The sequence below is a fragment of the Camelina sativa genome, chromosome 3 (assembly GCF_030686135.1).
Source record: "Camelina sativa cultivar CO46 ecotype springtype chromosome 3, ASM3068613v1".
NCBI classification, from domain to species: Eukaryota; Viridiplantae; Streptophyta; class Magnoliopsida; order Brassicales; family Brassicaceae; genus Camelina; species Camelina sativa.
The window spans coordinates 9,125,231-9,191,593 of record NC_141882.1 but is presented as its reverse complement, the minus strand read 5'-3'; the positions used below and the strand labels follow the sequence as shown (position 1 = coordinate 9,191,593).

Genomic DNA, 66,363 nt, shown 5'->3' with positions numbered 1-66,363 from the left:
TCTCCGACTTGCTTCTATGTATCTTCTCCATCTCCGCCATCAAAGACTGCCAGTTCTTGCTCCCACCGGTACCGCCGCCTTTGCTCGGCCGCACTTTGATCTGACCAGCACACGTGACTTTTGGAGACGTTGGTTCTTCTGCTATCTCCCTTCCTCCACCGCGATTCTGACGGACTCCACCGCCGCTGACAGAGAGCTTACTGAGGCTGCGGCGGTGGTGTGGAGCATTCTGACGACGGTTAAAGGAAGGAGAAGGGGTAGAAATGGATTTGGAAGGTAAAGACAAATGTGTTCTTGAAGGGAAACAAACCATCAAATCTGCTGAGTAACCTGAAGACTTTCCTCCTCCTCTGATCATTTTTTTTCCAATTTGATTTTCTCTTCTTCTTCGATTTGTTTCTTAGATATATAGGATCGATCTTGATGATGGTGGTTTTAGCTTTTTATGAGTTCTGCTACTGGTTTTAAAATTGCTTTCCTCTTCTTCTTTTTTTTCCTTTAAATTTTGTTTATTTTAGACCTTTGTGCTGACAGCTTCGCAAGCTTTAGCTTTTGAGAAATCTTTTTTATTTAAAACTATATATTAAAGTAAACTGATCATCATTATGTGGTTTTGATTACTACCATCAAGTATCAATTATCAACCACGAACCATGTATTAATATTTTATAAAACTCTACGCATATATATTAACCGATCGGTGTAAAAGACATTTTGTTATTTATATAGATTTTTTTTAAGGCGGATACGAATGTGACAATGGTGATGGTTGATGATCTCAACTTTACTATACCAGATTAAATGAATGAAAGAGAACTGACGACAAAACGTTTTTTTCTTTGAATTGATGCAAACTATGTTGACTTGTATCTCTCGTATTCAATCCGACTTGAATCTCTCCTATGAAATCCAAAACAGAATTAGGTTTATCAGAACTTCACTACGAATATGAAATTATTTAACATTATTAATATTGTAAAGCATAACCAAACCAATGGCCTAAAGATTGCTTAATTAAATGCTTAGAACAGAAAATTACTTGATCAAACATCACATATATATATGCCAATTTTAAAATGGTTTTGGCTACCACTTCTCTTTAGTGTTTTGGATTTAGTCATCATTCGTGACTATGGGCTATAGTTGAGCTAATATCCGCACTAATAAAAAGCTTTGCTTAACAACTACAAGAGATATTAATCTGTTATACAATTTGTTTGCAAAGAACTAAAACGTTTTGATAATTAATCATGTTAAATGTATGGACCACATATGCGATCGTATAAACCTCACGTTTATATAATTCCGCAGCTTTGAAAAGTACAAATAACGTGATTTATTTAGTGTGTTAATGATTAATCAACGACCTCTTGGTCATAATGCTACTCGATGGTTACGAGCCTACGACAATGATTACAGGAATAGATTAGGTGTTTTCAATCATATCAGAATCAATCATTTATCGATTCTTTATTACTTAAAGCAAAGGAATCTAAAACCATTGATGATTAAATTTTAAGTCACTACTCATAAAGATTTTTTTTTAATTTTAAATTTTATTACTTATCATTCTAAAAAGATTTTTTTTTGTTTTAGATTATTTGTCATTTTCATTTACCAATGTAACTTTTACAATAAAGTTTCAAATATAACCCTATTAAATTAACACAATAAATAAAATAAGAAATTATTTGTGAGATTAAACTTGTTAATTTACATAATTTCTTAATTTGCGTGAAATTCTCTAGAATGACAATGACAAGTAAATAAAACCGGAGGGAATATAAGTTTAAAGAACTGAAGAAGGTGATGATGCTTAGCGGCGGTAAAGAACTAGCTATAGTAATGTATGGTTCTTTCAACGTCCAAAAAAGACAATTATGTTTGGTAAACAATCGAGTGGCATATATAATAATTCCACATCTATATAGTTTCTATCAATCATGTAATGTTACGGAATCATGATTTTAATGCCGTCATTTCTTAAATTAGTATCATGTTATATCATGCCTTTTTTCATAAATTATTAGTGTTTTAAGCTAACCGGTCCACGTTTTAATAACTCTTTAAATAGGCTATTAGCCTATTAGAACAATGTATATGTATCTTTCATACTGTGCTTGTGTACTTTTAAGCTACATAGGTTTCATACTAAACTGATCACAAGATGCAACATGGATTGGTTGACGTTTTTTAGAAATAAACTTCTGACGTTTTTAGGTACCATTCATGCCATGTTAATGAATCTTTTTGTCGCAAGGATCAAAATCCGTATATGCTTCGAACGATTGACCAAATTTGAACGCCAAGAAAAGTGTAAAGCCAACTTTTATTTGTACACCGTATTATAAAAATGCGCACACGGCACACGTGAGAGAGCGAAAAGAAAAACATATTTTACAAGCATCATCCACAAGGCCCATTAAACAAGGCCCAACAAAAGTTTAATTAAAATGAATTCATCTCTAAAGCCGTCTTCTTGCACTTTAACAGAGCGACGACCGCTTCACCGTACATACAGTTTCCGGCAAAAGCTTCCGTCGCCAGCTCAGCATCATCTCCGACGTCGTATTCTACTCCGCTTGGCCTTACGATCACGAGCGTCGCGGATTCTAAACATACACCACTACTCTTAAGCTTAAGCGACGGCGCGTGTCTCATACTCATCTTCACGCTCGGTACCACACTCCTCCGGTTTCTCACCACGCGCTCCTCCTCGTCTTCCCCACGCGTCGATCTGAACTCTCTAAGCCCTTCAGCGTCCATCACCACCATCCCTTCTCCTTCTACGTCACGTATTACCAAACTCTCCATCTCCTCATGCTCCTTCACGACTTCGCTCATCAAGTAATGACGAGTCGACGCAGCCATCAAGGAGTTTATCGTACACACCACACGCGTCTTCAGTCCATTCACGAACTCGGCGTCCGACTCACCGTCGACGGCGACGGGAGGAGACACGGTTGCGGGGGAACGGAAGGTAACGACGACGCAGCTCTTGAGAGTTTTCCCAAACTCGGCTTTCCACTTAACGGCTGCGCCTTTCTCGAGTTTTACATCGCCACGTGGAAGCTCTACGTCCAAACTCCTGATCTTGTCGAAATGTGAGAGAATCTTGGAAGGGAGACTCGGAGATAGAGCCGGAGTTGGGATCGGTTTGGTCGGTTTAGAGAAAAGAGAGAGGAGACCGTGGAAGGAGTTGAATAAAGATCGGAAAATGTTGGGTGAATCAGACTCGGAGTGGTCAAGTCGGAGGATGAGTGACTCGGACTGTGGTGCAAGCGAGTTGAAACGTTTGGAGAGGGAGCTGCAACGAAGTATGGTTCTAACGTCACCAACTTTGTTCAATATGTCGACGATGATCGGATCAGGAAGGCCATCAAAAACGTCCATTATTTTTAAAAACTTCTAAACAAAAGAGAGTCTCTCTGTGTCTTTTTTTTTCTCTCACTTTCAATTAATTTTGCTTAAGAGTTTGGGGAGTGTAAACAGAGGAGTTTAAATAAGGAAAAAGGAAGATGATGGTTTTTAATATATTTACTTTTATATTATAAAAAAATAAAAAGTAGAAAGAACAAAGAAGAATCATTTTTAAGGCATGTCGGACTCAATTAATGCCGTCCTCTAATGATATTTTTATTTGGGAAAATCGAATAAACAAAATTAGAAATATTTTTTGTTTTTTTTTTTGCTCGTTTGATGTTTTCAATACGAGACATCGGACAGTCTCTATAAGCGTTCTTGATCGAACGGTCCACGCTGATTTTAACATTGTTTACAATAATTATCTCGATCATTACCGGGAAATATCGAAGAAGAATCGTATAATTGAATCTTATAGTCCTTTCATATCTTTTTATTTTTTTGATCACTTGATTCATATCTTCTTATATCAATTTACTAACAAAAATGTATATAGTCATTACTGCGAAATTGACAAAAAAAAAAAAAAAAAAAATTAATTGTTGAAAAAAAAATGTGAGTTATTATGTTGATTAAGTCAGCCAGTTAACGTTTCATATAATTGTTGATATATAAATAGTTTTTTTTTATCAAACAAGATAAATTTTAAATTTGTGAAAATTCCATCAATCAAAAGACATCACAATATCAACTCACCAGATTCTGTTATTACCATTCATATATAAATCAAAACACATCATAATTTAACAAATACTTCTATCATGTACGATGAATGCAAAATCTGAACTTTTTGGCCTCCGGAAGAGATTGAAGGGTCACATTGTATATTTAAACTAAATACGACACATTTTTTTATTCGTAGAATCAATGAAACAACTCTCTTTTTTTTAATGAGGAATATTATCGGCAATTAAAAATTTTGCAATGCTCCGTGCACCATTAAAAAAAGCTTTTAGTTGAAAGTTAGTGTATTTAATACTTATTGTCATTTAGTTTTGAATTGTAACTTCGTTATCAGTGATAATTAACAATGTTTATAACGACATCACTTTTTAAGTTTTAATGTTAAAATGACTAATTAAAATAGTGGTGATCTGATGATGATGGTCTAGTGGAGGGTGGTTTAGTGTCGAGGTCGAAGGTTGTGTTGTTGATGACTGAGTTTTACCATATGCTTGATTCCTATTTGTAATTTGTGGCTTTGTAAACTTGTCCACTTGGCTTTTGTAATCATCAGATTCAATATGAAAAATATTTTCTTTGTTCTAAAGACAAAATTAGAAATGAATGGATCCAAACTATAAAATAGAAGATTCTTTCAACTGGATATAATATCCCAGACGGAATATTTAAAAATCAAATGGGTTAAGTTGAATTCTAGTTTTCTAATTGGTTTTTTAAAACAATGGAATATGCTTTGCTAGGAAAAGGAATACATTCTGTCGACACTATATTTTTAAATTTTTGATTCCCTAAGCTATCAGGAAATTAAAAAAAATAAATAATAATAACTCTAGGTCTTTTAATCTAAGTTATTAACCTGAATAAATTTAAAAAATAATACCAATCCTAACATTTTAAAAATGCAATAGAGGTCATGAATGGAAGATGGTTTTTAAATGGTTTTTAGATTATAGATTTTGGTTTTTAGTTTTTGGTTTTTGATTTTTGAGATTTTAGTTTTTTGTAAGAAAGTTATTTTTAAAATAATTACATAAAGAAACATAAAAAAATAAAAAGAATCGTTAGTTTTCCCTAAAATCTGTAATTATGTGGATTCTAGTTTTTGTTAATATTTGTAAAGAAAAGCTAAAAACTAGTTTTCCTAATTTTTAGGAAATCTATTTAATGTAAAATCTTGAATGGAAAAAAAATTGGTTTTTGAAAAACAAAATCCAAAAACTATAGTAGAATCTACTTGCAATTCAAGACCAGAGTATATTATGGGAAGTGGATAGGAAATTGGGAATAATAGGATTTTAATTCCGGACTTGCCGCTACACAACTCACACTTGACAACGACTAAACTATAGATTATGACGATTTTAATCATTAGCTTATTGAGTAATATACATCTTTATATAGATTCATATTTTTGTTTACCCGAAAACGTCAACATTAACTGAGCCGCGAACTATCATATACTCTATTTGTAAATTTATACATTCGCATAGTTTAATAAAGTAGATGAGATCAAAAAATATTTATTTAAATTGTTTTTTCAAACAATTATTTATTTATTTAAATTGCAGTGAGTTCCATATGCAAGTCTATTTTCATTATTAAAAGAATCTGTTCTCAACGAATCACATAAACTTTTACAAACATGTTGATTAGTAATTAATATATTTTCTAACCAATTGGGTTAAACATTGCCGATGAGAATGAGACATAGAATTCGATGATAACTAATGACTAGAACCAAACACTAAATCTTATAAAAGAAATTAATGTAAATACTTTTACAAGACTGTGTTGATGACAAGTTATCTTCAGTATCATTCATTGAAACAATAATTTAACATCTAAAAGTTAAGGTCTTTCCTTTTAGTTTGCTACTAGTCCCATGTATAGCAGGACCGTCTATGAGACACACGGAGTACTTCATCTATCTAACGAATCACTTCTTCTTCTTCATCTTCTCCTCCAAGTTTTTGTTTCTTCCACTTACCAAACTCTCCAGAAATTCTTTACCCTGCATCGCACATTATAACATTGCTAGTGGTCAAATATTTATAATCATCAACCATGTTCTAATATATCTCACCGAAATTCGACTCCAAGAAGTCGTGTAATTCCACATATTAGCTTTTCCATATCATAACAACATCTTCTTTATAAAAAAAATTATTTGAATATGCCAAATAATAATAATAATAAGAAATGGGTAAAAACAATCAAATTTATAATTTTGTAATGTTTTTTTTGTCTGGTTGTTTACAAATGGCAAATGGCAACTAGCTGTTTTTTACAAAAACAGAGGAGCCAACTCTAGCAACAACTTGTGGGACAAAATAATAAAAAAGCTTAGTAAATTTCACATAAAGCAAATAAACACACTGAAATTTATATTACACAAACACAAGACAAACACATACACTAAGACATGAGAGAAAATGGGGGCAAACAAAAGACAAACAAACCAGACCAAAAAAACACTACAAATGGCAACTTTCTTGTCACTCAATTTGGACACCTAACTAGTTTAGCAAAAATTTGGGAGTCTCTTTCCCTTGTCCCATTTGATGGAAGGTCCGAGTTCTAATTATTGATTATGGAGTACAAGGTATGTACAAAAAAAAGTCTCACAAGAATGTGAGTGAGTTTATTTTTCTAATATACATTTGTAGTTGATTAAAAAATCAAAAATGCTAACCTTCTCACTGTTGAACATTTACATTTTTGGAGAGATTTTATGTCCTTTATTAGAAATTAATCTATTATTATAAGTTTATTTTTGTGTGCAAAAGAAATGCATGATCTAAGAGTGTGGGATGATTATCTATTTATAAATTCTAAATAGATAATTGGCATCCATGATCTATAAATTGGTAATATTAGACCAATAGTTAATATGTTTTCTTGTTTAACTCATAGAGCAAACAACTTGAAATATTTTCTTGTTTAATAAACGATGGCTTATTTAACTTCGAAAACGATGGTGGCTTATTACCAAAACACTCTTATCTTTAAGCATTTTATGAATAAAAAAACATAATTGACCAAAAAAGGATTAGAAATCTTGATTATATAACAGTTAGATCTTAAAATATTATTAAAAGGATTTTATGTCTTAGTGTATGCGTTTGCCTTGTGTTTGTGTGTGGTATATTCTCTTGCTACTGATTGGTATGTGTAATTTACCAAGATTTCTTTTATCTTTTTGTCTCAGCATCTCTTGCTAGATTGGCTCTCTTGTCGAATAAGCAAATGTCGGAACAAAAAAAATATGTTCCATTAATTCCGCACGGTCAATACGCTAGGAGAACTTCAGTTGCAACCATATCGTGTTGAATGGTGAAAGATATTGTTCCCTCAAACATAAAGAGATGGCAGACACGCTAGGTAGAAAAGGACAATCATACGTGGTTGTGGACGGTTTCTTCGATGTTGACAGAGAAAAAATCTATCGGATTGTGGTTGCGTTGCTGAGGAAGGTACACGATGATGTAGCTTCTGGAATCCCAGAGATAGAAGACGTTGAGATCTTCTAGAAACATCCAAGAGAATTGAGCATTTTAAATGTTGATTATCAACACCAAGAATTGGAGCGAGCTTGGTTGTTTTCCATATAAAAAAAACATCCCAAACTACCCTAAATTCTGAGCGAGAGGTACGCCCATTAGATGGTCAAAATCATAGTATTTGTAATTCATTGTCAATAATATTTTTTAAATATTTCAAATTCAATTTCAATACCATTAAATTTACAACCTTCGAAATTCTAACTTTCTTTTGCAAATATTGTGTCAATTCATAATTTTTAAAAATTTAAACAATTAAAAATATACCTACTATTAATTTACACTATAAAATAATAATTATTAATTTCACTATAAATTAATAAAGTGTATTGGTCACAACATTATTAATTTATAGAGATTTTACTGTAAAAGTCTATTTTCATTATTAAAAGAATTTGTTCTCAAAGAATCACATAATTTTTTACATACATGTTGATTAGTAATCAATATATTTTCCGACCAATTGTGTCACGACCCGCTCCCAAACCCTTTGGGACTACACTAGTTTTCTTACTAAAAGGTTATTTTTAAACACATCCATATAATAAAAATACTAAGTTACTCATATTTCCAGAAAATCCTTCCTTAATTAAAATAAAAACCTTAATGCAATATTTCAATAGTCTTGTTAAAAGAAAATAAAAGAATGTCATAAATAAAAAGAAATCCGAACGTAAAAGAAAGATAGAGAATAACCGGTAAAAATAATAAACCCAATGTTCCCAAAAACACACCACAAAGCAAGACGACTAGTGCAACTACTCGAGATTCTTACCGTGACCTGAAGAGAAAAGATTAGAGAGTTAGTAATTAATTACTCAGTGAGGTGGTCAACACTGCCCACCGAAACATAACCTCACAAATAGACTTTCACGCAACTTCCAAACACTAGCATAAAATCAGATAACAAGCATATAGCTTTCACTTGCGTGAAAGACTACGACATACCACCACAATTATTTTTCGTAATATATTAAGTATTTTACTTTGATTATAGATTTGGCCATTAACACTTTATATGGCTCCCAAACCTCATTCCTAGAAGACCACGGCCCGTAGCTCGATTCTTCCCGTACTGCTCGTCAGCGGTTTATGACCCATAATGAACCCATCGGTTCATTACAGTCCAACATTCTCAATTCCCGTTTTTAATTATTTTCTTAATAATTTTCTCAACACAAAGACTAAAGTACAACATAACACATTAACAAGCAACATGCATCTCACGTCCTCATATTACCATGCAGCAACCCTTACGACTTAAAACACCAATAATCTACATGCATCTCACGTAACCATATAACCATGCAGCAAGCATTAAAACATTTAAATATTACTAATCTAACCACCTAGCAATCAACAATCAATAGTGTCTAACTTCAAACTAACGCTTATCAGATGCACAAAAGTGTAAATGAGGTGTTATGAATCCGCAAATCCCTCCCCCACCTGATTGAAGACGACGAAACTAGGAATGGAGAAGTTGAAAGCGGCTAGCCTGAAATGCCCAAGGAACCAGACAACCTAACTTGCAGACGGAGGAAACAGAAACAACAGCAGACGACCCAACTTGCAGATGCCAACGAACCGACTTGTGACAGAAGCAACCAGAAACAACAACCAAAACTTTCAGATAACTTGTAACAGAAGGAACATATTATAGAAGCTAACACAGTGACTTGTAGAAGATGGGAAACAGATTAATGTTTGGATTTCCTTACCCAAACGAACCACCGGTGATGGATCTCGACTCCAGTGAGAGAAGTGAACGACGGAGACAAACGGTGACTCAAGCGGCGGTGACTACGGATTGACGTAACGTGGAACTTGATCTCAAAGAGAATGGTGATGGTGACTTGAGATTCAGATTTACGGAAACAAGAGAGTGATCGAAGTTGGAACGAAAACTTTGTAAGCGGCTATGACAAAGAAGACAATACGTACACATATATACACACTCGCTTAGGATTTTTGCTTAACAAAGGGGCTGGGCCTTTAATGGACCTAAACGGGTCTCACAAATTGGTTTAAACATTGCCAATGACAATGAGACATAAAATTCGATGATGACTAATGACCAGAACCAAAACACTAAATCTTATAGAAGAAAATTCATGTAAATACTTTTACAAGACTGTATTGATGACAAGTTTAGTATTTTCAGTATTATTCATTGAAGCAACTTAATTTAAAATCTAAAAGTTAAGGTCTCTCCTTTTAGTTTGCTACGAGACACACGAAGTACTTCATCTGTCTAACGAATCACTTCTTCTTCATCTCCTCCAAGTTTTTGTTTCTTCCACTTAACCAAACGCTCCAGAAATTCTTTAACCTGCATCGCACATTATAACATTGCAGTTAGTATAACACTGTAGATAGCTAGTGACTATGAAGTATATAAATCTTATATGCAATTCATACATTTTTTTATCTTTTTAAAAATCATGAAAGAATATACCTGAGATGGGTCTTTGAGAGAGTATGAGGCGTAGGTCTCCTTTATAGTTTTTGAGACCACAATCCCAAAACCTTGTCCCCTTTCACATAAAACCTATAAATACGCTTTATGGCGTCAATATCACATCCTTAATCAACTATGCATGATGATTTTTTGGTTTAGTGTACCTTGAATGCATCTTCATCAGTACGGTCATCCCCAATGTAAACCGGTAACACATCTTCAGATTCTGCTAATCTTATATTTTAATTTAACCAAACATATTTTCAGATTAACAGATCTAACATTAACAAAAAGTATGAATTACGAAAGTCAAATCTTAAAAGAAAGAAAAAAAGATCACACACCTAATGAGTTTAGCAAAAATTCTAGAGCCTTTCCCTTGTCCCATTTGATGGAAGGTCGGAGTTCTAACACCTGTTTTTATCGATAAATAGTTACGTTTTAATACAATAATACATTACATTTGAAAATTTAACTTACGTGACTAGTCAAATGTTACCTTTTTGCCATGCGTCAGTCTCAACTTCGGATAATCAATGAGAACCAATCTCACTTGCTCCGCTAATGCAGCCCATCCCTGTGGAGCACAAACATGTTACATCATTTAGTACGTTATCGCAGACAACACTTTTTTTTTTTTTCCTACCTTTTCATCAACCCGACGAAAATGTACCGATAGACAAAACTTGTTGTTCTCAACCGTAGCTCCAGAGATGCATTTTGTTTTTTCCTTTAAAACATTAACCACCTGAAATTGTATAGTAAACAATTCAAATTCTCGTTTTTAGTTCGTCACAATTGAAGTAAACAAACTAAAGATGACGAAACTACAAAAGGGAACCTCGTCGATCATTGGTAAATAGTCACTTGCAGGTTGAAACATGACTTCTTGATTACTCTGCAATGACCCGATTAATCAGATAGTATTACAACAAATCTTGTCTCACAAATTTCGGGAAAATTGACCAAAAATATAAATAAAAAAACCTCATCAGTATTTGTCGGACCCTTAATGTCCATGCCGTGGCTCCCGGCGTAGTGGATTCCAGCGAGTTTCACAAAACTCTGAACCTGAAAAACAAACAAAAACATATCTCATGTAACATTATACAGTTTACTATATCTATACACATGCACGTAGAAAAATTCAAATATAGTCAAATATATTATTGTTGATGGAGAGTTTACTTTGTCTGTGCTTCTGCCGCTTATGATCGCAGTCTTGAAATGTATAGCCACTTCCTTTACAACATCACGCATCTACAAAATATATATATATATATATATATATATATATATATATTAGCGCACAAGAACTAAACTCAAACCATAACATGATGAAGCAAGATCAAGAGAAAGAAAAAACCTCGTCGGTTATGTAAGCTTTGTCATGATCTTCAGTGATTCGTGAGAGAGTTCCGTCGTAATCAAGAAACATGATAATTTGTTTGCCTTCTGCATCACTCATGATTTTGTTGAACATGTCCAATGCCGACGGATGAAGAGCCTAAATCCAAAAATAAAATGATTACAAAATAGCCTAAAATCCATAATATAATTAACCAGGTATGAAGAGTGTAGTCATGGAATTAATAGCCCATTCTTAGATTTTTTTTTTTCCTTTTTCTAATAAACCTAAAACATAATCATTTCGATTAGTCAAATAATGTGTTTACGGTAAATATTGAACCTATAGAAAAAATAAAATTTATATATTTTCTTCTAATTATTTACCATCAAACCATCAACGCTTGGTTTATTTTTACCATCAAACCATCAACGCTTGGTTTATTTTTGTTATTTATTAAAACAAATATATATATATATATATATATATATATAGGTGCTCGATGATTCAACATCTATTATCTAAGCTAATAGATTCTAAATACTGGAATTCATATAGGAAATTGTAAATTATATACGAAACATAGAGAATTAAACACAAATACAAATTAGATTAGGAAAACTTAGAAGAAATTAATTTCCAAACAAGAACATCATTTGAAAGATGTCATCCAAACAAAATAAAGTTCATATAATAAAACAAAATATAATAACGTACAATCCAGGAGCTTATCTCGTCATCTTTCTCGGATGCTATGAGTTCATCAGAGGAGGAAGATCTGATACGTGTCGGAGACAAATCCCTCAACGAATCGACCAAAGTCTCGAACTTTCCGGTAACATTCTTAATCTTCATGTCAACGATCTGAGAGAGGTATAAGAGTAACTCGGCGGTGGCGAAAACACTAGCTAGGTAGAGGCTATAATCTATTTTCTCAGTGGTTGCACAAACTACTCTTTAGGCTCATATATATATAAGTAAAAAGCTAATTTATAGAAGATGACATGCGCATGATAGTTAATGATTTCATAAATATAGAAATCTATTCTCCTAATAAAGTAAAGATTTTTGGTAATATAGAAAAGAAATACATATCTTTGAATAAATCATTATTTAGTAAATGAGATTAAATTGAAACCTCTCATTTCTTTGAATATAGGGTTTACCTATACATATGGAGTTTTCCAGTTGTGTGGCTGTTAAATGGTTCATGCATGAGGAAAAATAAAGCATCAGACTTTTGACTTTTTTTTTAATAAATAGAAACGTATTAATTACATTAAAATTCACAAAAATTAATCAAAGTTCAACGAAATCTACATAAATTTTTAAGGAAGATGATCAAACAATATGTATCACAAGATTTTCTCATTTAATGGATTCTGCTAATTCGTTTGACTAACATTTTCATAATTACTCATATTTAAAATAAAATAAAAAACATATTTTTCTCTTTTACAAATGGTAAAAAAAACAAAAAAAGGATTTTAAATGGGCCATAAATGATGATGAGAGCCCAAAAGGTCAAAAATTGGAGAAAAGAATTAAAAAAAATAATAAAGAGCTTAAAATAATTTATACGACGTCGTTTGCGAGGTTCTGTGATTCTCTTGCTTATTTTGGGGAAGAGCTTTTTGTAGAGAGAGAGAGAGAGAGAGGAGATTCCGAGAAAATAGAGAGAGGTAGAGATCCTTGAAAGGTCAAAAGAAGGTCAGGGGGATTGTGATTAACCCGTTGAATCATCTCCTTCTCTGGTCAAAATAGTACTAGTTTGAGAGAGAGCTAAAGCCAAACCCTAAACGGCGAGTTAAGGAAGGGAATGGTCGGCGTGATGAATAGATTGAGGAATCTGGACGCTTACCCTAAAATCAATGAAGATTTCTACAGGCGTACTCTTTCTGGTGGTGTTATCACCCTCGTCTCTTCTCTCGTCATGCTTATTCTCTTCTTCTCGGAGCTTCGTAAGTTCATTACATTCTTCTATATGTATACCCCTCTTCTTTTTTTTCGTAGCTTTGGATCCAGTTTGATCCGGGGAAGCTATAAAGGTCGATGCTTTGTAGAATTGGAGCTCCAAAGTTTTGTTTTTTACTTCTGGGTTTTGAGTTTTAATTTTGTGGGTTTTTGTTTCTTTTGTTGTGTAGAGCTTTACATTCATCCGGTGACGGAGACTCAGCTTCGTGTTGATACATCAAGAGGAGAGAAGCTACGCATTAATGTATAATTTTTGTTCATTTGCTTACTGCTTTGAGTTTTTGTAAAGGAGTAACTTATCATATACAATTTTTTGCAGTTTGATGTTACATTCCCTGCGCTGCAATGTTCGATTATTAGTCTTGATTCCATGGATATTAGTGGAGAGAGGCACCTTGATGTGGTATGTGCTGCTTGATTGTTCTTCTCCATTCTTGTTTTTGCGATATGTGTGTACACTTTGTCTGATTTTGAATTATGTTGCAGCGACATGATATAATTAAAAGAAGATTAGACTCTTCTGGCAATGTCATTGAGGCAAAGCAAGACGGAATTGGTCATACCAAGGTTAGGTTTTTTTCAAAGGATTTGACCTTTCATTTTTCAAGTTCTATATCTGATCTCATTGCAAGAAGTCTTGAGCGATTGGAAATTGTTGAAGTTCTGTATTTTTTTGCTTTGTTATGTCTCTGATTCCATATTGCTATTGTTCATCTTCAGATTGAGAAACCACTACAGAAACATGGTGGAAGGTTGGAACACAATGAAACATATTGTGGTTCCTGTTTTGGAGCCGAACTGGTAAGCTTCCCTAAATCGATAATATTCTCTTACATGTGATTCACTTGCAGTAGAAAATCTCCAACAGAGTTCACTAGTGTTGATTTTATTATTCCCATTTTCAATTGGTGAAATGTTTTTGATCCTCTTTGCATGTCATTTCTTACACTTCACAGTCGGATGATGCTTGTTGTAACTCATGTGAGGAAGTTCGTGAAGCTTACCGAAAGAAAGGTTGGGCCCTCTCAGACCCTGAATCAATCGACCAGGTATACTGACATACCCTTAATATCAACAAATTTGGTTGATCATGTTCCTTGATTTGAAGAAAGTAGCGATGTCTTATTGGTTTAAATTTAAATGGGATCTATTTGCCTAAGAAAAAAACTTGATGTAACTGAAGAAAGCATGGATGGTCTTTCGTTTCGTCCACCCTCCATCTAGTATATGATAATTCTTACTCATTCCATCTCAGTGTAAAAGAGAAGGCTTTGTGCAAAAGGTCAAAGACGAAGAAGGTGAAGGTTGTAATGTTCACGGTTTCTTGGAAGTTAATAAAGTTGCTGGGAACTTTCATTTCATTCCTGGGCAAAGCTTTCATCAATCCGGTTTTCAATTTCATGATATGTTATTGTTCCAGCAAGGCAACTACAATGTAAATGAAGTTTTATTCTTGTTTCAATTTCTCTTTTAAAAAGTTGCTCATATTTCAATTGGGTCCTGACATCATTATATCTCTACACAGATTAGCCACACGGTCAACAGATTGGCCTTTGGGGACTTTTTCCCTGGTGTAGTGAACCCTCTAGATGGGTAAAAACTTCTTCCCCAAGCCATTACTCACGCCTGTTATCACTTTTCCAATCATCTTATCTTCTGAAACTTTCTCTTGGTTCTCTCAGTGTGCAGTGGCATCAGGGGCAACAGAGTGGTGTATATCAATATTTTATCAAGGTATGCCTCATTTTTTCATTATTTCCATCGATAACATTCTCACCTGGTACACAATACATTAGATAAATGTTTTCGAATAGGCATTAGTGAGATCTTAATGGCTTATTATTATCTGAATTTGCTGATAGAGAAGTATGAGGATATTCTTAAATACAATTTATTTTCTCCACCGGTTTTAGCTTTTGCGTACTATAAATTGTTGCTGTAATGATTGTGGTGTGGAATTGCAGGTGGTACCCAGCATATACACTGATGTTCACCAGAATACTATTCAGTCAAACCAGGTAAAAGCTAAATCACCAAATCTCTGTTTAAACATCTTGACCTTTCCTTTATGTAAAATGTAACAAATGGGTTTTGGTTTTTTGGCAGTTCTCTGTGACAGAACATTTCCAGGGCATGGAAGGAGGTCGCATGCAATCCCCACCTGGTGTTTTCTTTTACTATGATCTTTCACCAATTAAGGTCTGTTTGGAGCTTTTTGGTATTATGTTAATGAATACAAATGGAAACTATGTCTCAAAAACTCATTTTCATTTGATTGTTGTTAGGTGATATTTGAGGAGCAACATGTGGAGTTCTTGCACTTCCTAACAAATGTGTGTGCTATAGTTGGAGGTAATGGATATAATCTCTCTTCTCCGTTCAGTTACATTAAACATACTAGTGATATGTTATCGTCAAATTGGAAACTAAATATATATACCTTTTGATTTGCAGGTATCTTCACGGTATCGGGAATACTAGATTCGTTCATATACCATGGACAACGAGCAATTAAGAAGAAAATGGAGATTGGTAAATTCAACTGAGTTGTTTAATATCCTCCACTTTCTTCATCAGCGACTGGAGAATCATCACGACGGGTTTTTTTACAGTTAGACGTTAGGTTTGTATTTGGCGAAAATGCGGTGATCACCCGATTTAAAGAGTTTTGTAGTACTGTAACATGTTCCAGGATCTGAACTTTTTTGCCTTTGACTATTCCCTATCTCTCTTCATAGGCAACGTACAAAGTGTAAAATTATGTATCTTCCAATTCAAACGAGTGTTTTCTTCAGTTTAATTTGAGCTTGTTTTTGTTTTAAAACACACAAAAACGTAGCAGGTCTCTCTAATGGGGATACAATCATAAGATCAAGATGGTTTGTGGTTTGACTGACCATAGCCGGTCTCGGGTTTCAAGAAAACGATAAATGTTTGACTGCTTGTAACAGGTATATGCAGTAATAAAAGTTTGGATTAAATCTAAATATATCGATCTTGTTTGATGTTGTTGAGCTGGCCTTTTCTTTTTAGTGTCTACGTTTAGTGATCATTAGAGTTAGTGATTTCTTAGATTAGCTTTAAGCAATGGGTAAAAAGACACTAAAATAGATTCAGGATGCTACCTCATTTACGGTCTAAGCAACACTTCCTAGTTTTAAGTTTGTTAAGTTTAGCTTTAAAAATCTGAGTCGTTGTTGGTACATCTTCACAAATTAATAATATTGGAATCATAATACTTATCGTTTTTTTAATTTTAATTAAAATAAGAATTTTTTGTTTAAATTTATAGTTTTCTCAAAAAGAAATTATTATCTTATTATTTTATCAATGATGTAAATTTTATATTGTTCTAACTTGGGACTAAATTTTTTAATCAATTTATTGAATATTAATGTATTAGTAATGATTAATTTATCAAATATTAGTTTAGAGTTAGGTTTTATTGTTTCTCTTGTAATGATTTTTTTTTCTTTGAATGCACTTTTATTATTATTATTATTATTATTATTATTATTATTATTATTATTATTATTATTATTATTATTATTATTATTATTATTATTATTATTATTTCATCTGCTTCATTTGAATGTGCTGTAGATTTTAGAAAAGTTTTTTGATTTTCTTTTTTTTTCAAATTGTGTTTATTATTTAATATTGTCCCATTTTGCCTTCGTGCAATTGGGATATTTTTGTTGTTACTATGAGAACTTATTTGCAGCATATCTCATAGGCCTTGATTGGAACAACTGTTAGTGGAGCATTAGCATTATGCAGCATGAGCAGTATGCTGCATAAGCTGTATGCTATTAATATATTAACAATGATATGTGATTGGTACATCTGTTAGCATTTAGACATAAAATTACAAAATTAGACATTTTAAATATACAAATATAGATTTTGTTGCTAATGAAATAGTTTAAAATACTTATTTTGAAAAACAAATTAAAACATCTTATAAACATAATATCAAATGAAACAATAACTTATGAATATTAAAATAAATGAAACAAATCATACGAAAAATAGTTTGTAAGCATAAAAACATATAAAACATAATCTCAACCACCACACAAACCAAAAAAATATCAACATGTACGTAAAACATATATACTCATACCTTGCTTGTTGGTTGCACACGTTCTTCTTGATTCGACATGTTGAAACTGTTTACAATATTATTATATGTTATATTTCTGGCTTTGACAAAAAATGTTGTGAGACGTTGCATTAAAAAACAAAAAGGTAATAATAGATGAGAAACAATGAAAACCATCATCTTCAAGAAAAACAACAAGACATCTTCGTACCCTTTGCATCATATATGAATATACACAAGAAATTTGGCTATAAGATTAAAAAAATGGAAAAATTGCTTTTCAACTTACGAGGTTTGCTGAGGTTTGCTGCTGCAGACTTTTCTCTGATGCGTTTTCTTTAGGGTTAGGTAAAAAATATTATTGTGAATTTATAGTAAACTCTAGGTGATTAATGAGGATAAAATTGTATTTTAATAACTTTAAAACCATTATGCTTGGGAAATGCTTTATTTAGGAGCATTGGGCTATAGAGCATTTAAAAACCTTTTATGCTCCTTTTATGATTTCTAAACAAAACATGATTGGATTTCTAAAATCTATATGCTCACTTATATACACTACCAATCAAGGCCATAGTTGAAATTAATAAGAGAATAAAAGATTATACGTATTCATAATAAATCTAGCCTTTCATGGTCACCTAAGGGTTTATATATAACTTGTGAGTGAGCATGCGTGCCTCTCCGTAAATTTTTCATTTCACTATCAACCAAAAATATAGTAGTTTTCTAATCGATATTTTTTCCACATTGGAGATCACCTTATTTGGCTTATACCAAACCATCGTCACTTGGTTACTAAAAAGTTAAAAAGGTGTATTTTTTTCTTTGCGCCAATTTTAGATAAATTTAAGCTAATAAGAAAAACTTCGAATTAACACAACGATTTTTTAAAACTACAGAATATATTAAAATAAAAAAATTACATTAAAAAAAAAAAAAAAAAAAAAAACTCGCACGGTCGAAGCATGACAAAAAACCCAGCTCAGACCGACGCAGAGATTAACAATAATTACAATAACGTACGTCAACTTATTAATATTAACATAAAAGCCCCCTAATAATAAAAAAGTCCCTGCAATGACCAAAAACTTCCATAATAGAGACCTCTAAATTCCCTAAAATACCCCTACGGCATCAACTAATTTACAAGACTCGAAGAAGAAGAAGAAGACTGAAGAATCGAATCCCAATCGATCTCGTACGACGGATACTTCTCCAACGCAAAGTTCTCGTTCCACGGCGGATGAATCTCCTCCTCCGCATCACCGAACGTCAGATCCGACAACGGCGAAGAAGATCCACCAGATCCGTAGCTCTCCGTCAACGTCGGCGAAGATCCAGCGCTGGAGTAATCCTCCGATTTCACTCCCGAATCCGCCGCCTCCGTTTGTTTCACGGCGACGGTTGACGACGAACGTCTCCGAGAAGTAGCCTTCTTCGTAGATTTCACCTGTTTCTGTTTTTGCGTCGTCTCGGCTAAGTTTTGACAGATAGCTTCGAGTTTAGCGTCGACGGAGGACTGAAGAGGCTGATACTCGCCGATGTTGGATCCGTTGTGGCGGAGGTTAGGGAAATTAAGCCGGGCGAAATCGCCGCGCAGCTTAAACGCAGCTTTGTCGTAAGCCAAAGCAGCTTCCTCCGCCGTATCGAAGGTTCCGAGCCAGAGACGAGTTCGGTTCCTAGGCAAACGGATCTCCGCCACCCATTTACCCCAGTGACGTTGTCTCACTCCTCTGTATAGCTTCATCGGTTTAGGCAACGAAGCTCCGGTTTGTTTCATCGAAACCGGTTTAGGACTAAGATGGTGGTTTTGGTGGAGATCAGACCGGTATGATGGAATCGGAGTGGGTACGGTGGAGAACGCAAACGCGGATGAATCGTTTTCGGAAGGGCTTTTGATAAAAGGTAAAAGCGCTTCCATTAATTCACCGCCGAATGGATCAGATTGGTGAAACGTTGTGTTACTGATACTGTAAAAATCCATAGAAGTTGCCATTTATATATATTTTTAGAAGCTAGCTTTGTAGTAAAAAAAAACAAAAAAAAAACTCCTGGTTCTTGTAAAAAGTAAAGAACAAGGTTTTTCTAGAGAGGTTTAAAAATAAACAACCTCTGTGTAGATTTGAGAGGAGGGAATTTAAAAAATACCCACACAAACGATTCAATCTACAAAGAAAAGAAGAAGAAGAAGATCAAAAATAAAAAAGATTGATCTCTTTCAGAAAATACCTGGCTTTTTTAATTATAAAACAGTTTCAAGAGTTTGATTTGTTGTGTAAACAAGTAAAAATCAAAACTATTCAAAGACAGATTACAAACAGAAAGAAATCAAAGAACAGATCTAAGGGGTGGATTTGCAAAGAATAAAAAGTTCAGGAGAAAATCAGAAAGAAGAAAAACTTTTTTAGGAAGAAGACACCCAAGTGTTTGGTTTTTTTTATTTGTAAGTGAATAACTCTCAGCCTCACCGATGATACACACTTATCTCTTCAGCTTGGCTCTTGTTTATATAGGAGGCCTGGCGTGTAATATCATCACTATTTTTTTTTTTTTTTTTTTGTATCTCCTCCTCGTATTTCTCAAATTAAAAAAATTAATCTGAAATACGTCTAATAATTTTGTTTTTGTTCTTTTGTAACATACATCGGATACTTTTCTTAAAGATTGTTGCATGTTGGCAAAATTTAAATAATAATAATAACCTCGTATGAATTACTGAATTACAGTAACCTCATCCATGTTTTCTTAAATAAGTATATATATACTATTCAATTTGATCTCCTAAAACTAATTCGTCTGATGGAGATAATATTTTTAGTTGAGCTAACTAGACGAGTCGTTGAATTGAATTCTACAAGTTTCGTTTTACAAAAGCTAACTTTTACAAGTTAAAATGATTCTACTGTACAAGGATTTTCTATTTTCGAAGTGTTTTAATTCTACAAACATTGGTAGTTTTATGGAAAATCATTTCTTCGATCATTACAAAACATTGACACCTCCTTTACGGGACGTTTCTTTTCTTCCGTGTGCGTAGGATTTTAACTTGTCTCTTATTCAATTCAAAACGTAGTGGATGTGCACAACTCCATAAATTTTAGAGATTAGTTTTAACTTTTTTTTTTGGTTAATCCATTGTTTAGACATTTCAACGCCTATCTAAACGGCCACAACTATTTAAATATCGATTTTTTTTTCTTATGAGGACGTCTAATTAATCAACGATGTGTTAATTAAACAAGAAGAAAATACAATAATACTTAAGAAAAAACTCTAGTCGACATATTAAATTAAATTAAAATTTGGTATAGAAACTCAAGAAAAGCAAACAAAGTAAAACAATAAAACTTCTAAAAAAAATTGGAACTGAGATAATCCAAATTAATAGTATGAGTATACATATAAAGCCGGAAATAAAGAAAATTATCAGGAGACACGCACGTAGACTTCATGATTGTTAAGCAATAATTTTGGCTCTCAATGTAATGATGATGATCATGTTAATGGGTGGTTTAGACTTTTTATTAAGATAATTTATCATACAATTTTTTTTTTAAAAAGAAGCCTCTAGAGGGTTTGAATGAATGGCTGAGAACTTCTCATATGTCCATTAACCTATATTAATTTAATCATCCATTTGTACTTAATATCACATATTTCATCATCATACGATACTATGATGAGTCGTCGCGCAGCTTAATTTATTGCTTCGTGTAATCGTGACGTAAATTGCAAAGTTGAGAGACTGCGTTGCCGTAATTTGCAATGACCCAAATTTTAAAAAGAGTAATACTATGGTTTCATATTTAAATAGCAGTTCCAACAATAATATGTATATATAATTATGATCAATCGTTTAAATTTGCAAAAAAAGTAAAAAACAAGAAGTTGACTATAAACAGAACTAAGATCAACCAGTTCATATATACAAGCTCTATATCCGATCTAAATTCTCTTATGTTTTCACGGTTCGTGGTCGAGTCTGATTCGATCGAAAGAGTAGTCTGAAATTTGAAACGTTATTACACCAAAAAAAACAAAAAATAGAAACGCCGCAAAATATTGTTATTACATCATTTCTACAGGTTTAAACCGAAACAGTAAAACTTCCGAAACAAAAATGGAGAAGATAAAAAATAAACAATATAAAAATAAACAGTATAGGAGAAGACGCGCAGAAGGAGGCAGGCACCCATGTGGATGGCTCGTGTGCGTGTCGCCAGTTTCACCATTACGATGCTGATTAGTACTGTACTGTCTTTTACATATATTATTATTATTATTTTGTTCTTGCTTGCTTTTTTGAACATTGCATCTACTGCGTACATGTAATGACTTGTCTAAGAGCTATTGTTCTTACTTCGTTGTATATATTTTTTCATTTCTACGAGTTTGAACTTTGAACCAAGAAGCCACTCATATATGATTTTGTCGAGATATTGACAATCAGTTTAGCACACCATTATCTTTGAACTCTTTTTTTGCTTAAATAAATTAGCTATAGCTCTATATAAATAATAAAAAATGGTAACAGGAAAAATAAAAAGTGAAATATTAATAATCTCCTACCTACGCATGGAAAAAGGAAAAGCAACAAGATCTCCTACGCATAAATTTCATACTAATCCAAAACCTGGCGAGCGTGTCCACAGGGGGGAAATGAAAATAGTCAACTGCAAAATCATTACTCAAGTCTTAGTTGTCTTAATAACTGACAGCTTTTTGCCCTACCTATTTTTAATCAAATGATACTGTACTCTCTCTCTCAAGTTCTCTCTCTGACAATTTTTTTGGGGTAAAATGAAATGACTGACATTTTTAAATTATTCCTTAACTTGTCTATAAGTAGTCGTTTGATATATAAGATTCATTGCATCTAAATCAAGTAATACATGCAATATAAAAGGAAAAAAAAAGAGAGAGATTCTGATTAAAGTTAAAAAAAAAGTAGATCCGATTTGTGACTAATCGGTCAAAGTAAGTGGATCCGATTGGAACTTTTTGCTTTTGGTACTGAACTTTTGCGTTTTAATGCTCTTAACGCGGTTTCCGTCAAACGCGTCACCAGTTATATCTGTTGAAGTCAAACGACCATTAAGAATCTGCCACATATATTTCCACGATCAAAGGTCTATTTTGTACTGTTAAGCTTCACTTATGATGTCTCGGCCTCTTCAACTTTGAAAGATCTTGCTATTTTTCTCACCTAAATAAATAACATATGAACTAGTACTAACTAGTAGACAAGTTGGTAAAATACAAATGCATGTGAAAATGTGTGTCTATGCCTCTATGGGGTGAAGTGAAATTTACACAACAAAAAAAACTATATTACTAAATAAATGACTTTATTTTTTGTTTTGGTTTTTGTAATATGGAAAAGAGGGTGACGTTGTTTTCAGAGCAGCTGCCCGTTGTTTCATGAGGGAAAGAGGAATTTGCATGTGAATTTTAGGTGAATTGTCTCCGTTCGTTTCTGCATGACATATGGTCCAGTTCATATCGTCTGCATACTATTATACTTATAAAATTGATAAATACTACAAATGGAAAATGAAAGTAATGTGGATAACTAAAATTAAAAGCTTGGTTAGCTAGGTCGTATGTTTCTTGGACGAAATGGTTGCAAAAGTTCTCAAGGATGTGCGTTTGATACGTGTTTCGAAGAATTTCGAAGTAGTCCTATACTATAAAATTGATTTACGTGTTTAAAAATATACAAACTGTTATATTCATATGAAAGTTTATTTATGTCAGTATAGTGGGTTTGCATCTAATTACATGTCAGTATAGATAACGTGGTCCGAAATAAAAGGACGTGATGTTTAATTGTTAGTTTGCTAACGCAGCACATCGCAAGTGCACATTTCCTTGATATACTGAGCTTCGGCATAAAAAAGAGGTTTGACACTTTTACTTTTGTAGCCAACACTTGTTGCTTTTCATAACTTTTGTCATTCACCTAACCATCCTCGTCTATTTGTAACCGATGACATTTGTAGGTCGATCTTATCATTTTGTATCTTTAAAATCTAACAATAATAAATTAAACATAGAATGATGTGACAGATAAATGAAACTGAATAGCAAATTCGTGCTAATGGTATCCTCTGTTAACTACTGTATATGGTGTTAGATTATGGTTGGATCATTGATTATATGATGATCAGGAAATATATAAAATACATCCGTTAACAATCTCAACTAGAAGATGGTCGTCTGAATGGGCTACAAGATTAGGCCCATTAAATCTTTGGAGATTAGAAAATAGTGTAACAGCTTGATTAATCCAAAGTTCATAAATAACAAAATGCTTAACTAACCCAATAAAATTTTCCTATTTGGGGTATAGTGATTATCTGATTAGTGAAGTTGGCATGACTTTACAAACATGGTTGGTATGTAATGTCAGAGAGCAATTTGACCATCACATTCACATTTATTACACAACCAAATATTAAATCAAGTAGAAGTCAAACCGGGTTTTATAATTCCCCGGTCCAGTTCAGTAAGTCCACGCTCTAGATCAAGAAACAGAATCTTGAAAAGGTGTCTGTATCTTTCCTCAGTCGCGCGTCACGTGTCATTGAGCTCTTTCATCATCACATTGTCTCGTAGCCGCCCTGAAAAAAAAATCCATCTACTACTACTACTACTTTTCTTACAACGAGACTTTTGATTCTTCTAGACCGAAACTTAAGACTTCTCTCGGTCTCAATTTATGCGCTACTACCATATCTAGGCTTTGAGTTTGACCCATTCGACCAGATCTCATCGCTGATCATCCGCTCTAAATTCTTTTTCTTTTTTTCCAGGTAAGTTTATGTTCTTTAACTTTTTGATTTCTTGATTCTAAACTATCTTGGAGTAAGATCAAGTTCAGATGTTAATTATAGTTGTCTTGCGTAACGCTTGATTCTGCTGTCTCTAATTCGATTGTATTTGATCAAAACAAGTACTTCGTTCTAATTCTAATTAACATCGTATTATAGCTTAATTAACTTCTTAACGACGGGTAAAATCTACCTCTATTTTATGCATTGATTATTGTATCATCCTTGTTTTTGCAGTATAAAATCTCTATATTATGACTTTTTTTTTTCTTTTTTCTAATCAATTTTGGTTGCAGCTTTCTTGAATTTTAGCAAGATATGAGTTCTGATTCAACAAAACCAGAGGATTATCTAAGCAAGGTTATTATACTTGCTCTGTGATGATGTTATTTTTTGATGTGTGAATCAAATATTATATTGCATGTTGATGGTATAGAGATTGTGTACTTTTGAACAATATAGATAAATGAAGTGAGGACATTACTAGGGACATTGCCTGAGAAGTCATCTGAGTTTTGTACAGATGCTGCCATTACTCGTTATTTAGCCGCACGCAATGGCCATGTCAAGAAAGCAACTAAAATGCTTAAAGAAACCTTGAAATGGAGGACTCAGTACAAACCTGAGGAGATTCGATGGGTAATGTATTCTTAACTTCAGTAAATATCCAATCAGTTTATACAAATTGTTCTAATATCTTCTTGTTATGTGAAATGGTTGTAGGAGGAGATTGCAAGAGAAGCTGAGACCGGGAAAATATACCGAGCTAATTATACTGACAAGTATGGAAGAACAGTTCTGGTTATGAAACCAAGTTCACAGGTATGGTTTCTTATCTTCATTTCCTTTCAAATGATTCTCTCTAATACTTTTCTATTGATACCACGTTTTGGTTTTACACTACAGAATACAAAATCTTATAAAGGGCAGATTAGATTCTTGGTGTACTGTATGGAAAATGCAATCTTGAATCTATCGGATAACCAAGAACAAATGGTTTGGCTTATCGATTTTCACGGTTTCAACATGTCGCATATATCTTTGAAAGTCTCTAGAGAAACCGCTCATGTGTTACAAGAACATTACCCTGAACGTTTAGGCATGGCCATACTATACAACCCGCCTAAGATTTTTGAACCCTTCTATAAGGTTAGTATGAAAATGTCTCTCTGCCCTATAATGCAAATCTTTAAGTATCATGAAGCTTGTTGACATTAGTAGAGGAAATTGTGAATATGCAGATGGTGAAACCGTTTCTAGAGCCAAAGACATGCAACAAGGTGAAATTTGTCTACTCAGATGATAACCTCAGCAAAAAGCTTCTTGAGGATCTCTTCGATATTGAGCAACTTGAGGTTGCATTTGGTGGCAAAAACAGCGATGCGGGTTTCAGTTTTGAGAAATATGCGGAGAAAATGAGAGGAGATGATTTGAAGTTCTTTGGAAGCACTACAGTGGTGTCATCAGCCTCAGCTCATTTGAGCAACTCAGATTCTGAAGCTTCAGACTCTGAGAATAAGCATTTGGAGGACAACGAAGATGAGAAGATCAAGAACGGAACTTTGCAATCTCCTTTGGATACAACAGAAACCTTAAGCCTGAAGCATGAACCATAAGAAGCTTCTGAAGCTAATACTTAACCCATCAAATTACTAAGCTGGAGCTACAAACGTTTTTGTTGTTATGCAATTAAGACCAGTAAAACTGCATATTTTAAATGTATCACAGAATAATACTTGTTTGCTTAAACAGTTAGGCAACAATAACAAAGTCAACATCAACAAGTGCGAGGCTTGTAAGAAGGAACAGTGACGTTTTGAACATTGCTCCTTCAGATAACAGTGGATATGTCACATATGAATGAAGAAGAACCAAGAAGAAATAATAAAATCTATATTCTTTGTAAACGCCTCTAAGGTCCTAAGCTTGAGTTGAGTAGATCAAGAACCAATCTTTCTTGTTAAACTTCAGGAACAGATTACTTCACTGTCCTCCTCTAGCTTCTGTCTGTATTGAGCCAAACTCTGCAAGCAAAGGAAACACTCAAAACCAATTGAAACAAAGAAATCTAAATAGATGAAGAAAGAGAGAAATGATGCCTAACCTTGGTGTAAGCATAGACACCAGCTTCTGTTGGACCAACAGGGCTTCCTCTCTTCATGAATTTACCTTCTTTGAAGATGTAGAGAAGTGGTATACCGGTTGATAGCTCTAGACTTATCACCTACAAACCAAAACACACAGAGAGAAATTTCAGTTATTCACCAAACCGCAAAAACCAATGATCAAGAATGAAGATGAAACCAGTCTTTTTGTCACAACCTCTTGGCAAGTCAATTTGTCAAGATACATTATGATAGACCGCAACGAGTTCCCATGAGCAGCTATCATTACGTTCTTTCCAGCTGCAAGCTTTGGTTCAATCTGCAAATTCGATATCTGAAGTTAGTAAGTGAATGAAACTAAGAAAGAAGAGTTAGAATGAGATTGTTCATTACATTGTCCTGAAAATAAGCCACTGCTCTCTCAGCACACATCTCCAAGCTCTCACCCTTGGGAGGTGGGATATCATAACTCCTACGCCATTCGTGAACTTGCTGTTTCCCATATCTTTCCGCTGTTTCTTGCTTATTAAGACCTTGCAATTCTCCATACCTAATATATCCAAAAAAACGTCAGACACCAGATTTTATCGGTTTCAAAGCTCAGATACGTTTGGTAGATATGTTTTACATTCTTTCATTGAGCTGCCAAGCGGGTATGACAGGAATAGATTGGTTTTTAGTTTCATCACTAAAGACTTGACTCCAAGTTTTCGCCTGTTCGCTTTCATCGTGCAAGATGATAGGAACCTAAATGAGTTTGATCCACTTATCAGTTACAAACCCCCAAAAGACAAACATGCTGAGCCTGGTTTTGGTTTGGTTTTCCTACACATACCTTCTTACGACGGTGCTGAATCATAGCAAGCATTGCAGTCATCTGAGCACGGATAAGAGAAGATGTAAAGATAACATCAACAGGTATGTTACTAATTCTCTTCCCTGCTTCAATAGCTTCTTCAACACCTTTCTCTGTCAATGGCACATCAACACAACCCGTAAAAAGATTCTTCTCATTCCACAAAGATTCTCCATGCCTAATCAATATCAAAGCTGCTTCATCTAAAAACACATTAAAAACTTGGTTTCAGATAAATGTTTCTTAATGAAACTTGAGAGGAAGCCAAAAGCAGAGCAAAAAGAAAGATACTTGATTTTTTCTTGGAAAGGTCAGGTAAGTTCTTGGAAGGAGACAAGAGATTGTTGTTGTTATAAGAAGAAACAGATGTCTCAGTCTGAGAAGAAGCCATAGCTTCAATCTTGCAAAAGTTTCTCTTTTTCGAGGTGGTATGATTATTATAACTCAGTGAAGAATAGATCTTGAATCCTTTACAGATTGGCAGATTCAACAGAGGCTCTCGTAATAAACACTGAGAGATTGTGGAAGAAGAAGAAGAAGACGACCGGTGTGAAGCAAACGAAACGATTGATTGGTGAGAGGTAGACGTAGCCATATTCTGAAGAAATCAAAATGTTAATTCTATAATTAGCATACACTAATTTTGGTGATTAAAAAGATCTAAAATTTTTGATACTGAATCAGAATAATAAAACCCTAAAAAGACAAGACAGAGTAAAAGTAAACTCTTGAGTAAGTGATCACGACAATAAAAAACACTAACAGCAATTAACGGAGTTTTAATTACATAGAGATCTAACTGGGAAGAAACAAAGCACGATTAAGAAGAGCTAACAAAATGACTCAAGAACAGAGCCCAGTAATTAATTTAATTACAAGAAGACGAAAGACCCAAAGAAAACAAATTGCAGTAGCAATGCTTTTTGTAGACAGAGAGACAAACCTGGTCTTAATCGAATGTTTCGATGAAACCAATGAAGATGAGAAATCCACAAATCACACCTAATACGAAAGCTCTCTCAATGCGCCTCTAAAAGGAGGATTATATAGGCTTCGAAATATCGAAAATTATCTTGTTGTCCTTTCTAGCTCTTGTTTTTGTCAAGTTTCTATTTCTTGTTTTTTTTTTTAAATATTTTTTGCCTTTAATTTCCAAAGACCAAAAAAAAAAACACGTGAAAAAAAAACAAGATCGGCTTCCTGAGGTAGTGACAATTGACAATGAAGGAGACAACCACATGAGATGTGAAATTATTAATTCGCAATATTATATGGAACAAAATACGTTTGTTTACGGTATGGACTAAATTATTTACGTTAAATTTCACTAGTTATAAAATATATAATTGGGTATCTAAATATGTATGTTTGCCAAGAATGCTTAATCGAACTGCATTATTGTATTGTATGATATAAAATTCAAATAAGTGTGAAACGAAGGTTTGCGAGAAGGCGTAATCGGAAAATCTAAAGTTTGTGTGAACAACCTCTTCGTGGGGTTGTAGAGACCATAATACGTTTACATTAATAGACCTCGACAGCAAATAAGCACCTCTTCAAAGCCTTCAATACCCACCCCAAATCATTTGCCTTCTCTTGGTCCAGAGGGTTCGGTTTAAAGATTTTATAAAATTTATGTGAAGCAATTTCATTAGATGAATTATGAAAGATCTTCTATAACAGTTTTTTTTTTTTAAGAACATTTTTTTTTTTTTGCATGACATCTCTACTTACATTGGCTGATTCTATTTGACAATTGGCAAAAAGAAAGATGACATATGTCTCTAAATGAATCAGTGGTGTGCTATAGAATATGCGATACGAAGATGCTTTTGTCCAAACAAACAAAAAAATTATCACTGGAGGAAACACTAGAGACTTGACGCATCATTATTTTGGTCACAACGAATATACCAAACTCATATCTATGAGTATGACTATGAATATGATCATTGCCTCAATCAAACAAAGGCACAGCCGTATAATCACGCTTAATTCATGAAGCCCATCAATGTGAATTGGATATGCTTTTAGGCCCATTTTAAAACTTGCAATGCTTAATATCAATGACCATAGAATAGAGAGTGGTATTTGATGAGAAACAATCATTGAGTTTTGTTGTATGCTAATTATTATGAAAAGGATATTGTAAACCACAAATTCAGAACTAGAATGCATGAACTATTATAAAGTTTAATTAATGAGCTCAATCCTCCACATGAGCTGTTCCCTCCCTTGTCTTTGCTTAATTTAGAATGGGACAACACAAAATCAAAACAAAAAGATGGATCAACAAATTAGAAGAAAAAAAAAGAGCAAGCACACAAGTTTGGCTTTTTCTGAAGGTAGTAGAAAACAGACTATTCAACCCCAAAAATTACAGACTAATGTGAAACTTTTTGACTTTCTTTTATCGACATACGTAATGTTGGATTGTAACACAACGATGTCACTTACACCAACCAACTAGAATAATTGAGATTCTTTTTTCGACCATATATTATAAAGGGCTGCAAAATAAAAGTTATTTATCAACTCATTGGTTGGTTTTTTCCAAAAGAATATGTATCGTAAAACAAGAATTCATGTACTATTTCGCAATTCTTTTTCAGTTTTCAAAAGCAAAGGGAGACACCATCAGGCAGTAGCCACTAGGAATCTATAAAAAAAATCGAGACATAGAAAAAGTAAGAATCTTTTATTAGGGACCAGTCAATGCTAGGCTGAATAGGTATTAGATTCCTTACTTGACAAAAATCATAGTATTATTTTTCTTTGCATTAATAAGAAAAATGACGAAAGTTCAACTGGATCATATTCTTATATTCGAATGGAAGCATCAAGTTAAAATAGTACGATGAATATCTTTTTTTGGTGGTATGAAATACATAAAATCTTAGAGTACACAAAGGTACATACAAACTTGTATATCAAACATACAAGTGGGTATATAATTTCTTATATACTATTTTCTTTACTTGTCAATTACTACACTTATAAAATGTATGGTGTGGTTATACAGAGAATTGAGCTGTTGTGATTTTCTAATGTCCACACAATATATCGAACATTTAAAAGATTGTAAGATAGAATAATCAAAAGAACACAAAACTCATTACTATGCAAAAAAAAAAAAAAAATACCATGGTCCTTAAGTCTTAAAGCAAAGTTTATAAGATGACTAACATCATGGTTAATCACAGTTAACGCTCAACGCTTTAAAACTTAATACAGATAATAACAATAACCATATTCCATATACAATCATATTCATTACCGATATTATAAAGAGAGACCTAGACGGCGGCGGAAACACTCTCTCCGTTGACGGTTCCGGTGGCGGTGGACCTCACCGAACCTTTCTTTTTCTCTTTCCTCTCGTCCACTGTAATCTGCTGTTGCCTGCACTCTAAACTACAAAACGCTCTATCTCCTCTGCGTCAAATTCAGCAGCCATATTAAACCGTTAGTTCCATATACTAATCAAACCAAAAAGATCAGATTAAATCTTTAGTTCATCATACCTATACATATAGATGTCACGGCCTGGAACAAGATGACGTTTACAGAGAGAACAAGATCTCAGAAAATCTTCAGCTGAGTGTTTCCTCTGTACACCTCTCGGTGAGACCATCGCTAAGAGACGTTGTTGATCTAACAAACGTTGATGAACATGACGGTGTTCATCGATGGTCACGAGCTGAATCTGATGATCAGACGGTTCTTGTTCGCTAGGTTGTTGATTCAAATCGAACTTAATCTCAGAAAGACTCGTGGTTCTCTTTATCGGTGGTCTTTGTCTCTTCCCCAGCAACATCGTTTCGTATTCGTGTTTCTCTCTTTTGTGTGTGTTTCTTTGATGCTCTGAGTGAACAGAGCAAAGTAAAAAAAAAGAGAGAAGTGAGGAGTAAAGAGAGAAGGAGACAGAGAATTAAAGAAGAGCCATAAACTTAGGAGTGAATTAGAACCGTTGATTTTTGTCTGATCTGATTCTATTCTGATTATTATAACGACACGTCATGATTCCGATTCTTTTTAGTGTTTTTTATTCGTTATTATTGTTTTTGTCGTCTGTCACAAATTATTTTGTATTTTTCTTAAATCAATTATTTTGTGTAGGTGTGTGTATTATTCAAACACACAATTCAAATTATATTGTTTAAAATGACTGAATTAAAAAAATTATCATATTGAATCAAAAATTTGGTGTTTTTAGTTATTATATTATCTATTTTAAAATTTTAAATATAATGTTATTAGGTTACTAAAGGAATTAGCAAATCCTTGGTTCCCTATATTCATTAAAAATCATCTAAAATCTTAGTGAGGACTCAAAATAAACTTAAAAATCAAATTTCAATATCGATTGAACCTAATTATATAATTAACCATTTAAAATTTGATGGAAGATTGATTGATTGATTCAAATAGTCCTTGGCAAGCTCTTATTGTTTATTTCTTGTATTAAAAAAATATGCACACAAAAAACAAGAACTGCAAATTCGTTTTGATTGGCTCATTTGGGGACACTCGTTTACAGTACAAACAGAGTTGGCACATTGTACAAAAATGGTCGGTCTCTGCATCTTACGTCATTTTTACAATTCATGTTTTCGAGAAGAGATATGATTTGTTTTTTTCTTTTTTTTTTACAGGCGGTTTTATATTTCTATCGTAAGGTGGTAAGTAAAACTGTTTTGGTCAAATCTGGAACAAGCTGTGTAAGTCATAAATATATAGACTAGTAGTGTGAGACTGTGAGATGTAATAGTTAAAATAACAGATACAGAACGATTGCCAAACATACATAATCTAATAGAATAGGTACCTAAAACATCAAACTAGGTCTGTCATCTTGACATAATACATTAAAGAGAAAATTGATGTATTTGAGAACGACCATCTAACGCATAGACGTCTATACCATTATTTTTTTAAAACAAATGTCCTAATCCCATATATGAACATCAAACGAAGAGTATATTGTGTACACAAGTGGGCTTCAACTTAAGGTCCACACATAATTAATTAATAATTAAGGGAGAAGTGTTTTATTTGTTTTCATTGTTGTTATGTCAATGTTCGACTCTTGGGTCTTGCAAAACAAAAGGTGTTCCCACCAATAATCATAGCAATAAAGTCCTGAGTCGTCTCTCGTTGCGTTACGCTGTTCCGATGTTAATGTCAAGTAGATCATCAATGCAAAACAAAAGAACCACGAAGGGCATTCCTATAAATCCAAACTTATCATGATGCTAAGAAAAAGCTCTATATATATATGGGCTCATAGGTCAACTTTTACATATGACCTCTACGTCCCACATTGGGTATAAGATAAAAAGGTCAAATCGAAGGCAAAGCCACTGACTACATACTCAACTCGGTCTGTACACAGAGGGCCGTACAACAACATACAACACTTTAATTTGTCTTTTTGATTCATCATCAAGATTCTTCTTCTCCGTTTCAGACCTCGTCGGAGAGTTTCGGAGAGCAAGAATCAACGGCTTGTGCCACCGTCAGATAGATTTTGTCGTATCCTAACATGTCTGCGAAGTGAGAAACGTGTAATTTATGTATGACCGCCGGTCCTGGATTTGCTAAAACCAACTGTTTTGCACACCAAAAAAAAGTCAGTTTCATAACTTGTCTATCGCCTTTCCGGTTTAGCTTTTAGTTTATATATAATGTGTATACGTACCTGAATGTCTCGTTTTCGAAGAGACTTATACAAGTCTTCTAAGGCGTGAATACCACTAGTATCGATGTCCGTAACAGCTGAAAACGTTTGATAAAACATCATTTACTGTGTATAAAAGAAATATACATATGCATATATATAAAAAAGAACTAGGGTTAGTCCAGTACGTGACATTTCGATGATCAGACACTGGATCCTAACCAAGCTTGTAGTTTTCATCATCTCTTCTTCATCTGTCAACCATCTTTGAATCCTACAGTTTTCAAGAACACCAAAGATGTATGGTTCTACACATAGATTTCTTCCAAAACAAGTAAGGGTTTAAATTTGGTTTCATGATTCGATCTCGTACCTTTCCCTGACATAATTGGAGTTGGAAAAGTAAATCGCGGAGTCAACACGAATCGTCAAAACTCCGGGAACCCTAGTTGCTTCAGGATACTGATTGATATTCCGGTAAACTGAAGTCCCTGGAATCTTTCCAAGAATCGCTGTTCTAGGTCTTGTAACTTGCAAGAGTATCTTGGCAAAAGATATGGCCACCTAAAACATGAACACACACAAATAAAGATCAGTCAAAAATGCTGCAAAAGTCTTATTAATGACTGATTTCTTGAGACGTACGGCAATGAGAAGGCCAATCTCAACGGATACAAAGATGACACCAAAGAAAGCTCCCATACAAGCGACGAAATCGAGCTTATCGATCTTGAATATCAAAACGGCAGCATTAACATCGATCAAAGGAATCACGGCGTTGATGATAATTGCTGCAAGAATCGCGTTTGGTGTGTATTTGAAAAGAGGAGTAAGGAAGAGAAGCGTTAAGAGGACGACGATTGACATGATGATGTTGGAGACTGCAGTTTGACATCCGGCCATGAAGTTGACGGCGGATCTTGAGAACGAACCAGTGGATACATAGCAAGAAGTCATCGAACCGATCACGTTCATTGCTCCTAATGCTACCATCTCTTTGTTACCATCGATTTGGTAGTCTTTCATTGCTGCAAATGTTCTTCCTATCGCTACAGCTTCCTGTTACAAAAAAATAAAAGGAACAAAAAAAATCATTCGTATTCACAGTTTCAGCTGATAGTTGATTAGAAACCTAGAATTTTAAAAGTTTGTATAGAAAATTTTAGGGTTTTGTAAGTATATATATACCGTCAAGGCAACCATGCCTGAAACAACGCCTATGCGACAGCCCTTGAGAAGATATTCGCCGGAGAAATATATTAGACGCAAAGAAGAAGGGTTTAGACCTTTGTCGAGATGTTTCACCTGAGGAGAAGCAAGTTAAGACAACACAAAGTAGAATACCTTGCATTGGAAGTAACTTTATGGTTTATATATTAAGCCTATAAGGTTAAGTGCTTACTATCTGAACTCCTTTCTTGTCGGCTCGGGTTATGTAGACTAAAAAAGTTGAAATGATGACAGATATTAATGGAGCAATCGCTGGAATCCAAAACAGTTTCTTATTTTTCTTCCCCTGTTTTAACCAGTAGATCATATAAGAACAAGTAAATATAGAAAAATGACGAGAGATTGCAATCGATGGTTTGGTGAATTACAATGAACTTGGAGACGAGAAGAAAGATCAAGAACGATGCACTAATAAGTATTGTCTGCCAATTCCACTGCAAGCATAAGATAGCAAACGGTGAGGATACATAAAGAGTGAAAGAAACTAAAACAGAGCGATTGAATGAAATCATTACTCCGTGATGGGCTGAGCTGAATACGGAGCGAAGAACTGCGATGATATCTGTTTTCTTGGTGAATTTATTGATTCCGAGGAATCCTTTGAGCTGTTGAAGAGTAATGGTGATGGCTGCTCCGCCCATGAACCCTACGATCGCCGCGTGGGATAAGAAATCAATCAAGAAGCCCAATCTGAAAAAGAAAAAAACGTTTAGAGGTTGTATAGATCAAGAAGTATCTCTTAACTTAGGAACATTGGTGATATTTGATGTTGGGATTAGTAAGTTACCTGAAGAATCCGAGTGCAGCTTGAGTGACACCGGCGAAGAACGTTGAGGTGAAGGTTAGGCGTAGATATTCATTAGGGTTTGTGCTGGGATCGATCTCCGCACGAAGCAGAGTGCCTAATAGGAGTGAAACCACTGCTACGGGTCCAATCGCTATGTCCTTTGAGCTTCCCATACATGCGTACACCAATGGAGGAACAAAACTTGAATCTATTCAAGAATTTGAAAAAAAAAAAAAAAAAAAAAACACCAAAAATATCAATCAGTTTGTCACATTATACTTCCAATAAGGACACAAAAGGGTTCCAAATATGCAATAAAAATTGTAATTCCAATTTCAAAGAAAACATAAATGAGAACGAGATGGATATTAACTTACATAGACCATATTTAGGGTCAAGACTAGCAAGCTTGGCATATCCAATATCCTGAAACCATTAATTCGAATACATATCTACTTTTAAGTTTCTTTCAGAAGTAACTTGTGGCACAAGTGATTATAATTTAAGAAAACCTGAGGGATGCAGAGACTAGCTATGGTTAAACCGGCAATGAGATCGCCGCGAAGCATCTTGAGATTATATTTCCTTCCCCACTCGATAACCGGAAAGACGGACTGGATACCGAGCATGAGCTTTTTGGACTTTGGCTGGTCCTTGAAATGCCTTAGAGGATCATTGTGGAAAAAAGTTTCTTTGAAAGTGTACATGAACTCATTGAAGAGGTTTTGCTTGGGAGGAACTTCGACTTTGTGGACGTACGGTGGATTTGCTCCCGCTTCTTCTGGAACAACACTGGGGCTTCTTTGCTGTGGGGAAGATATATCAGCCGGGGAAATCTCTCCATCAGCGTCCACAGGGTGATCTCTACCCGACATTGCTTGCTATATGTGTGTTTTTGTAGCAAACACTGAAGAAACGTATTTATAGAAATGTCAAGCTGTTTTGCCAAAAAAAAAAGTAATATTTTTACCATTTAAAACACCACTGATTAAGAAAGAAGAGGACTCCAAAAAAAAAAAACTTAAGTGCCCTAGTTGCAAAACAAAAAAGCCATTAGTATCCCTAAGAGTAGTTTTCACTAGTAAATTCGTATTATAGTATATTAGTATGCAAATTGCATTAGGTGCCGCAAACCTTTACCATTGTAGCTTTTTCCTAAATTTCCTAAACCAGACGGTTGATTGACTAACAAAAATGTTCTTAATTATGATATATACGTTTTCTTAGAATCACTTTAGACTAATAATTATTGGGTGATTATACTAATATCAATATGAACGTACGGTGATTGAAAATTTAGGTTTTTCTAATGCCGAATATCCATATAAAAAGGAGAAAAGGGAAATACATCTTGTCATTAAAATTGATTTAGAAGGGAATTATAATAAAGAAAATTAAACAGAAAGAACAAAACCATTGATAGTGGAATTGGTGAAAGCATTATATATGTACCTTAAAAAAATGAATACAGAGACGAATTCGAGTTATGATGTTAGCCTCTTTTTGTACTCCAACGCTCTTTCATGAGGAAATTAAATTTTGGTAACGCCAGATTGTTATTACAAACGTCTGTTATTGTTTATTGAAGTAAAACAATAAATGTAGATACTGTCTAGGTTCATAGAACAAGCTGATCACTCTCCAAATCTATCAATGGATTTTTTTTTTTTTTTTGGTTTTTAAAGTCACTTCCCGGTTGTAAAAAGAAAAGAGAAAACGGTATTTTGCAGAATTTGATATTAGTGGTTAAACAACATGAGAATAATATTTTTTTTTGCAAATAGTTTTTGAAAATGAGGGATTAGAACAGATCTTGGTTCTCCCTAGAAGTAAACCAATATTATTGTTTCGTTTCACTCATCAAAATGAATAGCAATAACAAATCTTGAATGTTTTCTTCTTCTTTGTTTGTGTTGTTTGTTTGATTCTCAGAATAGAAAAGAAAATTTATAATGATACAAGTTTTCAGAAGTTACAATGAACAAGAAATTAAAACAGTTTCGAAGCTGTTAGATCCGAAATTTGTGAAGATGCCACTAGTCATTATTTCGTTGATACAACAAGAAATTAAAGTCAAAGCTAAGCGAGAAGGCTGGAGGTAATTTAAAAAAAAAAAAAAAAAACACTTTTCAATTATGAAGTGTTCATCTAATTTGTTATTTTTGTTTCATATTCAGTTTATGAACGATCAAAATGATACGTAAGTTCACGACTAATGTTATATATAAACCTATCGTACGTCCTCATTGTTAGCGACAATATATACAAACGAACATATTCAAATTCATATAGAAAATTTATATGTTAATCTCTATCCTATATCTTTTAAGAATCAAATCAATCCTTTTAAATATCCGACATACATAACAAATATATCATGTATTTTTTTCCGACGCTGGCAGAACTTTTGCTCGCCGACATCGGGGTATCTCAACCACTGCTCTTCTCTGTTGGTCCCTCAACTCCTTTAGTTTTAGTTTTCAAGTTTTCTTTTCCCATCGTTTTCTCCTTTTGCAACCGTCCCAAATCATATCCCTTAGTCCAGATCCAGACAAAGGCCTGCCTCAAATCGACTACAGAAGGATGATGGGTCCGTTGAACCCCATCCTCGTCTGCATCAACTTAGCCCCACCGTCGATGGATTCAAAGTCCTTTGCAAAACCCTCTTCTGCATCGTCACCTGAGCCTCTCCAGGTGGAGACGACGTCGATATTTGGTGAGATAACCTTCAGAGGTGCGACCTTCCCCTGTTATTGGACTTCCGTTGCAACGTCTTGTCACCCTCTGAGCTTGGCAGATCCATGGATTTTCCCACCGGAACTGGGGTTTCCTGTACCCCGTCCATTTAGCCGCCGCGCATATCAACTTCTATGGTCATCCTCATCATCCTTAGGATCCCTGTGGATGAGCTCTCAACCTGATTATGGCCTGCTAGCTATTCCAGTGATCTTGCCCAACTGTCAAAAACCCCATTAACTGCACCATGGTTGTGTTCATATCATCCCAACAGACCAAACCTGCTCCTCACCTTCAATTGACAAACCGACTGCATGCTTTGTTTGGATTCCTTGATCTCTTTGGCAAAGGGCGCCATATGAGAGAGGACCCACCTGTATTGCTACGGTTTGACATATCTCTTTGGCACCTTTCGGTCTCTACTTCCCTTGCTTGTGCTATTTGTGAAGTTTTGCTGCTCTATGGTCTACTGCCCTGTAACCAAATGCTAACATCCAACGATCTACATCAAACCACTCTCATCACCATCACCACCATCCGGGCTACAGCCCATCGAATCCCTGCTATAGCATTGCTTCTGTTAGTGCTCCTCGCTCTTGTGAGGCCTTTGGCTCTGATTCCTCTTCCAACGTCACAATGTCTTAAGACCGTGACTACCTTGTCATCTAACGAGTTCTTCGATGATGATCAGTCTAGCAACTGTGACTTCGCATGTCTCAAGCCGCTTTTTCTTAGCGTTTGTTTCACAGCTCTCTCAGATTTTTGTCTATGGCTTTGGGGAAAGTATTTGTTTGTAACCTTTTAAACCTTTGAGACTTGCTTCCCTCTTTCTGTAATATTTCTGTTTGATTGAATAGAAACTTCAGTTTGTCTTAAAAAAAAAAGAAAAAAAAACATAACAAATATATAAAGAAAGCAACGAAAAAATCATACAAATTGGCAAAGTTAAACAACACCAACATATATGTATGACGTTGTATGATTAAACAACTGTAGGATGTTGAAGAGAGTCCATTGATATTGATGGTACCAAGATTCGAACCTCTTCCATTCAGTTTCGTATTCGTTCATATCAAATGATAGGAAGAGAAGAAACAAGAAAAAAACCGACCATTGTCCGTCCATATATATAGGATCTTTCATATGTCAAGTTGTCAACTAGAGTTGAGCAATACTCGAAACGACGAACGAGAAGAAGATATATATATATATATATTGTAACAAAAAAAAAAGAAAGAAAAGGCTATTCACTCAAAACGACGGCGTACAAAAAAGAAACGACTTCATTCAATACGCTGTCGTTTGAAAAACAATAAGTTTCACGAAGGATATGAAGTAAAACAGATCAAAACAGAGGAAAAAAGTATTAAAATTTGTGCGTTGTTGAGAGAGACGACGACGACGATAGAGCCCCCAAAACAAATTGAACGATGGGAGCAGATGAGGGAGAAACGCCAAAAACTACACAAAACTCAATCTCTAAAGATCAATTCCTCGCCTGGAAACGCCAAAAGGTATCTCTCTCTCTCTCTCTCTCCCTTACGAGTCAATTCCTCCTATTTATCGAATTGAAGAACCCTAGATTTATGTTTCTTGTCGAACGCGTAATTGTTTATCTATTCTTGTATAAGTTAGGTTAGTTAGCATATAATGATATTAGATTAGGTCTTGAACTGTTAATTTATAATAAATCATCATTGATTTAAAAGCCTAGCAGCTCATGTTTTTTTTTTTTTTTTTTTCTTGTAATAAAGGATGCTGAGTTGTTAGCTAAACAAGCTGAAGCAGCAAGGAAACGTGAAGAGGACATAGCTTCTGGCCGTGCCCTAATGAACGGTCATGAGCTTTTCTTGCATGAGCCTTGGGTTTTCGACGATACTCACCATTGACTCTCACTTCTTCACAGGTACAGAGGCCATTCCATCATAGCATAGGAACCATTAGTTGTCTACTACTACTAGCAATCTGAGTTCATGAAAAATGGAACTGGTTTGAGTGTGATCTGATGAAACCAGTGTTGTGTTCTTTTTTTAATCTCTCAAGAAACTAACTAAAGATCTGTTAGTTACTGCATTATCTCTGACGTTGTCTGTTTATATGTGTTTGAGTGTTTCAGGTGATTCAGACACTACCAATGGCATTTCCTCGGTGATCTGTGATCCAAACTCTGTTTCTCTCTTTTGTTATTGTAGTAGTGTACTCTTATGTTTCCCACTTTTGTTTTAAATGTTAAAATCAGGAAATTAGTCCTCATTGTGACTTACTCGTCGGCTCTGTTTATTGGAAATTTGTTGGTTGTTTACATCTCCTCAAATTGAGAATTCTTATATGGTTTTGATTTGAAGCATTTTTCAATCAATATAAGCTGAGAGACCAAACAAACGCTTTGACTTGATATGATCGTAATCGCTGTGACTGTAATCGCTGGCTCTGTCTAATTCGTTTATTTTCTGGTTTTTGATAAGACCCATAAGTTGCAATCCTCAAGATAGATATTCACATTAAATTCGACTTAGATATATGATCGTAAAGTAATGTTGAATTTGTTACCTTAAATTTACATAGATACTTAAATAAAGCATGAAAATTACCAATCTCATCCCCGTTTAATCCAAATATTTTGATGTAAAAGGAGTACAGTAAGCTTAAAGAAATCTCAAAACGAGATACATTGATACAGTACAACGAAACGAGGCAAGAGAGGGAATTTAATTAGTCAAAACATTCTATTTTTAGTTCCTATTAACTCGCCTAAATATTAGCACTTTTTTGTTCTTACTCCTTATATTAACATTATCATTTCGAACCATTTTTTTCTTCTTTCTTTCGGAAGTTTGGTAGCTTAATGATCGATCAGCATTGTTATATCAACTTACGATTTGGATGAATCGAAATCTCTTCTTGCTTCACCAATATGGGTCGTGTGAAATTGGAGATCAAGAGAATAGAGAATACAACGAATAGACAAGTTACGTTCTCAAAACGTAGAAATGGTTTGATCAAGAAAGCTTATGAATTGTCGGTTCTCTGTGATATCGACATTGCTCTCATCATGTTCTCTCCTTCCAATCGCCTTAGCCTCTTCTCCGGAAAAACTCGGTATATATCATCTCATTTTACGTCCTTTTTTTATTAACGCTTTCCATTTGCTAGCTTTCTAGGGTTTGGATACATAAATATTTTCAATCATCATCACTATTTTGATACATCTTAACTATATTTTTGCTTAAATCTGGACCATATCATCCTTTTTATCTCTTCAGGATCGAAGACGTTTTTACAAGATTCATTAATCTTCCTAAACAAGAACGAGAGAGGTGCGCTAACACTACTTAATTAATTTTCTTACATTTACAATTTCTTTTCTGATTCTCTTAAAATTGTACTTTTATTAGTAAATTCTGACTTTTGGTTATTTTTTTTTTTCAGTGCTTATTTGCCCGACCATAGTAGACATCCGTATGTATCACATTTTGTCTTGGTTACATTACATAATTATATAGTTAAAGTATTTTTGTTTTTAGTCGCTTTACTTATTATTTATTTATTTTCCCTTTTTTCTTTGCAGAGATATTCAAAGCAAAGAGGTTCGTCTAATCATAGTGATTAGTTTTTTTCCCTCGTTATGTTGGCCTTTTAGTTTAATTATTAATCTAGGATAATGTTAATATGTGACAGTGTTTGCTAAGGATTTTGCAGCAACTCAAGACTGAAAATGAAATCGCTCTTCAAGTTACGAAGTCTGTAAATTCCTTGATGTTTTGTTGTTATACTCAATTTTATGATTTCGTATATTAATTCATCAATATACACTCTTGCAATACTCATCTAACTATATACTAAACTGTTTTTTCTTTCGTATATATATTGAAAAAAGCCCTACAGCTATCAACTCCGACGTCGAGGTAACTAATCTTTAAATAATTCTCCATCACAGCGATATACATTTCTCTCTACGTAGTTTAACAGTCTCACTCGTAAAAATTTAGGACCTCCAGCGTGAAGTTTGTAGGTTACAACAACAACTCCAAATGGCCGAGGAAGAACTAAGGTAATTTATACGACAAACTCAAAAATGTTCTATGTTATATACTTTTTTTTTTTGCCAACATGTTATATACTTTATAAAACATGTTAATTCATTCCATGATCCCTTAATTCATATGACCTTAAAATGAGCAGGAGATACGAACCAGATCCAGTAAGATTCACGAGCATGGAGGATTATGAAGTTTGTGAGAAGCAACTTCTCGACACTTTAACACATGTTCTCCAACGGCGAGATCACCTCTTGAGCAGCCATCATTTATCTTCTTATGAAGCATCTACTATGCAACAAAGCATTGCTGGTCCTTTTGTAAACGATGTCGTTGAAGGTTGGTTGCCTGAAAGTGGTCACAATCAAGCCCATTTATTTGATGCATCTGCCCATTCCAATCAACTCAGGTACATACATATTCCTCATGTCTTCCTAAGCTTACCTAATCAATTGTTATTTTCTTTGGAAATATAAAAACAATTTTTTTTTTTTTTTATACCTTAATCAATCAAGAAGCATTGTGATAGTTTGATACATTTCGACTCAATTTATAAAAAATATAATAAAAAAATGGCAGAGAATTATCGTCGGCAATGTATGAACCATTGTTGCAAGGAAGTAGTTCAAGCTCAAACCAAAACAACATGAGTGAATGCCACGTAACAAACCACAACGGTGAAATGTTCCCTGAGTGGGCTCAGACGTATTCATCATCAGCCTTATTCGCTTCTATGCAGCAGCAACAGGTGTTTGCAACTTTGCATAGTTAATTACAATTTAACTTCTTTTATTTTTTTATAATACTTTAAATTAAAACTAAAGATATTGACATATGTTTTGGTCAATGTGCCAGCATGGAGGTGTGGGTCCTAGTATAGATGAGATGATGCCAGCTCAGCAAGGTGATATTCCGGCGGTGACGACGGAGGCACAAGCTGACCGTGAAGTCTCCGACTATGAAACGAGGGCTTCTCAGCTCAGTAGCCAATAATCTCAAATAATATTTATTGATGTAATACCATTTTTTTATTCATATTCTTTACTACACAACTCAGAAAGAAAGAAAAAACTGGAGTTTTCTTGTTGTCATGAGATGAGGAAAAAAATGACCAATCGAGTTATATATTTGTTTACCGTTTTTGGCAACACTATTCTATAATTTTTGTTTTTACGTGATATTTATAAGTTTTTTCTAGGCAATCACGGATTCTAGGGGATAAACAAATCACGGTCTTATTTGGACTTAATTGTAAATTGTAATACAAATCTATCATTTTCTTTAAGAAGATCCACATTATGAAATATTATATCATACGATATAATATATGTATGTATCTTGATATTTTTCGATCCAAATAGATTTTTTTGACTTTAGAAATCTCTCAAGACATAATTGTATAGAGTGACTAGCTAGTGTACATGTCTAGACAGTCTAGTGTCTAGAACCGACTTGATCGCATGTAATTTTAGTGTCTAACAACAATACCATTTATTTCCTAACCAAAAAAAACAATACCATTTATTTTAAGTGAAAATATACTAGTTTGACACAAATTTAACAATTAATTGCTAGATTAACACTCCACCATATCCAATAACTAGAATGACACCATTTTTATATAAAATGACTAAAAACCCAGAAATTTTGTATTTTTTTTTTTTTTTTGAAAAAACGAAAAAACCTAAAAATTAGAGTGTTTAATATTTTGATTTAAAATACGATTAATTAAAAATATAAAATGATTAAAAAGATGATGTTTATTTTTGAATATAATATATAAAAATAAAATATGATTTAAAGTATAAATTATAAAATAATATTCAAATTGTTTATAAAAATATTATGTATAAAGATATGATGTAAAAATCTGAAGTTTAAGATTATATAGTTGAAATAAGTTTTATAAAAAATATAATGTATGAAATTATAACTAAAAAATAATGTATATAAAAAATGTTAAAATAAAATTTATGAAAATATAATATAATACATAAAAATATGATTTTGAATATGATGTTAATTTTTTAATATGATTTACGAAAATAAAAATGTATAAAATATGCTTTAAATATATGAGTTTAAAAATATGATTCATAATATGTTTATAAAACATATAATTAATAACAATATTACTGAAAAATACAACTTAAAATAAACATATAATAACAATATTATATGAGTCTAATAACTCTGTTATCAAACACCAGAATTTTGGAGGGAAAAAAAAAAGAGAAAAGTACTCAAACAACACTTATAAGTTGTTTATTTACTCAAACAACACTTCCAACCATACTCAAACAACACATATATTTTGGAAAAGATATTAAAGCTTTAGGTTAAACTGTTATTTACAGTCATGCCATTATAATTAAAAAATAAACCTTTTATTTTTTTTGTTATATACTTCATGTCATTAGTTAAAAAGTAAAAGGATTAAAATCAAAGATATAAACAAATTATTTTGCTCATATTATAAGAGCAAATTAAAGAGAAGAATCACACCAAATATGCATGTAAATATTTATAGTTCTCTGATAGATTCGATTAAAATGCCAATTTTAATGTTTAGGATTGAACTGGTTTTGGGAGATTTTCCAATCATTTTAATTGTTCACATGTCCCAATTTGCATAATACAAACTGTCTTGGATAACACATGAATAAAAACATGATTCGTTGCATCAAACCATCACTAGATTCTTTGCAACATCATGTGATAATCTTATGATTCGGAGGTTAGCAACTAATTTGGCGACGGCGGCCGTTAACGCAACGAGGAGGCAGAGGTTAGCCGCCGTGAGTTAGTCAAAATCGCTTAAAAATTCAGAAAAAGCTCATATTACTAAAATTTTGGATAAAAACTCATAATGAAAGGTGTATTTAAGCTTTTTGGACAAGAAATGAGAGAAAGTGACGGGAAAAAAAAGAAACAAAAAATCTGAAGAACAAAATGCAGGAAATGTGTAGCGGCCGCTAGGGTTTTTTGGAAGAAGGTGACCTGAGCAATTTAAGAATTTACCCTTTTCAATTAAGGTTTACAAAATTTTTTTTTGCCAACTGCTAAAGTTCGAACCATAGATTTGAAACACTTTTAAACGACCTATAACCACTGCACTACCTTATCTGACAATATTATTATCAATTAAAATCATATATAAACCTAATATGAAGTAAAAACGCAGCATATTTAGTAAAATGCTTTGTTTTGACCTAAAACATCAATAGTATAAATCTATCACAAATTAAATAACTCTATCAGGTCTATATATATGTAAATCTGTCAAACACATTAACTCTATCACGCCTATATGTATAACTCTACCTAACTTTTGTTATTTCAGTAAGAAATATGTCTACTACTACATTAACTCATAAATCTATCGCTTTTAGTTATATCTACCCGTCTGGAAAGATCTACCATCTCGTAAAACTATATATGTCATATAAATCTATCTCAGTGTATATGTCTGTCATAATGACTATATAAATCTGTCAAACAAAAATGCTACTCGATATAAACCTATTAAATCTGTCACCAATGTAGTAATATTTCTATCAAAAAATCCTAATTCTATCATCATTACAATATATCTATCCAATATCTCTACCGATAACAATAACTCTCCTTGCTTTTATTTTGTCTGTCATCATTGATATTTCTCTACCAAATTAATCTACTCATTTTTAAAACTCTAGCCAATAAATCTGTCATAAATAATTTCTCTATCGTTATGTAGATTAAATGAGCTGGGAGTTTTTCCCCCCAAAAACTTTGAACAGTTGTAATAAAAACAATGAGATACAACACTTTTTAGTGGCATACTCGTAATTTTTTTCCTAACTCACCTCCTAAGGGGTTTATATGTCATTAAATATTCCGAAAAATGACATTCTAGTCATTTCTGACCTTTTCTACGCTATTTGAGTAAACCTCCCAACAAAAAACTGTCATAACATAAACAAATCTGCCATAACATATGATATTCATATAGGTCATTTTAGCAATTTTTTAAAAACGTTATAAATCTGTTATCAAACGACAGATTTTTATCAATAGAGGTCAACCTAGTAATTATTTTTCTGTAAAAAAATATGTCGTAACATGACAAATTTTAATCAATAAAATAAATCGGAAATAATTGTGTAAAATAAATCTGTCAGACATTATATCAAATATGTCATATATTGTAAAAGTCTGTGGTGTCTTTATAAATAAGTCTGTCATGAAAAATAAATTTGTCATCAATTATAAATATGTCATAACTGTAGTTAAAAAATCTGTCGTCCAAAATAAGTCTGTCATAAAAAATCTGTCATACAAAAATAAATCGGTTGTGCAAAAATAAATCTATCATAGACTGTTACAACTAGTCCGAGAGACTTTTGAAAATATTTTAATTTTCTTAAAAAAATTTATGGGAAGGTAAATTTGACTTTATTTTTTTTTCCTAACAAAGCAAAAAGGGTATTTTAGGCAAAAAAATAACCCATATAACCCTCACATTTTATGAGTTGTTTTAGTAATTAAACTCTTAATTTGGGTAAATCTAGTTTTTCTCCCTTATTTTAATCAATTAAACAAAAGAAAGAAAAATCAACACATATAATTATTTGTAAGCTTAATACATTGAGTATGATTTAATTTCGACGGTTTTTTTTTTAAAATTGTGAATTAAATTATGGAATAACATATCTCTTTTTACAGCTTTTGTATTTTGTTTATTGAATTATGGCTTATCATACTACTAATCTTGTTTTTGCGTTAAATATTATAATTTATAATATAGACTCGGATAAAATGTTACAAAAATGTTTTATTTAACATAAGTGATAGAAATTTATATGAGTTTTTAATTTGAGAAAAAGCTCTAGAGTTTATTATAGCACTACTATTTTACAATTTTATTCTTCATCATATTATGTGCTCTGTTTGCATTAGTTTACAACGGAATATTTTTCTTGTCATTCAGTACCAACAAATGGCTACGTTTTTCCATTTAAATGATGCAAAAAGAAAAAGCTATTTTGTAATTGACGGAAAATAACATAAATTAGATAGATATTTCTTTACACAAGATATTCCACAAGAGTTTTCTTAGCTTTTATCCAGATTCGATCGGAACTCAAATCTTTCCCATTCTAGTCAATCTTTGTGTAGAATTATGGAATCTATTGTTCGAATACTGCATTTGGATAAGTAACTATCATTGTTGCTAGCTTAGTTAAAGATTTCTTTAAGCAACCTGTTGTTAGTATCACCTAGGGATTCTGCCTTTGGAGTTAGCAGCTTGAATACAATCGGTATTATGATCCAGTCCATTTGGAACTGTGGTTACCGATGTGTCTTTATGCTCCTTTCATTAACCCGCCTTATTCTTGAGCCTGTTAAACCGTTTTTCATCAACTTTTTGAAGTTTTCGCCTAAGAACCTGAAAACTAGTGGCATTATGATCCCAACTCAATGTAGTGGAGGTTACCGCAACACCTTCAAGAGTTTCAATTATGTACCTAAAACCGCTACCAACCCTATAACTATCCTCAGCCATAGCACATTTAACCCTGTTCAAACCTTTGGCAAAGCTCTCCTTCAGGTAGACATCCTCATTCTGATGATGTTCTCAGCTTTAGTTTTCTCAACGCCGCTTGGTTTTCGATCCAAGACAGTGGCCATCTCTTCATCTATCGAAGTATTCAATACTTCAAGGAAGAAGCATTGCTATTCCTTGATCTCACAGGCTCCAACTCTCTTGCAAGGAATCGGTTCATAGCTCTCAAGTCTACAATCTCGATGACTCTTATCTACTTTTATGTCTTTGTTATATTGACTGCTTTTCTTTGCTGTAACTTAAACAATGATCTTGTGTTTATGAGTCTTTGTGTTTAGTGTTAATGAAATGAAGCATATGTTTGTCAAAAAAAAAAAGATAGATATTTCTTAACAAGCTTAGATTTTTCCTTAATTGGCTAAAATTCTTGTTCTAGCTTTTTTCTACCACTTGATGTAGTATCCTCATAAAAAATGATACAAGCTTTTTCTTTTTTGAAAAATAATTGCAAGATTTGTTTTCTTTAATACTATTATTTTCTATTTAAATAAAGAAAGATTAATAGTAAAGGTGTCAACATATAATTTAAAAATCTCTTCCTAGTTAAAAACTGTAGATACAATGTGTTTTACGTGTCACAGTAAAAAAGATACAATGTCTCCAAATCTCTATAGATTCGTTTTTTGTCATTTTAGAATGTCAAGGTAAAATGCTTATTTTGGACAAGAAGGCAAAATATCAAATTACTATAAGTTCGTGACATTTGTCTTCAATCCAACCAATGAGCTAAAGCAATGCTAATATTTAGATAATTCCATCTGTTTGTATATGAATGGATAAATTTATGTCAATTTATTAAAATAAGATATATATGTATGATATATAGATGCATATATACTAATTGAGGAAAGAAATCTAATAATAATTTTGTTGGGGTTTTTAACTTAAAATCAAGATTTTCACCAATAATGTAAAAAGAAATAATTTTATAATTTGAACTATTTTTATCTTTTCTGAGTAAAGGTATGATTGCTTCAAAACACATTGTCTTAGTATTTTGACAAATCACTTGTAAAATATAATTGCAAAGGAAATGAAAGTGTCAAACCAAAATTTGTATCTGTTTTTCTTTTTGCATTTACTGTTGAGCTAAACACTACCTTTTGTGTATATATATATTTCGTCATTTATATTTATATATTTATACATATATATATGTATGTATACATATACCTTAACTTGAATCAAGTATAAAACAAATTGGGATAATAACATACCTTTAAACCCAAACGCAATCATTTTTATCAAACTAAACAATCAACAGTGTATGCTTCTTCCAATATATATCCATCCGCTACCTCTGCCCCAATCTGATACATCTGTTTGTTTTCGCAATCTCGTCGTTTCCTTGAGCATATCTGGTCGTCTTTCTTTTTGTAAAAGGTATCTTCTTTAGTTCATATCATCTTTACAAATGAATCAAACATTTGTGAGTTTTTTAATTCCTGTCTTTTATTGAGGATCTATCCATCATTCTTTATAAATTGAAGATTCATATAGTTTTCTGTAAAATGTTAATAAAACTTTCAGTTTTTCATGTCATATATACTCAACTCTAAAACAAGTTTTTAACCACAAGTCTTTTGTTCTTCAAATTTTTTGTTATCAGTTTACATTTTGGAAATTTCGATGATGATGATATCAAATTATGTTCATTTGAATGAATGAAAATACATATAGCTTTTAAGAATGAATTTATAAGGCTTTCATTACAAACTAATTTTGAAACTATTTCCAACCGGTTGCAGTATAGCCACACAAAAAAAAAAAATGCATACCCACTTTTACTTTGGTCACATCTAAGCTTTTAGTTAGTCACTTTTTTCTCAATTATATGTAGGAGATGGGTTTGAATTAAGATATTGATGCTGTAAATATCGAATGACACTTGTTATTACAAATCCATTCGAAAAAATAGCAAAATATATGAAAATCATCTCATGATTGTCTTCAACTTGTTGATTAGTATGGCAAATATACATATGTCGTATGATGTACGTGTTTATGATCAATTGATTAGTACAGTTTAGTACTACCACAAAAAAAAAATGTTTTTATAGTTTTCTTCTGTGTAACCTAACCATACAAAATACGTTAATTTGATTGTGAATATTAATGCAGTTTTTAAGAATGGCTCCAAGCGACGATCTGGAATTTTCTTTCTTGGACTTGCCAGACACTTTTGGTGCTCTCACGGTATACTTCTTCATCTCTCGGTGTTTGACTTTTATTATAATATATTTTTTGTTCACATGTTAATTGTTGTGTCTTAATGTATACGTAGCATATATGTTATGCGGATTATAAAAATAACTTATAATAATAACATTATTTACGTACATATGTAGGATTGTGTGGGAAATTCTTCGTTGCTGGTTTCAGAAAATGAGCACAATAACTTGGTTGGACTTGTCCCTTTCTCTGCCGCCACAAATGATGTGTTCTCTTCACCACTAGTAGAGAATTCAAACACTGATCAAGGGACATTGACAAGAACTCCAAGCTTTGAACAACAAACGGCTATAGTACCACAAAATCAAAGCTTTCATCAGGAGGAGGATTACTCTAAGTATTTCAACACCGTTGAAAACTTTCATGACATGGTAAGAACTAATCACAAACCAATCTTGAATTAATCTGTTCTGCAGACTTTTCACATATATAATTTACTAATTTTTGTAAATTTGCAGTCGTCTTGTGTATTAAGCGGTGGCCAAAGAGAAAGTGTGTACAGCGGACTACAACCAATTAACTTACAACATGGACCTCTAGGGCAGAGTTATCAACAACCTTTACTGTCCCAAACAATTCCTTGTTTCTCTAACGAGCCATATGCTTCAACAATGGTACAAACTTATTCTATAATTCTATATTTTATTTAATAGATCATTAAAAAATGTTTATATTATTCAGAATATTCAATATTATGATGAGTCAGGTGAGGAGTAATATGCAAGAAGTGGAGAAAGCTAATGAACCCACAAATCTCAATCTAATTCAACATGGCCTTCGAGAGCATCACTTTCAACCTTCTCTGTATTGAACTTCTAAATTCTTTTTTCTCTCTTTAAATATATAAAAAATGCTTAGAATTAATAATAACACAAATAGTAATCAATATTGCAGGTATCATCAGGAGGAACAATTTGATCACAACGAGTCACTACTTGAACAAATCATACATATCCATGAAACTGATTATAAAATGCAACTACCAAAATTTTCTAACATGTCGTCTACCGCAACATCAGTGTAAGATTTCTTTTTATTGTTTTCAAGATTTAAAATATCCACTGCTGTTAAACTTAATCTTTTTCCAATTAATAAATTTGTAGGGGGACATTGCTAAACAACAACCAATGCCTATTTCCTGATGCCTCGGCTTCAAATACTATAATGAATCCAGAGTATTGTACTCCCATGATTTCCAACACTCTTACACTACAGAGGTATATTTTATTTTTGTTTAGTCGCTTCTTATATATTCTATAAGAATTAAATCACCCACAAATGTAGAATTTTCGAATGCTTTTTATAGGTCAGGAAACTACTCACCATTTACGCAAACGTCATATCAGCCCGACTCAGTGGCTTATGCTTTCCAAAAACCAAGCCCGGTAAACCCTCCTCGTCGGCCCCGTGGAAGGTGACATCATTTTCTTAGCATACATATGTTTGCTTAACTTTTTCATATGATCTAACGTTTGATGATATATTGTTCTCAAATTCTATCAGACCCAGGAGATATCCAAGTGTTACGTCTTCAAGTTTGACTAATACTGCACCAAAAAACATGGCTTTGGTACCTACAACTCAAACCCTCTTAGCCCCTCCCAGGTAAGCAAGTTTTCATTTTTGCATGCTTTACAAATATAAATATATATATATATATTGTCAAATTTAGTATATACATTACATATATCATGATATTTTATGTATATAATTTAGGCCTTATTGCCCACAAGACAAGGGAAAACAACATGTTACAGGCACATCAATGCCGGCTTTGAACCCAACTCTCTACAATCAATATCAAAATTCACACAGAAACTCATTGATCCAACAGGTAAAGATTTTTTTCTTTCTAATCTTATTATAGGATTGCATGTGAATTACTCTGAAGAATGAGCAACATAAGCATTTGAAATAATGTGAATAAGTTTTTGTATTATTAAAAGATTAACTAATTATTCAATATTTGTTACAAGACAAATAACATATTATTATATACACCTTTTACTAAACGCTTGTGTTATGAAAATATGGTGTTTGGCTATTTCAGAGTGGAGGCTTCAGACAACGCAGTTGCTATGATCAATTTGAAAATGAAGGTTCTTCATCTAAAAGAAGGGTATACATGCATTTTTATACAAGTAACCATTTTCCTTTTCGAAGGAAACATATATAGAAGTGTGACAACAAATTAACTATTGCAGAGGATCACGTTTCCGTTTCAAGAAACAAGCGCAGCAGCTTCATCGGTTATATCTTCTTGGCAAGATGGAAATATGAGTTCAAATGGGGCCAATCACCATGAAGAAAGGTTTGTTTATTTCAAATTTTCAACTATAAGTAATTCATATCAGTAATCAGTGGGTATATATATACTAGCTCTCTTAAAATTAAAACTAGTTGGTATAGTCTGGTAAAATGGGCTAAGTTCTTTACAAAACTTAGACCAAGCAAACCATACATTTTAGTAATTACTTATATATTTACTTCTTATTGCAGGTTAACAAATACAGTATATGATCCACGCTATGCAGGTGCTGGATTAGCCATTGATCCTCATTTGAGGTTCTTTTGATTTTTTTAATGGAAATGGTAATTCTCTCATAAATCTTATTATATAAACCTTACTTTTCAAATTTAGTAATTCATGTAATTGCGACATGTGTCAAGTATATCGATAATATTTTGATATATATGAAAAAAAAATTTATTTAATATTTATAAGAAAATTTAAAAAAATCTTAAAAATAAAAGGATTACAATTAATATTTTTGAAAAGTATATAAAACCAAAAGTGATCTATTACATCACTAACTCTAATAGGAAAGTTATCTATTAAATTACTAATTTCCATAGGAAAATATGTGAAATTAATAAGAAAAATATTTGCAATTTAATTGCAATTAATAAGAAAAATATTTGTAATTTAATTGCAATTAATAAAGAAAATATTTATAATTAAATTGCAAATATTATTTATTATAATCATATAGTAAAAAGAAAGTTATACATAAAAGTGATTAAAGTATAAAAGATTTAATGTGTTAAAATTAGGGATTAACATAATATAAGAAAAATAAGAAATTAATGTAATTTTCTTAAGTTTTTCAATCGGTGAATGATTTGATAACTTATTTAATATTATGTTATTACTGTAAACCTTGGTTTTCAAAGTTAGTAATTTAGCGACACATGTCAATTTTAAAAATTAATGATTTGTCATGTGTTATACAAAAACTTTGTTTTAACATATTTATAATTTATAAGAAATTAAAAATTTAAACAACTTAATAAATATAAAAATATAGTTCATATATGTATATAAAAAATAATAATAATTCTAATTTTAAATCACTAATTCTATAAGAAAAAGAATTAAGAAAATTATACAATTAATTACTATAATACCATAATTAAATAAACTACACTGTCAATTATTAATCCTAAAAGAAAAAATATTGTAGATAATCATCTTTACATTAAAAAAATAATTTTCTCATGATAACGTCTTTGAATTTTTGATTAATTTATGATAATGTTAGTATAGTTTTAGTTGGACAAGTAGTAAAATTATTACGTATGAGATTACAAAATATGAAACAAATATATTTAAGATATTGTTACTTTTTCAAAATATGAGATAAAATTAGTTTTTTTTGAGAATTATTTTTTATTAACTTTTAGTTTTTGAAAAAAATTAAGTAAAATATAAATTTGATATAATGCACATTTTTTATATGAAAGTTATAAATGCACTCATTAGGATTGAGTGCATATAATTAAATCTAATTTTATTATCATGAAAATATACAAATAAATTGTATTACAAGATGAAATATGTGAACTCTAAATTCGATTAAAAAAAATCAAATAAAATAAAATTAATATTTTGAATACAATTTAAAATTTCACATATTTTTTCTTATATTAGCGTTAATATGCTGACATAATCTAGTGTTATAGAATCAATCAATATTCAAGACCCCTAAATAAAAAATAATAACCATAACTGCATTATAATATTTATGCTCTTTAAAAATCTTTTTGCAGGCCCGCATAACTTTCGTGTGTGAAGAATCAATGTGCTTTATAACTAGATGGAAGACGTATTTTAAACCTATACTCTTAACTGAGATAAGCAATTATGATATGCTTATATTCCATGTGACAAGGAATATATCAATCCATCGGTTTGTAGTATTTGTACTAGTGATGATGTTGTGCAACCTCTTACATTTAATACTTATTTTTAATGCATATGACAATGATCCCCACTAAATTTTATCTTGGAGAAAGAGTTACAATAACATCATCCTGATTACAATTATGGTCTCTTGATCGTTAAAAAAAAGTATACCTAGAAAATTAAACATGAACTGTGTAATAAGTAATAATCTGTGCTGTTGCACGGGATGAAATTTTTGTTTGAGATATTACAATTGTAAATAAATTTATTTAGTATAACATTTATAATTCAAACGTATATTGGTTTGAATTCATCAAGTTTATGAAAGTTTAAAATATTAATTGTTTCACAATAAATTTTAGATTGACATGATGGCGGATCTGAGTCGAAAGTAGACCGAATTAGTGATTGGTTAGATTTTTATCAAAATCTTGAACTATCAAATCAGATAAAAACGACAAAAGGAACTAAAACAAATTAATTAAATAAAATTGTTAATATGGTCAAACCCGTCCGCTAAGTCATCCTGCAACAAATTTAAATATTTTGAGCCAAAAATGTCTTTGCATCTATCCCGCTTGAATTAGTGAGATAGACGAGTAACCCACATGCATTTTAATAAATCATTTTTTAATATATAAAATATATTTAAAGCTTAAACTTAATTTATATTAATAAAGTTATTTGATAAAGGTTTTAAGAATAACACATTTGTTTTTTTTTGTTAAAAACAAAATGGCATATAGCTGTAAATAATAAATCAAAATATGGCTAAATTAAATAAATGTGTCTCAGCTATTGATATAATATTATTACTTTTTAATATTTTTATTGGACTGGATTTTCTAAATTTTAAGATTTCTGTAAAAACACTATATATAACTGCATATTCATATATAATGTTTGACTACATAGTTATCAAAATTAATATATATATATATATATATTCATGTCATTTTCAATTGGTGATAATACATTTTTTTCGGGCAAATATAAGTATTGTTTTTACAAAAGAATAAATGTTGAGCCAGTTTCAAATGATCTTTGATTCTTTCACAATTAGAATTTTATAAAATTATTAGAAAGGTAAAACTATTTATATTTCTGATGATATGATTTTAAATATATACTTTTTACATCTCACAACTATAATAGGCCAATTAAAAGCCTAATAAACAATATAATGATAATGGACTCAAAAGTCAAAATGATGGCACTTCTTTGCTTTTGAAGTTGATTGTTCATCACTACAGTGGAAGTAAGAGCTTTCTTCTTGTGTATTTATTGATTTTATGAAACCTAATACATATTACTCTCTGTTTATTCGCTTAGTTTATGTAGGTTTTGTACCTTTTTTTACTCTCAAAAACTTCACGAACTTTTCACTCTCTTCCATATGATATACTCAAAGGCCAGAGTTGATAATTATCTTATTTGTGTTCTGGATTTGTTAGCTTTTGACAAGTAAGCTGCTTTGGGAATCATCGAAAGAACTAGTTGGAAAAAAAGAAAAAAAAACTTATATTCTATTCACAAAATCTTCTATTATCTTCTATCTTGAGAGAGCTCATCTCATCACATTTGACTTTATTCTCTCAAAAATCTTAAAAATGTTTCACTTTCAGATAACGTTGGTCTAGGTACAGCTTGCGGCAAGTATTTCTGTGTTGTTGATCCTTGTAAGTAAACTATAGAATACATTATTAGTTTCACTAATTTTAAAATTTATTTGTCTCTCTTCACCCATTTCTTCACATCTGAAATTTATAAACTAAAGTAACAAAATCCGACAAATTAAACTGATGTTACATTCGTATATAATGATGTTGTTGCTAATTTATCTCTTTTCAGTTAACTCTGACATTTTTTTAACACTTTTTTTTTTGGGACTTTTTGTTCCGTTTTTGTTAGCATCTATGCATTTCCATGTTTTATATCCACAAATTTTTATTAGTTATATACCAATGTGTGTGTGTGTTTTTTTTTTTGTTATGAGTTCTGAGTTTCTCCCAAAACTTACTATTTTCAAAAATTCGTTAATCATTATTTTAGAAATATAAGTAACTTTAAGGTAAGCAACAATGGTAAAGTTATTTGAACCAAGTCGCTTTTGTCCAGTGGTAAAGGAAAAAAAATATCACCATCTGGGTTTAAGTAGTATTAGCTACGGGGTTCGAAATTTAACATGGTTTTCCTCAACTCCTGAAGATTAGTCTTTGGACCTAGGAAACTTTTATGATAAAAAAAAAATGGTAAAGTTATTTCTCTTTCACTAAGAGAGTTGTTCAATCATACACTTCATAGAATATACATCCATACGTAATCCATTGTGATTGAAAAGTTTATTCTACATTATACATTAAAATTTGACATTATTGCATAAATCACAATGACATTATTACATAAATCATAAAATATCACGCATAATGTCATGAAAATCATGTTATCAAATATTTAATATCTCGCATCAATGTTCTAAAATATGCTAGGCGTTAGTCGAGCGGTGCACCACCGTTTAACGTATAGCTGTATACGCGGCTGTATATGCGGATATATACGGTAAATATATTTTACCAAAAATATATATAGATATAAAAAATTATAAATATATTATATATAAATATATATATATATATAATAAAAGAACAAAATAAATATTAAAATCTCTGCAAAAATACTTATGAAATTGTCAAACCAATAGTATATCAACTTTAAATTGTCAAAAATACTTATGAAATTGTCAAACCAAGTAGTCTAAAACTCAATAATTGAAATAGCAAAACGTAAACAGAAAAATAAACCAATTTTAATCTTCAAGTTCTTCTTCTCCGTCGACTTGTAGTATCAAAATTCAAAACTCAAACCTAGTTTAACGATGTTAAGTATTATAATTCTATAATCAATGAGACAACAACAATACTATAGACATGATAAAGCCAAAAAGAGAAAGATCATATAATTAAAACAAGAGAAGAAGAGTAAAGAAAACCTGAAAACTCTCTGAATATAGAATGAAGTTTGAGAAAAGTGTCACGGCAGTAAAAAACGAATAAAGCTTAGGGTTTCTTCAATTTATAGGTTTCGTTTTATAGCTTGATTGAAGGTAAAAAAAACAAAATACGGACGTATATGCGCTAACCGTATAATCGTCCGTATATATACGCCGTATAAATAAGCGAATTAGACCAACCCGTATATATTAAAACGCTTAGACTATAAATGGTACAGTAGGTCACCGTTTACCGTATACTCACCGTATATACGGCCGCATAGTCCGTATTTTAGAACATTGTCTTGCATAGAGAGATTAGCTTAAAATTGATCAATTTATCCCCTCCAAATTAAATACCATAATCTCAGGGGAAATTGAATTCCACAGGTTGCTTTTTCCCCATAAATAAATCCAACGATTATCTATTTATCTTTATCCTCCACTATGTAATTATCCTTTTTCGTAAAATTGTGTCATCGTGGCTATCAGTAATTAATTAGAGTCATATCCTTTGGATAAGAAAAATAATAAATGACTAAATTTTTTGATTACCATAGACATGCTGTAAAAAAGTTAAAAGGTGTTTGTTTATCCACATAACGCTAAAAATTAGGATAGGTTAAGGATTTACAGCAAGCGAGAGAGGAACGGGCCGACTTGGTTAAACATCCTAATCTTAATCCCTCCGACTTTGCCTAATTTTAAGCATTTCTTTAAATTAAAAATAAATATTTTATTGATTGATTATCTTTCCTTAATCCCAAAATATTTTCTTTTTAAATATCGAATTAAATTGATTAGGTATAAAATATCCTAGTATTGATTCCGTTTTGACGAATTAAATTCTCTTCTGCTTCGTTGTGAGTGCGTGTATAAGAGAACAAAAAGAGTTCGCGTAACGTTCATAATCCTTGAAACCTCATCGAAGAAAAAAACTCATTTGCTTATCCTTCTATACAGGTAAATTAGTTTTTCGATTTTGACCTTTTAATTTTACATCGTTTTTTTTTGCATCCAATCTATTTCGTGTTTGTATGTTATTTGATTGACGATTCACGACAATTCGATCATCTTGTAGGATTAAATTACGAAAATCTGATTACGGTTTCACTATGATGTTAATCTCAATCATTCGTTTTTTTCTTCACAACACACAAGAATATTCGTGATTATTTTTTAAATTTTGTTTTCTTAGAATCTTGGTTTAATCGCTTTTATTTTAATCCTAAGAAAGATGTTCGTGGAAGTCGGGTTCGTTCTTTTTTTTTTTTTTTTAATTAAAGGTGCGCGTAGCTTGGTCGATTTGACCAATGCGTTACTGAATTGTTTTAATTTAATTTAAATAAATAATTCCAGAATATTTAGTCAGTCAACAACTTGTTTATTTCGTGAATCGTAGCTTTTGCTTTTTGGCGTTCAAGAATAGGTAGAGATGCTTTTTGCGTTCAACTTCAAGAATAGACAGATTCTTGTTTTTTTGTTTTAAACGTGTAGCTTTCATGTAGTCGAGAAGTTGCTTTTTGTTTTCATCATAACGTTTATAAAAACTTTGGCAACAGCTTTTGGCTGTTTTTTTAACCTTAAAAGGGGATTTAATAATCCATAGACGTATTAAAGACCATCCTTATAGCTTTACCTTTTTTTAGCAATCCATTTGTTTTTTTCTTCTATTGATATTTTCATTTAAGAAAATGAAGCTGCAACTCTTTAGAATAAAAGAGAATATCCAACATATAGATTACCACTTTGTATACGTTTAAGCACATCCAACTTAACTTGTTTTATTTCTAGGCTGTTTTTTATTTTTGGTTCCTTCTTTAGTTGTACTCATTTATTCTGTGTGGCTGGCATGTTGTTAAGTTATGCGTTATCTTGTCATTAATAAAAAAAAAAAGAATTTCAATCCTTGAGTAAAAACTGGTTGGAGGCTTGGAGCTTTTACCTGTGGATTTACGATTGTAGATTATAAATTGTGAACATAATGAATAGAGCTTTTTTTCAAAAAGAAATTCTCAGAGCCTTTAAATTGTTGAATTGTGTGTTTTAATGACTATTTTGTTAGTAAAGATAATTTACTTAATCATTGTCATCTAGTAATACTGTAGATAGATCATAGACGTTGTGCATATACATGATCTTTTCCCATTTTTTCATGCTAACATTCATTGGATAAAAGAAAGGTGTGAGGGATGTATAGAAATTCTAAGAAACTTCTAGAAGTTCTACCAGTCATCCACTTTAGTTTATACTAATTTGGTAATGATGACATATTCTTAGCAAGAAATAAACTATATTTTGGGTCTATTTTGGTCTAATATTTCCTATATTTTCCCATTCACAGGAAAAAAAAACATTAAATGTCACAGATTCTCGATAATATCTGAGAGACCATCCCTTCCATGACATCACCTCCTTCGCTTAGCTGTCTCTCTATTTAAGATCTCTTCATGCAACTCTAACACCCCATTAAAAATTACAAAAATAAAAAGAAAACAAAACCCCAAAAAAAAAGAATTGGGTTTTGTTTTTTTATTCTTTGTAACATCCAGATATGGAGAGAGCCTCTTCTTCCTCTGACTCATCATCCATGGCTTGTTCTTCTTCTTCTTCTGATCAGTCTCTTTCCATCAACTCCGACCAAACCTCACCTTTCGTGGCTTCATCATCTATGCTTTCCCGCACGTCATCCTCTTCTTCCTCCGCCGTAGGAGACTACATCGGGACAGAGAGCTGCTTCGACATACTCTCAGCCGACGAAGGAAACGACGTCGTCTCCGTCCCGTCGGAGTCTGTAAAGAGCCGGTTTCGTTACGGAGGAAGGAGGAGGGAGGAGAGAGAGGCTAGAGCTGCGGCGGCGCGTGAGTTTCCTCCTCCGATACCGTTGCTTGCTCAGACTGGGAATCTTCTCCCGCACATGCCGTGGGTTCTTAAGCGTGTGGTGACGAGCGACGGGAGGCTTATCCTGAGAGAAGAGAAGGTTCGTCATCACGAGTATTTTCGTGCGGATAGATCCAATGGTCGTCTCACTCTCCACCTTGTTCCTCTAGACGATGACGTTTTCGAACTTCCTCAAGAACCCTCTCATTACCAAACTGATGATGACGATGATGATGATCATGAGGAGGAGGAGGAGAACGACGAAGATGATGGAAATGAGTGTGATGATGATGATCATCAAGATGTTGATTTGGATGATCTGGCGGATACTTTAAATAAGAGTGTTACTATTACTTCCCCTAATGTTGATGATGATGAGGATAAGGGCAATGTGCATGGTGAGATTGAAGATGGATATAGGAAGGCGATATTAGCGGCGGTGGGAGTGGAGGAGACGGTGGTGGATAGTGGAGTGTTGATTGGAGGAGGAGGCGGAGGAGGAGGATCGCCGAGAGGAAAGTGTTTAAAGTCATGTTTTGTTGGTATGAGAATTCAAGAGATCAGACCAGTTCTTAGTTGATTATTATTTATTTATCAAGTAGTCCTTGTTAATTTAGCTTCGTATGTTTTGGCGGAGAAGAAAATTGTTATCGAAGAGAGTAATAAAAATCACTACCGGCTTAATTGTTAATCTATGAATATTAGAGAGTTTTTTTCATAAAAAGGTTGTTTATTACTACTACTGTAATTTTCAGAGAACTGTGGTGTAATTTATCTTCTTTGAGAAATTCTTGTAGGATGATGTTACGATTTTTTAATTGGGTTAACAGTTTTTTCGGTAAGTGAGTGACAATGGGTTTTAAAAGTTTGAAATTATCTAAGCCGGTATGGAAAAGAGATATATACATTTATCACTTGTAAGAGAAATATAGTATAAAATCAAATTGTAATCTCCTTTGGAGGAAAATATTGGAAATAATTGAAATTGAATACAGGTTTCCAAAGAGCGAAGAAATGCGAAGGAAAAAAAAGAAAAAAAAAGGAAGAAACATAACAGCTAATATTCGAGAATTCCGTAAGGTGCAAGTGCAAACAGCTAATATATTTGTAGTTCATTTTTGGAGAGAATTTTATAATTACAGGAAATGGATTTTGAATTGACTTATATACATTACCTTAAATCCAGCTATATTTTCCTATCTTTCACTTCCAAAAATCGTATGATATGGATACATCCGTGTAAGAGAAAGGTCGTCACTTTAAGGAATGAGAAAACGCATAAGAAGAAGTAAATAAATAGTACTATTAAAATCTCTGAAAATTTATTTATTTTTTGAGAAGAAAAAAAAGGAAAGCCAATAAGGGAGAATAAAAGGTACGGAGAAAAATGTAAAAAGTACAGCTAAGATAGAAAAATAGAAGAGTTTCCCGATGAATTTTAAGACAGAGACACTTAACTCTGTCTTCTGTGATTTGTCAGTTCCTCATCATTGGTCTTTCCCACCACCTGATCTCTTGTCCTATATGCTACATCCCCACCCGGTTTACTCTCATTTAACCGGTCCTTCTTCATTCTTCTTCAAAATGTCTGAACCTTTCCAGCAGTTACAATAACAAATTTAAATTCCCGGGAAAATAACTAGTTATATTCATTCTCTCAATTACGAAATCTTCAAACTTATAGTACGAGACTTGGTTAATTCTAATCTTAACCCCTCTGACTTCGCCTTATTTTAAGCAATTAAATTACAAATATTTCTAATGTAAAAAAAATACAAATATTTATTTCACTTGCTTTTTACTCATTCATAATGATTTTATCAATTTAAAAAAAAAAATCTTTTAATGTATGATTATTATATTGTATAAGTTCAGTTTCGATGTAATGAAATTTATCTTCTGCTAAATATTTCTTAGTACATGTTACTAACTATTCCATTTATCACTTCTTTTCTATTGTTATTTGAAAATATGTCCCTTAATAAATAAATTATTTTAATAAACACATTCACTCTGTTCCAAAACAAATACAAAAAAAAAAAAAAAGTAATTTCAGTTTTTTTTGCATACTTGTTCTTTTTGAGGGACGAAAGTAATCTCAAGAATTGAATGACGAATTCTCTTATTAGTATTAGATATACTAATAGAGATCATTCATGATTATTTCTTAATCGTTCTTTTAAGTCGGCTACATTGTTTTCCAAAAACTCAAAGGTGCATGCATAGCTTGTTTACGATTTGATCATTGCTCAAGAGAGATATACGTTTTTTATTTTGTGTAAAACACGTTTTCGTTTATCTGTGTTTGGATTCAGATGGAGGAGATTGTTTTGGAACCAAAGGATGCAGTTGATTGGTCATATAGAGGCGAAGGAGCTGTTAATTTGGTTCTCGCTTACACTGGATCTTCTCCCACCTTCGTTAGTCCTCTTTTGATCTGTTTCTCAGACCAAAACACGATTTTGCTTTAATGTCATTGTTTTTGGTATTTGATTGAAAGTATCTGTTTTTTTTGTTTTTTTTTCTCTTTTGGTGTGTTATGTGTGAAGTTGGGAAAGATGATGAGGATACATAAAATGCCAAAAGATGGGAATGAAATGGGAGACAAAAGTGAAAATGGTCTAACTACTCATGAAAAGCTTATTTGGGGAGACGTTAAGGAACTTGTATCTTGCCAGAACAAGGAGATTAAAGAGTATTTGTTTGTCAAACATGTCATGAGACCTTTGTTGGGTCGTAAACATGTCAATCCTGGAGTATGTTTCCTCTTTTCTTCTCTTATCATGAATGTAACTCGTTTGTTAAGGCTACAAGAAACTGGAAGTTGCACTACGGATGTTTTAAAGGATGATGATTTGGGTATTTTCCATGTGTAATTGTTGCAACTTTTCAGAGACGTCTTCCTGTAGCAAAGGAGTTTCTTGAATTTGTTGAGAAAATTATAACATCTCAGCGTCCTTCTTGGAGAGCTGATGCAGCCAGTGTCGATACTAACCGCAGTTCCGTGCTTCTCATGGATGATTTGACACTTTTCGCTCACGGTAAATGGATTTTTGTGAATTTGACCATTGATGAGGCTCTCTCTTTCATTGTTTTGTTTGACTTGCAAGTAAACTATGTTGTGAGCTTGTAGCTTTGTCTCTTGGATTTAAGCTATGGTTTTTGGTTTATAAATACATGTCGCAGCGTTAATGGTCTCCTCTGCTTTCAGGTCATGTTGAGGATAAACCATGCTTAAGTGTTGAAATAAAGGTGTTCATGATCATTATCTTGTGCTTTCTTTATATGTTGGCTTAGCCATTGAATGCTATATATTTTGGTTGATACATGTTTGCTCTGATGAAGTAGCCCAAATGTGGATTTCTTCCGTCTTCATGTTTCATAGCTGAAGAAAATGTTATTAAGAAGAGTATAACTCGTTTCCAAATGCACCAATTTCTGAAGCTTAAGGAAAACGAGGTACTACTTCTCCTGCATCCCTCTGAACGTTCTCAGAATTCACAATGTCTTACACGTTAAAGCCATGTATTGCAGATATCAGAAATCAGTGAGTATGATCCCTTAGACCTATTCTCCGGATCAAAAGAAAGAATACACAGAGCAATAAAAGCACTCTACGCCACACCTCAGAACAATTTCCGCGTGTTCTTGAACGGTTCTTTGGTATTTGGAGGCTTAGGTGGTGGCACATGCAAAACAACTTCAAAGGTTGAAGTAGCTTTTGAGCATATACTCAAAGATATCATCAAAACCGATGATGGCTTACGTGCAGATCGTTTTATAGAGCTTGTAGCAGAAACTGTTTACTCATCCGAAGTTCTAGATCAGCTTCTAGACGTCCAAAAGCTGGACAAATATAACATCGAGGGAGCGATTCACGTGTACTATGACTTGATTAACCAGCCATGTAAAGTGTGCAGAGACTTGGAGAAGAGTAAATCATTAAATCAGTATAGTTCCATGCATTCAATTCCATTGGATGAAAAAGTGAATATTTTGAAGGATTTTCTAATATCTGCCACTGCAAAGGACTGTAGTGTAATGATGAGTTTTAGATCAACAGAAGTTGGGCTCTCAAGGTCATCTTCCCACAGTAATCTTCATCTTGAATCAACAAAGCAAGAATTTGAGTATAAGGTACATGTGATTTTTTAACCTTAATTAATCTTTGCTTTGATTGAATTGTTTCTCTCATAAACTGAGGTCTACGTCATCCGCAGGTACATTTCATTGATCTTGATATGAGACCTTTGAAGAAAATGGAAGTCTATTACGAACTAGACAAGAAGATCATGAACACATACCTGGAGATGCTGAAGAATAAAGGAGATCAACCTTGAATGCTTCTAGACTTTTCATGTCATAGAGGGTGCTCTCAAAAACAGTCTTGATTGGTAGTAAGTATTTTTATGTTTCAGTTCCCACGTAACAGGTTCCTACTCTTTTCACTTCTCTCAATTCATAAGACTCATTTGTACTAGAAGATATGCAAAGAATCCCACAAAATAAGAGATAGTGTAGAGCTTGGTCGTACTAAACGCACAAAATTACAGATCCACTAAAAAGTCCAAACGCACGAATGAAATAACTTAGAAGACCATTAATAACAATAGTTAAGCATGCTGATAATGAGGGGTCTAGACATTAGGCAGGCGGGTCTTGTACAGCTGGTGGCACCTAGGATTAGATAGCCTCCAAAGTCTATGAACACCTAAACGAAGCTTAAGCCTTTTAGAAGGCCTTCGGATGTGCACAGAATCCTTGTCTCCAATCCAATAGACACCCCGGAGACGAAGGTTTCCTGTAGTCTCACTGATGGTTCTTCTAACAATAGCTCTGCGCTGTAGAGGCTCACCAACCCGAGCCATAGTCAAGTCATTATAGGTGATGTAGACAACTGTAGTCTTCTTGGAGTCATCTTGAGTAGTTTCAATCGCCGCTTGCACAATCTCCAACTGGGAGAGATGGTGGGAGTGATGGTCCTGCAGAAACAATCAAATTATTACCAATGAGGGAGTGCCACTTTCGATATTGATATGAAAAACCAATGGAAGGGAGACAAAAAGAAAAAAAAAGACTCACATGTGTAAGACTCCTATCGAGAAAAACAAGTGAAAGTTTCAAGTAAAGACGAATACAATCATTGTCTTGCAACTCTGATTCCTTCACCTGCAAAGTAATTACTTTGTCAATAATTCTTCATCACTACAAGGCAGAAAGCAAAAAAAAAATCACAACAAGCGAGTTATTACTAATGATCTTACCAGGTGGAATCGGTTTGCATCAGTGAAAGATGATGGCCAACGAGGCAATTTCTCACTGAAAAACATACCATCAGGTGGTCGTGGATCGCTATGAGGACGCAGGAAAGGCTCCTTAGTGGTCACTATAAGATGTACGATAATTAATGGACCACAACTCAAACTCAACTCAACTCTAAGACAACTCAAACTCAACTCAACTCTAAGACAACTCAAACTCAACTCAACTCAAGTCTAAGTGAAATCGTTAATTACCTAGAGGTCTAGCGATAGGGCACCCCAAGTCCAGAAAGCCAAAACTCCTTTCATGAACAAGAACTTGAAAGGCTTGCTGCAAACCGCTATCTGGAACACGTGCAACCAGACTAAGGTAGTAAGAGGAAGGACCGCCAGTCACGCTCACGTTGAAACTCTGTAGGCTATCAAGCTGCAAGTTTTTCCCCTGTAATTGAGAATGCAATCTAATTTAATTTGGGTATAATAATAATAGTCACACCATATCGATATTACATGAAGCACTCAAAATTTTTTTACCTCCAACAAATTGTAGCGATGAAGCCCCAACCTAGCATAAAGCTTGACCAAAGAACGAAAAGGATAGCTAGGATACTTGCCTCCACATTCGAAGTGACGAAGGCGCAGGTGGCGAGTGTTAGTGTTACCGTTGGGAAAATCGAAACCCTATATAAGAAAACCCATTAGAGAAAAGATAAGCAATCTAAACAAATAAGGAGATGAAAGAATTACATCAGATTCACTGCTGTGCGGAGGAATTATGTCTTGTGTATAGGCCAACCGACGAATCATCTTTCTGCTCGTCGTCAAGTACGAAATTTAGCGGCGGATGCTTTTGGTCGATTTAGGAGGTTTGCCAGGCGAAGGGGGAAGAAGTATTCATTATCGGCTTTAGTTGGGCCTTCTCAATTTTAAATCTTTGATGATCACATGTTTGATGTTTGGTACCCCGTTCGTTTTTTCATCAAACCATTGTTAACCGGACACTAACCGTACCGAAATCGTTGGCGTTAATTTGACCGTAGATTTTTGTCCAAACAAGATTAAAACTACACAACAGTTTTTTAGTACTAGAATGGGAAAATACATAAGGACAACAAAAAAAAACGTGTAAAACCAAGAAGAATGTCTTATCCTATTACGTTAACTTAATTGTTTGTGACAGTCGACACACTTATAAATTACACAAAACACAAAAATACAGATCAACTCAAAAGTCCAAAAGCACAAATTAAATAACTTAGAAGACCATTAATTAATAATTAATAGTTAAGCAGCTGATAATGTGGGGACCACATTGCTTAATGCATTCAAACTCAATAGATTAGAAATTAAGCACGCAGGCGACGGGTCTTGTATACCTGGTGGCA

At 33.0% G+C, this 66,363-nt stretch overlaps 14 protein-coding genes and 1 pseudogene across 20 annotated transcripts in view; 7 read left to right on the top strand and 8 right to left on the bottom strand.

Annotated features, from left to right (window-relative positions):
* Nucleotides 1–6,606, bottom strand: part of LOC104776344 (uncharacterized) — a 7,331-nt gene extending 725 nt beyond the window's left edge. Inside the window, exons 1-2 of the mRNA XM_010500384.2 lie at nt 6,567–6,606; nt 1–549 (exon numbers count right to left, since the gene is read on the bottom strand). The exon at nt 1–549 is cut by the window's left edge and continues 725 nt beyond it. Coding sequence (XP_010498686.2) covers nt 1–358 — 358 coding nt within the window. The 5' untranslated portion in view covers nt 359–549; nt 6,567–6,606. The remainder of the gene's footprint in view (nt 550–6,566) is intronic.
* LOC104776343 (F-box protein AUF2 pseudogene) lies at nt 2,314–3,466 on the bottom strand (annotated as a pseudogene). Its single transcript, XR_015586799.1, has one exon. The product of XR_015586799.1 is annotated as an F-box protein AUF2 pseudogene (transcript).
* Nucleotides 6,607–9,741: 3,135 nt separating the features above from the next.
* Nucleotides 9,742–12,501, bottom strand: LOC104776341 (putative trehalose-phosphate phosphatase C). 4 transcript variants are annotated; one of them, XR_015590857.1, is made up of 11 exons: nt 12,194–12,501; nt 11,495–11,635; nt 11,317–11,388; nt 11,116–11,199; nt 10,970–11,026; nt 10,775–10,876; nt 10,628–10,705; nt 10,473–10,542; nt 10,293–10,362; nt 10,126–10,218; nt 9,742–9,999 (listed from the first exon to the last, which is right to left on the bottom strand). XR_015590857.1 is itself a non-coding variant. In XM_087501462.1 (11 exons), the coding sequence occupies exons 1-11, from the start codon at nt 12,329–12,331 to the stop codon at nt 9,922–9,924; spliced, it is 948 nt and encodes a 315-aa protein (XP_087357588.1). In that variant the 5' UTR covers nt 12,332–12,458; the 3' UTR covers nt 9,742–9,921. The 4 variants fall into 4 exon arrangements, 2 of the variants coding, with proteins under 2 accessions (XP_087357588.1, XP_087357581.1); XR_015590858.1 differs by having other exon boundaries at nt 10,802–10,876; nt 12,194–12,456; XM_087501462.1 differs by having other exon boundaries at nt 10,293–10,354; nt 10,802–10,876; nt 12,194–12,458.
* A 559-nt stretch (nt 12,502–13,060) lies between these two features.
* LOC104776340 (uncharacterized) lies at nt 13,061–16,284 on the top strand. Its single transcript, XM_010500381.3, has 13 exons — nt 13,061–13,437; nt 13,621–13,694; nt 13,770–13,853; nt 13,937–14,017; nt 14,171–14,251; nt 14,407–14,499; nt 14,706–14,885; nt 14,976–15,043; nt 15,133–15,184; nt 15,415–15,468; nt 15,557–15,649; nt 15,736–15,802; nt 15,905–16,284. Exons 1-13 carry the CDS (start codon nt 13,296–13,298, stop codon nt 15,994–15,996), a joined length of 1,161 nt encoding a protein of 386 aa, XP_010498683.1. The 5' UTR covers nt 13,061–13,295; the 3' UTR covers nt 15,997–16,284.
* Nucleotides 16,285–18,567: 2,283 nt separating this feature from the next.
* Nucleotides 18,568–20,068, bottom strand: LOC104776339 (ethylene-responsive transcription factor RAP2-13). Its single transcript, XM_010500380.3, has one exon. It carries the CDS (start codon nt 19,552–19,554, stop codon nt 18,697–18,699), a length of 858 nt encoding a protein of 285 aa, XP_010498682.2. The 5' UTR covers nt 19,555–20,068; the 3' UTR covers nt 18,568–18,696.
* A 3,982-nt stretch (nt 20,069–24,050) lies between these two features.
* On the top strand, nt 24,051–26,175 carry LOC104776337 (uncharacterized). Its single transcript, XM_010500378.3, has 6 exons — nt 24,051–24,373; nt 24,688–24,751; nt 24,854–25,030; nt 25,115–25,213; nt 25,298–25,540; nt 25,633–26,175. Exons 2-6 carry the CDS (start codon nt 24,710–24,712, stop codon nt 26,005–26,007), a joined length of 936 nt encoding a protein of 311 aa, XP_010498680.1. The 5' UTR covers nt 24,051–24,373; nt 24,688–24,709; the 3' UTR covers nt 26,008–26,175.
* Nucleotides 26,064–28,996, bottom strand: LOC104776338 (2,3-bisphosphoglycerate-dependent phosphoglycerate mutase 1-like). 2 transcript variants are annotated; one of them, XM_010500379.3, is made up of 8 exons: nt 28,296–28,996; nt 27,644–27,950; nt 27,332–27,555; nt 27,125–27,243; nt 26,890–27,046; nt 26,714–26,815; nt 26,496–26,615; nt 26,064–26,415 (listed from the first exon to the last, which is right to left on the bottom strand). In XM_010500379.3, exons 2-8 carry the CDS (start codon nt 27,945–27,947, stop codon nt 26,359–26,361), a joined length of 1,083 nt encoding a protein of 360 aa, XP_010498681.1. In that variant the 5' UTR covers nt 27,948–27,950; nt 28,296–28,996; the 3' UTR covers nt 26,064–26,358. The 2 variants fall into 2 exon arrangements, with proteins under 2 accessions (XP_010498681.1, XP_087357569.1); XM_087501443.1 differs by having other exon boundaries at nt 28,140–28,302.
* A 1,507-nt stretch (nt 28,997–30,503) lies between these two features.
* LOC104776336 (FCS-Like Zinc finger 5) lies at nt 30,504–31,331 on the bottom strand. The gene is made up of 2 exons (XM_010500377.3): nt 30,877–31,331; nt 30,504–30,787 (listed from the first exon to the last, which is right to left on the bottom strand). The coding sequence occupies exons 1-2, from the start codon at nt 31,167–31,169 to the stop codon at nt 30,649–30,651; spliced, it is 432 nt and encodes a 143-aa protein (XP_010498679.2). The 5' UTR covers nt 31,170–31,331; the 3' UTR covers nt 30,504–30,648.
* A 1,221-nt stretch (nt 31,332–32,552) lies between these two features.
* LOC104776335 (sulfate transporter 1.3-like) lies at nt 32,553–37,091 on the bottom strand. 2 transcript variants are annotated; one of them, XM_087501431.1, is made up of 13 exons: nt 36,502–37,091; nt 35,562–35,986; nt 35,427–35,475; nt 35,050–35,257; nt 34,778–34,952; nt 34,631–34,696; nt 34,435–34,548; nt 34,221–34,337; nt 33,678–34,091; nt 33,406–33,596; nt 33,221–33,306; nt 33,054–33,130; nt 32,553–32,962 (listed from the first exon to the last, which is right to left on the bottom strand). In XM_087501431.1, exons 2-13 carry the CDS (start codon nt 35,922–35,924, stop codon nt 32,819–32,821), a joined length of 2,004 nt encoding a protein of 667 aa, XP_087357557.1. In that variant the 5' UTR covers nt 35,925–35,986; nt 36,502–37,091; the 3' UTR covers nt 32,553–32,818. The 2 variants fall into 2 exon arrangements, with proteins under 2 accessions (XP_087357557.1, XP_087357554.1); XM_087501428.1 differs by having other exon boundaries at nt 35,562–35,956; nt 36,502–37,008.
* Nucleotides 37,092–39,125: 2,034 nt separating this feature from the next.
* Nucleotides 39,126–40,167, top strand: LOC104776334 (zinc finger CCCH domain protein). Its single transcript, XM_019241608.2, has 3 exons — nt 39,126–39,299; nt 39,540–39,691; nt 39,902–40,167. Exons 1-2 carry the CDS (start codon nt 39,216–39,218, stop codon nt 39,672–39,674), a joined length of 219 nt encoding a protein of 72 aa, XP_019097153.2. The 5' UTR covers nt 39,126–39,215; the 3' UTR covers nt 39,675–39,691; nt 39,902–40,167.
* A 402-nt stretch (nt 40,168–40,569) lies between these two features.
* LOC104776333 (agamous-like MADS-box protein AGL104) lies at nt 40,570–43,024 on the top strand. The gene is made up of 10 exons (XM_010500373.2): nt 40,570–40,884; nt 41,049–41,102; nt 41,215–41,244; nt 41,354–41,372; nt 41,464–41,525; nt 41,663–41,690; nt 41,775–41,836; nt 41,968–42,231; nt 42,402–42,570; nt 42,678–43,024. Exons 1-10 carry the CDS (start codon nt 40,700–40,702, stop codon nt 42,813–42,815), a joined length of 1,011 nt encoding a protein of 336 aa, XP_010498675.1. The 5' UTR covers nt 40,570–40,699; the 3' UTR covers nt 42,816–43,024.
* Nucleotides 43,025–48,573: 5,549 nt separating this feature from the next.
* LOC104776332 (uncharacterized) lies at nt 48,574–53,986 on the top strand. The gene is made up of 14 exons (XM_087501421.1): nt 48,574–48,813; nt 49,552–49,626; nt 49,779–50,033; nt 50,121–50,276; nt 50,369–50,466; nt 50,557–50,682; nt 50,766–50,879; nt 50,969–51,076; nt 51,166–51,267; nt 51,379–51,496; nt 51,713–51,781; nt 51,867–51,973; nt 52,162–52,254; nt 53,713–53,986. The coding sequence occupies exons 2-13, from the start codon at nt 49,561–49,563 to the stop codon at nt 52,235–52,237; spliced, it is 1,395 nt and encodes a 464-aa protein (XP_087357547.1). The 5' UTR covers nt 48,574–48,813; nt 49,552–49,560; the 3' UTR covers nt 52,238–52,254; nt 53,713–53,986.
* Nucleotides 53,987–57,490: 3,504 nt separating this feature from the next.
* On the top strand, nt 57,491–60,441 carry LOC104776330 (uncharacterized). The gene is made up of 2 exons (XM_010500371.3): nt 57,491–57,800; nt 59,182–60,441. The coding sequence occupies exon 2, from the start codon at nt 59,392–59,394 to the stop codon at nt 60,295–60,297; it is 906 nt and encodes a 301-aa protein (XP_010498673.1). The 5' UTR covers nt 57,491–57,800; nt 59,182–59,391; the 3' UTR covers nt 60,298–60,441.
* Nucleotides 60,442–61,697: 1,256 nt separating this feature from the next.
* On the top strand, nt 61,698–64,255 carry LOC104776328 (inositol-pentakisphosphate 2-kinase-like). The gene is made up of 8 exons (XM_010500369.3): nt 61,698–61,931; nt 62,033–62,137; nt 62,267–62,473; nt 62,611–62,758; nt 62,929–62,969; nt 63,066–63,176; nt 63,252–63,854; nt 63,938–64,255. The coding sequence occupies exons 2-8, from the start codon at nt 62,033–62,035 to the stop codon at nt 64,055–64,057; spliced, it is 1,335 nt and encodes a 444-aa protein (XP_010498671.2). The 5' UTR covers nt 61,698–61,931; the 3' UTR covers nt 64,058–64,255.
* LOC104776329 (UPF0725 protein EMB2204-like) lies at nt 64,203–65,923 on the bottom strand. The gene is made up of 6 exons (XM_010500370.3): nt 65,726–65,923; nt 65,513–65,659; nt 65,234–65,420; nt 64,982–65,103; nt 64,800–64,886; nt 64,203–64,699 (listed from the first exon to the last, which is right to left on the bottom strand). The coding sequence occupies exons 1-6, from the start codon at nt 65,783–65,785 to the stop codon at nt 64,355–64,357; spliced, it is 948 nt and encodes a 315-aa protein (XP_010498672.2). The 5' UTR covers nt 65,786–65,923; the 3' UTR covers nt 64,203–64,354.
* Between the last annotated feature and the right edge of the window lie 440 nt (nt 65,924–66,363).

What these genes read in the sequence shown, in the direction of transcription:
- LOC104776341 (XM_087501455.1), bottom strand. Translation starts at nt 12,331, where the DNA reads ATGAAGATTAAGAATGTTACCGGAAAGTTCGAGACTTTGGTCGATTCG. An exon ending in GTCCGACAAATACTGATGAG is followed by an intron (nt 11,027 to 11,115) that starts GTTTTTTTATTT and finishes GGGTCATTGCAG; the next exon opens with AGTAATCAAGAAGTCATGTT. An exon ending in TTCGTCGGGTTGATGAAAAG is followed by an intron (nt 10,706 to 10,774) that starts GTAGGAAAAAAA and finishes TGTGCTCCACAG; the next exon opens with GGATGGGCTGCATTAGCGGA.
- LOC104776340 (XM_010500381.3), top strand. Translation starts at nt 13,296, where the DNA reads ATGGTCGGCGTGATGAATAGATTGAGGAATCTGGACGCTTACCCTAAA. An exon ending in GTAGTGAACCCTCTAGATGG is followed by an intron (nt 15,044 to 15,132) that starts GTAAAAACTTCT and finishes TGGTTCTCTCAG; the next exon opens with TGTGCAGTGGCATCAGGGGC. An exon ending in ATACTATTCAGTCAAACCAG is followed by an intron (nt 15,469 to 15,556) that starts GTAAAAGCTAAA and finishes GTTTTTTGGCAG; the next exon opens with TTCTCTGTGACAGAACATTT.
- LOC104776339 (XM_010500380.3), bottom strand. Translation starts at nt 19,554, where the DNA reads ATGGCAACTTCTATGGATTTTTACAGTATCAGTAACACAACGTTTCAC.
- LOC104776337 (XM_010500378.3), top strand. Translation starts at nt 24,710, where the DNA reads ATGAGTTCTGATTCAACAAAACCAGAGGATTATCTAAGCAAG. An exon ending in TTATGAAACCAAGTTCACAG is followed by an intron (nt 25,214 to 25,297) that starts GTATGGTTTCTT and finishes TTTACACTACAG; the next exon opens with AATACAAAATCTTATAAAGG. An exon ending in TTTTTGAACCCTTCTATAAG is followed by an intron (nt 25,541 to 25,632) that starts GTTAGTATGAAA and finishes GTGAATATGCAG; the next exon opens with ATGGTGAAACCGTTTCTAGA.
- LOC104776338 (XM_010500379.3), bottom strand. Translation starts at nt 27,947, where the DNA reads ATGGCTACGTCTACCTCTCACCAATCAATCGTTTCGTTTGCTTCACAC. An exon ending in TGGCAGCTCAATGAAAGAAT is followed by an intron (nt 27,047 to 27,124) that starts GTAAAACATATC and finishes TGGATATATTAG; the next exon opens with GTATGGAGAATTGCAAGGTC. An exon ending in TGGCTTATTTTCAGGACAAT is followed by an intron (nt 26,816 to 26,889) that starts GTAATGAACAAT and finishes TCGAATTTGCAG; the next exon opens with ATTGAACCAAAGCTTGCAGC.
- LOC104776336 (XM_010500377.3), bottom strand. Translation starts at nt 31,169, where the DNA reads ATGTTGCTGGGGAAGAGACAAAGACCACCGATAAAGAGAACCACGAGT. An exon ending in CGTGACATCTATATGTATAG is followed by an intron (nt 30,788 to 30,876) that starts GTATGATGAACT and finishes AATTTGACGCAG; the next exon opens with AGGAGATAGAGCGTTTTGTA.
- LOC104776335 (XM_087501431.1), bottom strand. Translation starts at nt 35,924, where the DNA reads ATGTCGGGTAGAGATCACCCTGTGGACGCTGATGGAGAGATTTCCCCG. An exon ending in TGACCCTAAATATGGTCTAT is followed by an intron (nt 35,258 to 35,426) that starts GTAAGTTAATAT and finishes ATTCTTGAATAG; the next exon opens with ATTCAAGTTTTGTTCCTCCA. An exon ending in CAGGCATGGTTGCCTTGACG is followed by an intron (nt 34,092 to 34,220) that starts GTATATATATAC and finishes TTTTTGTAACAG; the next exon opens with GAAGCTGTAGCGATAGGAAG.
- LOC104776334 (XM_019241608.2), top strand. Translation starts at nt 39,216, where the DNA reads ATGGGAGCAGATGAGGGAGAAACGCCAAAAACTACACAAAACTCAATC. An exon ending in TCGCCTGGAAACGCCAAAAG is followed by an intron (nt 39,300 to 39,539) that starts GTATCTCTCTCT and finishes CTTGTAATAAAG; the next exon opens with GATGCTGAGTTGTTAGCTAA.
- LOC104776333 (XM_010500373.2), top strand. Translation starts at nt 40,700, where the DNA reads ATGGGTCGTGTGAAATTGGAGATCAAGAGAATAGAGAATACAACGAAT. An exon ending in CTATCAACTCCGACGTCGAG is followed by an intron (nt 41,691 to 41,774) that starts GTAACTAATCTT and finishes GTAAAAATTTAG; the next exon opens with GACCTCCAGCGTGAAGTTTG. An exon ending in CTTCTATGCAGCAGCAACAG is followed by an intron (nt 42,571 to 42,677) that starts GTGTTTGCAACT and finishes TCAATGTGCCAG; the next exon opens with CATGGAGGTGTGGGTCCTAG.
- LOC104776332 (XM_087501421.1), top strand. Translation starts at nt 49,561, where the DNA reads ATGGCTCCAAGCGACGATCTGGAATTTTCTTTCTTGGACTTGCCAGAC. An exon ending in AGCCATATGCTTCAACAATG is followed by an intron (nt 50,277 to 50,368) that starts GTACAAACTTAT and finishes ATGATGAGTCAG; the next exon opens with GTGAGGAGTAATATGCAAGA. An exon ending in GAAACTCATTGATCCAACAG is followed by an intron (nt 51,497 to 51,712) that starts GTAAAGATTTTT and finishes TGGCTATTTCAG; the next exon opens with AGTGGAGGCTTCAGACAACG.
- LOC104776330 (XM_010500371.3), top strand. Translation starts at nt 59,392, where the DNA reads ATGGAGAGAGCCTCTTCTTCCTCTGACTCATCATCCATGGCTTGTTCT.
- LOC104776328 (XM_010500369.3), top strand. Translation starts at nt 62,033, where the DNA reads ATGGAGGAGATTGTTTTGGAACCAAAGGATGCAGTTGATTGGTCATAT. An exon ending in CTGGATCTTCTCCCACCTTC is followed by an intron (nt 62,138 to 62,266) that starts GTTAGTCCTCTT and finishes TTATGTGTGAAG; the next exon opens with TTGGGAAAGATGATGAGGAT. An exon ending in TTTGACACTTTTCGCTCACG is followed by an intron (nt 62,759 to 62,928) that starts GTAAATGGATTT and finishes CTCTGCTTTCAG; the next exon opens with GTCATGTTGAGGATAAACCA.
- LOC104776329 (XM_010500370.3), bottom strand. Translation starts at nt 65,785, where the DNA reads ATGATTCGTCGGTTGGCCTATACACAAGACATAATTCCTCCGCACAGC. An exon ending in CGCACAGCAGTGAATCTGAT is followed by an intron (nt 65,660 to 65,725) that starts GTAATTCTTTCA and finishes TTTCTTATATAG; the next exon opens with GGTTTCGATTTTCCCAACGG. An exon ending in CCCTATCGCTAGACCTCTAG is followed by an intron (nt 65,104 to 65,233) that starts GTAATTAACGAT and finishes TACATCTTATAG; the next exon opens with TGACCACTAAGGAGCCTTTC.